Below are 72,089 nucleotides of genomic sequence, written 5' to 3'. Positions count from 1 at the left end.
ACACATAAAATAAACCAATACAAGTAGTGATTTTTTATAAAAATTATATTATTTGTAGTATTTTATACTATTTAATTAGATAGCTGAGGACTTTTATCTTTTTTTTTTTCTTCTGTTTTCATTCAGAAGCAGCAATTACCTTCTGCAGTAACTGAATTCCTCATGCCCCTTATACTGTTCAAGGGCCCAGCATCCAGAGCCTTGTCCTCAATGGACATTTGATTCCATATGAATACAACTGAAATTTCTGACACTCCTTTTCAAACTACATATCTTGAGTTGCCAGATTCTCATTCTGAAAAAAATAATGGAATATTCACTCCCTTTTATCCCAGCTAGGCAAGAATGAAAGTCTGAGGCTTTCTCCATTTTCTTTACATGTCTGATATCTATATGACTGTCTCAGTACTGATTTCTGTATCTGTTATATTTCTTGGTTACAAGTGACAGAAACAAATTTGCTTATCTTGGGGGCTTGGGCGAAGATGAATAGAAGAGAAATATATTAAATCAAATGTAAGGATAATGAGAGATCACAGAATTGAACAAAAGTTGAAATCTAGATGTGGATGAGGCTCAGAATCCAAGGTGATAGCTCTAGCAGGCTAAGAATAAAAAAGCAACCTTATTTCAATATAAAGAATTTGGCCAAAATGCTTCCATCCTTTCAGCAGACCACTTTCAGACACAACACTGTGTTTTGTTTTGTTTTGTTTTTTTCACAACACACTATCAGTGCCATTATTACTTTAAATGAACACTAAATATCTTTCCACTTTGTATTATTTACTCTGTATTCAATACTCTCTATAAGAGCACTGAAGGGTGGGGGACGCCTGGGTGGCTCAGTTGGTTGGACGACTGTCTTCAGCTCAGGTCATGATCCCAGAGTCCAAGGATCGAGTTCTGCATCCGGCCCCCAGCTCCATGGGGAGTCTGCTTCTCTCTCTGACATTCCTTTCGCTCATGCTCTTTCTCACTGTCTCTCTCTCAAATAAATAAATAAAATCTTAAAAAAAAAAAAAAAGAGCATTGAAGGTTAAGACTGAGTCATGTATTCATACACTACCTGTTAAGGTCAAGCACAGAACAATCCTTCTCTTTTTCACTAAGGCAGCTCAATAGCATAATGAAGAGTATAGTAAAAATAATGAGTGAACTTGGAGACAGAACAATAGAAATCTTAACATAGACAAGATGAAAAAAAAATAAATAAAACCCTCAGGGAAGCCTTGAGATTATAATAAATGAACATTCATATTAACAGACTCCCAGAAGAAAAGGAGGGACTTAAAAAGGGTGTTTGAAGAAATGATAGCTGAAAATTTCCTAAATGTGTTAAAAGACATACCTACAGATTCAAAAGCTGGCTGAACTCCTAATAAGACAAACTCAAAGAAATTCATGTCAACATGTATTATGGTCAAACTTCTGGAAACTAAAGACTAAGAAAAAATCTTGAAAGCTACAAGAGATAAGTGACACTTTGATATAAAGAAAACACAATTAAAATCACAGGTAATTTCTTGTCAGAAATCATTCAAGCCATAAGGAAGTAACAATATTTTCAAATGTTAAAAGAAAAGATGAAAAGAAAAGATGCCAACCCCAACTTCAATATCTGGCAAAATTACCATTTAGTTATGAAGGGGAAATAAATTCATTCTTAGGTGAAGACAAATGAAAAGAGTTTGTGTATCCTGTAGACCTGCCCTGAAAGAATCTATAGAAGAATCTCATGAACAACAACAACAATAAAGTATACAAAAAGGAATCTTGCAGTATGAAGAAGGAAAAAAGAAAATGGAAGAAAACAAACTTACAGGTAAACACAAGAAAGACTCACTTTCTTCTTGAGACCTCTAAACTATATTCAATGTCTTAAATAAAAAAGGTTAACTTGGTCTCACATATGTAGAGAAATTTTTACTTTTATGACAGTTACATTAGAAATGGAGGAACAACTGACTTGATAAGTTGTGTATGTGTGATAGAATATAAACCACTATAAACAAGATACACAAAAAGATTCACTTGAAATACTAAAGAAAAATCAAAACAGAATTTAAAGAAATGTTTAGGCAGACTATAGGAAGTCAGGGAAAATAAAAGAGTTAAAATACGAAATAATTATAAAACACAAAGCAAAACGTCATGCTTAAACCTTAACATCAATAATTATATTGTATATAAATGGTCAATAGAAAAAAAATACGGCAATCCTAAGTGTATTCACCAAATAGCAACTATGTATTATGTGAAGCATAAGCTGAGACAAATGAAAACAGAAATACAGAAGTCCACAAATACAATATCAAAATTTAAACTTCTCTCTCTTAACAACTGGTAGAACAATTAGCCAGAAGATCAATAAGGATATACAATAACTCAACAATACAATCTATTAATAGGATCTACTCTACTATTACAGTACACTTTATCCAACCACTACATAGTACACATTTTTTTCGAGTATCATAAAAAGTTTAATAATACAGACCATATCCAGGGCCAGAGAGAAGTCTGAACTAAAATAACTGAAATTATACGCAGTATGTTCATTTACCACAATGAAATCAGTATTAGAAAAATAAATAAAAATCAGTAACAGAAAGATAAAAGGAAAATCTCATAAATTAAAAAATAGCTAAATCTCAAGTCAATGCCCCACCTTAAAAACATATAAAAAAGGAAAAAAAAACTCAAAATAAGCAGGAAGAAAAACAATAAAGATAAGAGCAACAGTCAGTGAATTCAACACTGGAAAATCAATAAAACAAAAGGTAGCTTAAGAAAAAATTAATAAAATTGACAAACCACTAGAAAGACTGACAAAGAAAAAAATACAAATAACCAATAGTAGGAAGGAAACAGTGATATTATTGTAGACACTACAGATATCAAAAGAATAATAGGGGGAACTTCAAACAACTGTACATACATAAATTTTACCATTTAGATGAAAATGATCAAATCTTTAGATTCTGACTCACACAATTTGAAATATATCATTTGAATAGCCCTAAAACTACTGAAGAAATTAAATTATATATATGTATATAATTATACACACACATATATAGATATATGTTATATGTATAGATAATGCACTTGCAAGAATAAGGAGAAAAAAAGATCTACAATACAATGCTAGTGATAATGTAAAATGGTACAGCTTTTCTGGAAAATAACTTTTCAGTTTCTTTAAAAAACAAGAACAACAAAAACAACAACAAACAGCAATTAAGCGTTCCTAACATTCAAACCAGAAATAACACTCCTTTAACATTTATCACAGAGAAATGAAAACTTATGTCCACAAGAAATCTTGTATTAGCATGTTCATGGCAGCTTTGCTTCAAATATCCCAAAACTAGAAAGACTCAAAATGTTCTTCAGTAGATGAATGAATGCTAAACAAACTGTGGTACCTCCATACCATGGGTACTACTAGGCAATAAAAATTAATAAACTATTTAATACTTAACAGCCCAGATGGACCTAAAGGTATTATGCTGAGGAAAAATATATAGCCAATCTCAAAAAGCCATATGTTGTGATTTCATTTATGTATTGTTCTTAAAATTGTGAAAATGGAGGACACATTAGTAGTTACCAGAGATTAGGAAAGATTAGGGAGAAGAGTGTAGGTCTGACTGTGAAGTGCTAGTATTAGGAAAAATAAACAACATTTTTTTGTGTGTGAGGATGGGGTAGTTCTTTGAATGCAGTGGTGGCATAATCTACACATGTAATGAACTGATTTAAACTATACATACATGTTACACCAATGTCAATTTCCCGGTTTTGATAGTGTATTCTAGTTAATGTAAGATATAATTATAGGGGAAATGCAATATAAGTTATATGGGACCTGTCTATAGTATCTTTGCACGTTCCTGTGAATCTAGAATTCATTCAAAATAAAAGTGTTTGAAAAAGTAAAGAGAGGAGTAGACAAAGTTTTCTTAGGTGTGTTCTCATGTAGGTATCAGTATTCACACTACAGCTTGGGATAAACTATTGCTTAAAAAATGAGTATACAATTGCAAGCACAGGCTGTTATTAGATACCTATGTTCCATGCATATGTGTTTGTGTAAAAACTGGAAATTTTTTTGGCAGTTTCTTATAAAACTAAGCATACTCCTGATATAAAATACACACATACACACATATTTCCTTCATATAAAGTAAGCATAATCTTACCATATAATTCACCAATTGTGTTTCTAGGTATTTATCCAACTGAGTTGAAAATGTATATCCACGTATAAACTTACACATAAATTTTCTTTCTTTTTTTTTTAAAGATTTTATTTATTTATTTGACAGAGAGAGATCACAAGTAGGCAGAGAGGCAGGTAGAGAGAGAAAGAGGAGGAAGCAGGCTCCCTGCTGAGCAGAGAGCCCGATGCGGGACTCGATCCCAGGACCCTGAGCCACTCAGGCGCCCCAACACATAAATTTTCATAGCAGCTTTACTCCTATAGGCCAAAACTTGGAAGCAAATAAGTTGTCTGCTTTGGGCTCCACTGTGTTCCCCCAAAATTCATATGCTGAAACCCCAACCTTCAGTACCTCAGAATGTGACAGTATTGGATACAACATTAAATGAGGTGATAAATTTAAAAGAGGTCATTAGAATGGGTCCTAATCCAATCTGAGTGGTGTTCTTATAAAAAGAGAAAATTTGGACAAACAAAAAGACAACAAGGGATGTGTACACACAGAGAAAGGCAATGTGAGAACATAGTGAGAAGCTGGTCATCTGCAAGCCAAGGAGAGAGACCAGAGAAGAAACCAAACCTTCTAAAACCTTATCTTAAATTTCTAGCCTCCAGAACTATAAGAAAATAAATTTCTGTTACTTGAGCCGGCCAGTCTTTAGTATTTTGTTATGGAAACCCTAACAAACTGTCCTTCAGGATGTATAAACCATAATATATTCATACAATGGAGTATGAATCAGTGTTAAAAAGAAATGAGCTATCAAGCCATGAAAAGATATGGAAGAACATTTAATATTGCTAATAAAAGAAGTCAATCTTAAAGTACTACATACTAAATGATTCCACTTATATGACATTCTCAATAAGGCAACACAACAGACAGTAAAAAGATCAGAGGTAGTCAGGAGTTCAGAAGGAGGAAGAGAGCTATTAATAAATGGAGCACAGGTTTCTTTTTTAGGGCAGTGAAACTATTCTGTATGTTGCTATAATAGTTGGTATGTATCATTACATATGTCAAATTACAGAATGTACAACACAAAGAATGAACCCTAATGTGAACTATGTACATTAGTTAATAATTTTGGTTCATTAATTTTAACAAATGTACCATTCTAATGCAAGATGTTAATAATAAGGGTAATAGGGAAAGGCAGGGGAGGGGTGTTTATGGCAACTCTCTGTACTTTCTGCTCAACCTTACCATAAACTTGACATTGCTCAAAAAATAAAGTATATTCATTTTAAAAATCGATTTATTATATGTGCTGCCACAACAAGCACTAAAAAGTGAACTTATATAAACTATCCTCTGAAAAATGTATTTACTAACACCACATTTATTTTATGTGGAATGAATTAGAATGTATACCTGAATAATTTTTTTCTATGAAGAATAAACACAAGATTGTATAATATGTAGCCTAAAAATTCATAGCTTCAGGAATTTAAACTAATTGAATAAGTTCCTATAAAAATTTTGAAGACATTTGTCATTTCAAAGATACTTATTTTGTTCCATTCCCTGCCTTCATTTCTTTTATTATCCCCTCCTTTCTCATTCCCGCCCTCCCTCCTTTTTTTCTTCCCTCCCTCCCTCCCTTGCTCCCTTCCTTCCCTCTTCCTTCTTTTGATGAGAACAGACAAGGACATTTATCTCTCTCCAGAAACTTCCTGTCACCACTCTTTTTTTTTAAGATTTTTAAAAAAATTTTATTTATTTATTTATTTGCTTATTTTGAGCCAGAGAGCATGAATGAATGGGGGAGGGCCAGAGGGGTAGAGAGAGAGGGAGAGAATCTCAAGCAGACTCTGTGCTGAGCTTGGAGCCTGAAGTGGGGCTTGACCTCACAACTCTGAGATCCCGACCTAAGTCAAAACCAAAAGTCAGAAGCGTAACCAACTGAGCCATGCAGGTGCCCCATTGTCACCATTTTTAACAGAAATTTCCTTCCTTGGTCAACTTGCCAGGGACTGCTAGTTTCTTTCCAGCTCTTTTCCACTGAACTTCATGAGACATTCTCCTTTCTTTTAAGAAAATATTTTCCCTTTCCTCTTTCCTTCTCTTCCAATCTTTCCCCTTTTCCCCCTTTCATCCTTTATCCCTTTTCTTCCTTTTCTCATAATTTCTTATCTTGTTCTCAATGAGAACAATACTATTCCTTTACCAGGACATGATTTTCATTTAATAAACAGGGATAAGAGTGAAAGTAAAAATTTCCTGCAGAAAAGAATTTTGTGAATGACTGTCTCTCTGATGGTTAGAGTATCTCCAGACAAGAGGAGAAAATAAGTGTTTAAAAAAGTCTTAGGAAGAGAGCCCTAGAGATAAAATATGCTCTGTTCACATATTTTTTTAAAAGATTTTATTTATTTATTTGAGAGAGAGATATCACAAGCAGGCAGAGAGGCAGGCAGAGAGAGAGAGAGAGAGAGAGAGGGAAGCAGGCTCCCTGCTGAGCAGAGAGCCCGATGCGGGACTCAATCCCAGGACCCTGAGATCATGACCCGAGCCGAAGGCAGCAGCCTAACCCACTGAGCCACCCAGGCGTCCCCATAACAACTGAAATTTAATAAGTCAGTTCACATTGGTGCAGCTACCCTTTTGATGAAAGTGGAATTTTCAGCTTCATTTAATTAGCAAGTAAAGAGTATACAGATTATTCATTTCTGGCTGAAAAATTTGGCAGAAAATATATGTATTAGAAGCAGTATATGAGTTATGTTTGTTTATAGTGATACAGACTCTGCCTTTATTGAATTTTATGATAAATGGGAGTCACTCTTAAATGTGTGACTGCAATGTGATTATGTAATTATTGGTAGAAATTCAGAAGACTATTAAATGTAGCACATTAATCTAGTATATTCTTGAATAGTGTTTCCAGTGGTGGTCATAGATTGTTCAAATCCAGACATATCTTTCCAATTCTTGTCAACAATGCTCACTCTTGCCAAGTAAGAGGAGAAAGCCATACTAGAGATGATGTTAATGTCCTAGAGCTGTAATTAACAAATACACGATTATTAATATTGAGATTCCCTCCTACAACGCTAAAAGGTTTAGTGAATTAATTGACTGTAGTGTTCACATGTGAGAGTACATTATGATCATCTGGAATCTAGTTACCTAAAACAGATGTAGCACTAGTATATATGCATTAGCTGGGAGTGGGAAAAAGAAGAAGTAGAGATAGCCAATGCCTTACTGAACTCTAAAATAAAATTCCAGGGAGAATAATTCTGAACAAAAGAAGAAAGAATGCTCAGGAAAGTGAAAACATCCTAGTCTAGAATCACAATCTGTGGAGGAAGTTATGAAGAATGGCAGAATACCTGACCAACTGAAAGAGAGTAGTAACTCTACATTAAAACACAAAAAGCCTGATACATCTTTGCATAATGCCTAAGAGAAAACAGGTATGACTAATTTTATCAACACTACTGATGCTTTTCCCCTCAAAAGAATTTGCTAGTGCATGAACTACTCTATCTTATACTCCTTACTGATCCTTTTTCTGTGAACCAGCTCTCCAGCAGTTCAAGAATGGCCTCCCCACTGATTTTGTCCTTCCATATAGAATTTGGTTTGGACACATGATATTTTGGGATTGACTAAAAAAACTATTATCACCTTTCCTTCCAAAACTGTTTTCCTTCTAATAAGAATGGGCAAACTGTAAAATGTTCATGTCATCTAGTTCTATAGCTCCCTTCATTTGTGAGTTATGTGATCAAACTGAATTCACCGAATCTATCTGATATTTGTTTTAAATTTGGGGTTTTCCTAGGGTGCCTTTGTAGCTCAATCAGTTAAGCGTCTGACTTTAGCTCAGGTCATGATTTCAGGTTCCTGGGACTGAGCCACACAGCAGGCTCTCTGCTCAGCAGGGAGTCTGCTTCTCCCTCTCCCTCTGCTCTACCCCCAACTCCTCATGCTCTCTCTCAAATAAATAGATCTTTAAAAAAAAAAAAACTTTAGGGTTACCTTCCCATCTTTCAGCAAAAAAATGAATAAATGAATGAACATAAAAATCAATTTCAATTTCATTTAGATTTAAGTAATATATTTATGACTTAATTTTTTGGCATCATTTCTTTTCATGATATTTTGTTATGAAGTATGGGAGAGGAACAATTTTTCTTGTGTATTTCACTAAAGGAAAAAAATGTGATATTCATTGTTTGCTCCATACAATATAATATTTGGAAATTATTATTAAGAAACTGAATTTCTCTCTAAAATTATTTTATTTATGCTTAAAGAAACTTTTCCTTTAGTGCCTTTAAGCTAGTGACAAAAATAGTTTATTGAAGTCTTTTTTTTTTTAAAGATTTTATTTATTTATTTGAGAGAGAGAGATCACAAGCAGGCAGAGAGGTAGGCAGAGAGAGAGAGAGAGAGGGAAGCAGGCTCCCCGCTTAGCAGAGAGCACGAAGCGGGACTCGATCCCAGGACCCCGAGATCATGACCCGAGCCAAAGGCAGCTTAACCCACTGAGCCACCCAGGCGCCCCAGTTTATTGAAGTCTTAAAGTTACCTTTTTCCCCCCTTTAATATTAAGCCTTTTTTATAGTAAACAGAACTCTAATTTGGTTATTATTTTCTTTGGGCACTTTAAAGATAACATTTCATTGTCTTCTAACTTCAATGGCTTCTTTTAAAGAGCTTCTTTTAAGTCTGTTGTTTTCTTTCAGGGTGATAATATTTTAAGTTTTCCTCTGCTTTTTTTTTTTTTTAAGGTTTTATTTATTTCTTTGAGAGAGAGAGATCGAGAGGACAAGCAGGGGAGCAGCAGAGGGAGAGAGAGAAGCAGACTCCTGGCTGAGCAGGGATAAGCCCCATGAGGGGCTCGATCCCAGGATTCTGGGAACATGACCTGAGCTGAAGCAGACACTTTAACCGACTGAACCACCCAGGCACCCTCTAGCTGGTTTTAATATATTTTTTGCCTTAAGAAATTTATTTTAGGAAGCTTTGTTACATATGTGGTTTTTCTTTTACTTATTATGCACAGAAATTTTCAACCATTGTCTCTTAAAGTTTTAGCCTCATTTTTTCTTCATTCTTTCTGAAATTCTAAACATCTTTTAACTGTATCATCTATTTTCCCTTTTCCTCTGTATTTCTTTCCTTTAGTATCTTCACACTTCTTACTGTTTTCTTTTTTTTTCTGATCTTTCAATTTATTAAGTCTTTCAGCATAATTAGTTTGTAACTTCGATTTTTATTTTTCAGTTAGGTAATTGTTATTTAGTTTTTTTTATAAAATTTTCTATTTTTCTTCCAAATTTCTTCCTGTCTTTCATCTAACTAAACATATAGACATGTATCTGGTAACTACAATTTCAGATCCCTCAAAGATTTAGATGATTATTGCTCTTGATTTTAAATCACGTTTTTTGTTTCTACATGAGTATGGTTATTTTCTCATATGGTAAGTAGTGTATCTGAAAACAATGTAGAAATAAAAATATAAATATAAAAATAAATTAAAGTATGATGATGTCATTTTACTCCAGAAAAGATGTTTTGTTTGTTTTAGGAAAAAAAACAAGTGTACTGTAATACAATTTCAGGGATAGGAAGGTGATTCAAAGCTGATCTTTAATTCTTTCAATGGCAGTATACTCTGATTTACAATTTTTGTTAGGCTGAGCCTTTTTTTTTTTTTTTGGCTGAGCCTTTTAAGGACACAGTATGTGGTGTTTTATTAAGTCCTGTCATCCTTGGAAGGCCATGTTTTGTCACCCGAACTCTAAGATTACTAAAAGCTCTGATAAACATCTCAGCCTTTACCCAAATCTTCAAGATTTAGTAGGATACATCTAGTCAAAAAGCAATCCCAAATGCCACGCTATCTTCTCTGTATCTCCTTCTTCTGGATGTTGACCTGTACTTGTCACTGTATTATCTTTATTTGATATGTTCAATTATATAAATATTTGGTATTTTGAGTAGGTTTTCCACTTAATATCAATGGGAGCTTTGGGTTTAATAACCTCATTTTTTTTTATTACCAGAGGAATGCAATCTGAATATTCTGTATTACTTTCCATAATTTATTTTTACATTTCTAACTAATGCCAAATTGATTTTATTATAATGACTCTACTAATATCCAGCATAATAAAACTTCCATTGGAATTCTGATTTTCAATATACATATCTTAGTTACTACTTGGCATTTATTTTTTCATATAAATCTTAGGACAATTTAACCCAATCTTTAAAATCTGTTAATATGCAAAGTGTAAGTGCTATATTAGAAAAAAAGAAGTAAATGGTACAAATATTGGTTTAAATATGTTCTGTATATTTTGCTTTGCATTTAGAGTTATACACCTCTAAAGACTGATAATTTTAGAAGTATTAAAATTTCTTAGGCTGGGGCAGCTGGGTGGCTCAGTGGGTTAAAGCCTCTGCCTTCAGCTCAGGTCATGATCCCAGGGTCCTGGGATCATGATCCCAGGGTCCTGGGATCGAGCTCTGCATCAGGCTCTCTGCTCAGCAGGGAGCCTGTTTCCTCCTCTCTCTCTGCCTGCCTCTCTGCATACTTGTGATCTCTGTCTGTCAAATAAATAAATAAAATCTTTAAAATAAAAATTCTTAGGCTATTATGATTGGCTGTAATATAAATGCACACAAATTGATACTTTATAGTATTCTAGTACAAAAATATCCATCTAGAAATAAAAACCCCACCCCCTCTAAAATCCAATTAGAATTAACTGAAAAAGTTGTAAAAACCGTAAAACCTTAAGAGTAAAATCCATAGGACCCCGAGTGAAGAAAACTAAGGCCTTCCTGAAAGACATAAAATGACCTAAAAATATAAAATTAATATAAAAAGTAGCATATTCTTGAATGATTTCTGTTCAATGGTGAGAATATTAACCCTTCACCCATCATAATGGTTGCAAGTGTGTTTAGATTCTTTTATTCAGTTTACCATGTTGCTTCTTTGTATCATATAGCACTTTTTTACTTCAAATTTTGATGTCATCTACTCAGTCCCATTTTGAATTATGATGCCATTTGTTTGTTCTGGTCCATTGATCAACTTTCAGGAACTCTTAACAATACTGTTCAACCCAAGGCCTCTGGCACATGCTATTTCTCTGCCTTGATTGTTTTTTTAAGTCTCTTTAACTAATTACTTGCTACTTAACCTTCAGATATCATCTTGTTTTTCACTATTTCATAGAAACATGTGCTCTAGGAAAGAGGAAGAGCTAGAGTGACCAAAAATAGAAAGATCAAGTTATTGGAAGAGAAGGGACAGACATACAAAGTGAATGGGCCATGAATTCCTGATGTTATAGTGAAGAGTCACCCCTTAGTTGTTTCTTCTAAGTAAGTAAATAGGTTGAAATAAAATTTACAAAGGATATTGCTGACTTGATTTAAAAACAAAATCTAGAAGTGTCTATCTAGTTGAAGAATAGCTAAAAATGCCACCCCAAAATATGTCTGTAGGAGTTCAGAACATGTTAGCCTGAAATGTGTACCATTAACATAATGATTATTTTTAGCTGAAAGCGCTTGAGAAACAGCAAATGCAAGGAGAGTCTTTCCCCGAATTTCCTTTTATCTGCCTAAAGACAGTTCTGTCAACAGGAGCTCAGTGACCATGAATCCCCTCCCTGGGAGTTTCATCAGTCAGGAAAGGATGACTCTTATACAGAGAGGAGACTAGAAGTTGATACCATACCCAGAGGAACTTTGTCACAAACTCCCTTTGTCACATACTTCCCATCTACTCTTCTAAAGGCCCATTCATCTTCCCTAATAATCACTTACCCCCTAAGACACCTATATCCCCCCTCCCCTTTCCCTATTAAGATGGTATTGAATCCTGAATTCTATACCACCTCAGGGAATTACTCATTTTTCCTTTGGTATCTCCAATATACATAAGGCATAAATGTTAATAACCTTCTGTTTTCCTTTTGTTAACGTTTATTTAGTTTTTATTACAATTGTTCATTTTTGTTAATTTTTATTTAATTTTTATTACAGGATCCTCAACTAAGAACTCAGAATAATGGGAAAATTATTTTTCCTCCTCTATGCCATCCCACTATTAATCTGGAAATTTAAGGGCAGCCAAAAGCCACAGGAAATAATAGCTAGTATTTATTGAGACCACTGCCTACATATAAAGTTCATTCAATCTTTACTATTATCACTATAATGCAAGCAAAAACAAACAAACAAACAAAAAAACCCTGAAAGTATAATGGATAGTCTAAATACATGTGGCTAGTAAGGAGCAAAGTTGAAGGTCAAATCTAGGTCATTTTATATTATGTTGTTCATCACTCTGATTTAATCTTTTCATGCCAGATTCTTCTTTCTTTGCTGATCTTTGGTATATCAGACATCACACACTTCAATTATCAATGTTCTTAAATATAAAGTATATATAGCCAACTAAATTTTGTAAGTTCCTAGAAATTTTTCAGGGTCAAATTTTTGAAAACCAGACCCAAAACCAGAAGATCCAACCTATTTTTTCATAGCACTTAAAACTCTTAGACATTCAGGGTGCCTGGGTTACTCAGTTGGTTAAGCATCTTTCTGTTCAGGTCATGATCCCAGGGTCCTGTGATAGAGCCATGGATCACTGGCTCTCCGCTCAGTGGAGAGTCTGCTTCTCCCTCTCCCTCTGCCTGCCTGTCTGCCTACTTGTGGTCTCTCTCTGTCACATAAATAAATAAAATCTTAAAAAAAAAAGCTTATACATTCTATGAAGTTTATACAAGAGTAATATAAAATATTAATTTCATTAAGATATATATCAAAGCATCTAATTAGTTGCAGAAATGTTTTCTGATGATTGTAGTTAGGAGAATAGAATACAAATAGCAGATACTTACAAACATTTGTACCATTTATATATATTAACAAAATCCTTAACACCATTAGATGGTCACTAAAATTATCTTATTTTATAGCTGAGAAAACTAAGACACAGAGACCCAAGTAAGCTTCCCATGAGTCACATAGCTCGTATGCAAAAGAGCTCAATTTTACTCATGGCAGTCTAGCTTTAGAATCTGCTCTTACCACAACCTTCCAGTCAGTCTGGGGAGACCAAAGCGTGTGAAAGTAGAGTTAGTAAAATGGAATTCCTCTCTTCCCCCACTATCACCTCTCCCAAATACCCAGCCTAAATCACTCTGTGTGTTTTTTGCTCACTTAAAATTTCATGTCAATAGAGAAATGGTTAATAATACAGGGACCAGAGTCAGAACTATCGAAATCAAATCCTTGCTTAATCCCTTGAAACTTTTTGAGACCATGTGTGATACTTAGCTTTTGTGTGCCTCAGTTTTCACATCTGGAAAATGGGGATTAAAAATAACTATCATAAGGAGTAACTATTAAATGTACTAAATGCCATTCCATTTAAAAACAGTTATGTGATTTCACTTCATTTTTAAAAATGTAAATCTAGCAAAAACTATGAACCAGGAAACCTATTAGGAACGGGTTTTATTAGGAATAAAAGAGTCTAGTAAAAGTCCTAATAAAAGATTGTCAGTAACAAGCGAATCTGAAACTATTTTAAACCTATTTGATTAAATCTATTTCAAACCTATTTGATCAATCACAAAAAAAAAAAAAAAACTATCATATGATCTCCCTGATATGAGGAAGTGGTGATGCAACATGGGGGCTTAAGTGGGTAGGAGAAGAATCAATGAAACAAGATGGGATTGGGAGGGAGACAAACCATAAGTGACTCTTAATCTCACAAAACAAACTGAGGGTTGCTGGGGGGAGGGGGGTTGGGAGAAGGTGGGTGGGGTTATGGACATTGGGGAGGGTATGTGCTTTGGTGAGTGCTGTGAAGTGTGTAAACCTGGCAATACACAGACCTGTACCCCTGGGGATAAAAAATATATGTATATAAAAAATAAAAAATTTATTAAAAAAATAAGGAAAATAGGGAATGAAAATAATACCTCTCTCCTTGGATTTATTTACTTTTCAAGATTTTATTTATTTATTTGACAAGAAGAGACAGTGAAAGAGGGAACACAAGCAGGGGAAGCAGGAGAAGGAGAAGCAGGCTTCCCACCTAGCAGGGAGCACAGGGAGCCCCATTTGGAGTTCAATCCCAGTATCCTGAAATCATGATCTGAGCCAAAGGCAGATGCTTAATGACTGAGCCACCCACACATCCTGATTTAAAGCTTAAGTAAGAGAAGAGTCTCTGAGCATAGAGTATGTTTTTAATTTCTCTTACCAGTTACTTTTATGACCCTCTAGACACATGGTTTACGTAAAATAAGTGTGTAGAATGAAGGCAAGTTTGCATGGAGGAGAAGGAATTTACATCCTTGAATGAGCCAAAGGTCTTCGGTTTGTTTATGAATCAGCTATTCAGATTTCTGATTTTATCTAATTCCTGCTGCAAAATGGAAATCATCACTTGGTTTTCAGAAAAGGAAAAACATAAACGGACCTTTCCTTAAAACAAAAAACAACAACAAAAAAATACGAAACAAAACAAAACAAAACAAAAAACCACTTCTCAGTTTACAAAATCCCCTTCCTCAACCTGCATTGCACTTAAATGGCCCAGAAAAATAACTATTATCCCACCAGCAGTCACCATGTTATTTGCCTTTTCCCACTTTATTGATTTACCTTTAATGCATAATTATCCAGTGTGTTTAACATTACTAATTCAGAGCCAGTTTAACTTCCAATTTACTGAAGATTCTTGCATTATTTTCTTTTCCCACAAGCTATTTCTCTCCTTGCTCTTCTTATTTCCTTAGCACTGATTACGCTAAATTAGAACTTGGGAGACTTTCATTTGTTAATGTAAATGAACTGTTCCTGTTCACATTTCTCAGGCATCAAGCACCCATTTGTTATTATGACCATTCTTCCAAGCACCAGGGTGTTTTATGTGTTAATGACAAAACCATCATTCTCCATTTGCCAACTAAAATGGGATACTGAAGGATACCAGGACCTGATGGATTATGATTGAGAAAGACATCAAGCCTTCTGGATAAGGATGGTGAGACAGGTTAAAATGAGATAAAATGACAATAACAACAGCAAATCAAAACAAAATGCAACACGTAAGGGCTAAGGATCCAGAAGCATGGGGAAAATGCCACTGAGTGATGTTGCTCAGCTGGCCTCTGACAACTAAGAATTTACTAGCAAGAAGAGAACATTAAAAACTCACTAAACTTGAGATGCCTGGGTGACTTAGTTGGGTAAGTGCCTGCCTCAGGCTCAGGTCATGACCCCAAGGTCCTGGGATTGAGTCCTGCATCTAGCTCCTTGCTCAGTGGAGAACCTGCTTCTCCATCTGCCTGCTGCTCTCTCTCTCACCAACAAATAAGTAAGTAAAATCTTTAAAACAAAACAAAACCAAAAAACAAAAAAACAAAAAAACCCTCACCAAACTCTGAAAGCAGGAGAAAGTTCGCATCACTCAAGTATCTCATGTCAGCCCTCTTTTTGCCAATTTGATCACTTCTTTCTATTTAGGGAACACATCAAATTAGCAATATGAGGTATTTGAATCTACCAAGACTATAAGCTTTTGTCATCGGCATCAACCTTGATTATGTTTGATTCTTTCAAAGGAATTTTCATTTTGATTGGGGTATAACCAAGAATCTGCCAGACTGAAAGGAATGGAATAGTATTGGTAGGGATTTAGTCTGTTGTTCATGTAGCTTCCGGTTATGTAATGCAAGAGAAAAGGGAGGGATGTTGTTTTTTGGTTTTTGTTATTTTAAAGATTTTATTTATTTATTTGACAGACGGAGAACACAAGTAGGCAGAGAGGCAGGCAGAGAGAGAGGGGGAAGCAGGCCTCCTGCCAAGCAGAGGGACCAACGCGGGGCTCAATCCCAGGACCCCGAGACCACGACCCAAGTCGAAGGCAGAGGCTCAACCCACTGGGCCACCCAAGTGCCTGGAATGGATGTTGTTTTAAAGGACATTTAGAATATGGCAAGGTTGCTGACAATTTTTCACTTCAAAATAAATAAATAACTATCCATATAATCTTCACGTGTGTGTGTGTGTGTGTGTTTATAGCAATTACATGAAAGAATTAAAACAAATGTTCTACATGTCCATAATGGAAAGCAGAAATTCTTTGGGAGAGACTTTTTCTTTCAATTCTGCCTATTTTGAAGACTTTCATAATTTGTGAAATGATGTTATATACATTTGCCTAATAATTACTCTTCATATCTAAATAATCAGAATTGTTATCGTTAAACATGAAAAATCTGACAGAAAAGCGAATACCAAGCAAATAACTGCTTCTAATATACATTGACTCTGAGGTCAGCTTGAACCACAGGCTTATAGATCCACAGGCTTATAGGCTTATAGAGCCTATGCCTATGTTCTATTCATGATTCTTCTATGACAATCAAAACTTTTAGATAGCCTAACACAAAACAAAACCCTGTTTCCACTAAAGATGATGAACAATGGGAACCACTAATGAAACAGGGGCAATAAACTGAGAATAAATAGCAGAGAAACTCAAAGCATTGCTGAGCTCAGGCCTACTACTTGCTGACTTACCACATTGGCATGGACCCGTGAAGCCAGGAGCTGCAAGGCACAAGGGGCCTTTGTGGATACCTTTCTTGTCAAAAGCTAGACTGACAATGCAGACCCATGTCTCAGTGGAACCTCTAAGAAAACTATGAAAACAAACAAAGATGATCCGAATAAGAACAAATAGGGGCTATTTATTCAGAGCTTGTTACAATAAAAATGTCAGGTACCATCAGTTGCATTCTGTGGAGCTACTCCACAAAAGGTATACAGGGGAGTGAGAAAACTTCATGGTAGAAACAGCTGGGGATACAGTATCCTATGTGATATTTTGGGGGAGACTGACTTTCTCTGGATGGCCCTGAGTTGATATCAAGGGCAGATAATAGGAAGACTGGCAGTTGTTGACTGGCAACGTCCTGACTATTTTAGGCCAATTTTTGCAGAGGTTGTGGTGTAGTTTTACAGCAGAATGCTGTAGAGGTTGCAGTTCAGAGTTTTATTTTCATATGTGAGTGGCCATTTGAATATTCAGTCTCTCAGAATTGTCAAGTAATTTCCATATTAAAGTGATGAACAATATTGAACCTTATCTAAGCCCTGTGATTCTGGAGTAAAATGACAGTTAAGAAGTAATAATAAGGGCGCCTGGGTGGCTCAGTGGGTTAAGCCGCTGCCTTCGGCTCAGGTCATGATCTCAGGCTCCTGGGATGGAGTCCCGCATTGGGCTCTCTGCTCAGCAGGGAGCTTGCTTCCTCCTCTCTCTCTGCCTGCCTCTCTGCCTACTTGTGATCTCTCTCTGTCAAATAAATAAATAAAATCTTTAAAAAAAAAAAAAAGTAATACTAAAACCCAACTCTTTTTGTTCCAGAAAGTTTAATACAAGGAATCATCCTTACCTACCAGACTTAGGTAAGACTTATGGATCTTCCCCCTGTTTACCATTGTGAAGGCCAATGACTTTCCAAATTCCCATCTTGTGCTAAATGATTACCTGAATTGTCTGTATCCACTGACCAACCTAGACAAAATAGCTACTACCTTGATTTGACTAAAACTTAGTTAAGCTTCTCTCCATCATCCATCCTGTGAGAGTCACTCACACTGACTTTAACGCACAGTACAGTCAAACATACAGTGACTTCAGGGAGAAATGTTTCTTCATCAACTGTGGATCACTGTTTCATCACACTTTCCCACATTCAGTTCTTTTTTTTTTTTTTTTTAAGATTTTATTTATTTGACAGAGATCACAAGTAGGCAGAGAGGCAGGCAGAGAGACAGGGGGAAGCAGGCTCCCTGCTGAGCAGAGAGCCCAATGCAGAGCTTGATTCCAGGACCTGAGATCATGACCTGAGTCTAAGGCAGAGGCTTAATCCACTGAGCCACCCAGGTGCCCCATCCATATTCAGCTCTTAATTGACTTGTTCACTGCTCCTGGTTCTCTTTCTGACTAACCTTTGAAATGCTTGCAGATCTCATGGTTGAAATTCTCTTCCTTTTCCCATAGTCCTTCCCCCACCCCCTTTGCAAGTCCTTTCTCTCCTCTTGCCATATTCAATTTGAGTACTGCCTCTCCTTACCTAATTCTGCATTTCTTTTATTTGACATTTTGCAGCTTAAAAATCCTCAGAATAACTTAATTTAACTCCATCACAGAGAAAAATCTTCATTGTTCCCGTTATCTTTACAATAAAACTAAAAGCTTTTGATATGACAGGCAGGTAATCTATCCAGTTTATTATCTGAGAGCCACTTCCCATCAGCTCAGGCATCCAGCATCATGGAAACGCAAGTGCTTCTCTGTCACACGAACTTTCCTCCTCCTGATTTTTCCTCTGTGTATGTTCTTATCACTCACTAGATCATCTTCAAAGTATATATGGGATGCAGTTCTTCTCAAAATCTTCGCCAGTAAATGTCTTTCAGATTTTGCTATGTAGTTAGAATGTTTTATCAATCAGTAGGAGATGGCAAAGGCAGGAACTGCAGGAGGGATGATAGAGGAGTGAGAGGAATTTTTTGAATTACAGATGGTGGCTATCATAGCTCTGATTTTGAAGGATAACTGGAAATAATTTAACTCGAGTTGTATTTGCTAGAGGCAAAGATCTTTAACAGAGTAAATCCTGTAAAGTGGCAAAATAAATACAATGAGATCACAGTGTGGTGATAAGAGAACAGCTCAAAGGAAAACCAAATGACAACATAATCAGCTTAAGTAATGGGGCCAAAAGTCTATTTCTTATCTGGAAATATCATACATTGTCTGGCCTTTGGTCAAAATTATTGTTTTATCTCCCACCTTTGGTACATTTCTCTATCTCTTGTTCCAAATCTGTTACAATATTATCATTAACATGTCACAAATGTATTGGTGCTCTTCTAAAAGTAAACTCTTTATCAATCATTTTATAAACTATGTAGAGAAAACAATCAGAATAAAGCTGTAGCAGAGCTACCTACTAATCTAGTTACAGATGCCATACACATAATAAGAGCAGACATAATTAAGTATTGATTTTTAAATATACTCTGAGATTAATCCATGCTATAAATTCTGTATTTTTTTTTTTACTATAGACTGATTAATGTCAAAAAATAATTCACAGAAGAAAGCAGACTTTGAAGGATGATATGATGTTAAGAACTGGAAACAGAGTGGAATTTATTTAGATAATACCATAAGGTGTGGCTGGAAAACTGAGAGGCACCAGCATGTCTAGAGATACAAAGATAAAAAATGAAAAGTAGATCCAAAAAATGGATAGCAGTATCTCATTGTCAGGAGCCCCATATCTCTGCTGTCCTTAACTGTAATATTAGCTCTTTATTTAACATATCATGCTGGATGCTTTTCTTATGTTGGCTGTAAAAATGTTTAAGACTAAATTTTCTTCTTAGTACTATTTGAATCTATTATGTTGATCTATTTGAATCTATTATGTTGAATCATTTGTTATGATATATAGTGCTTTTACTTAATTGCAATCTTAATTTTTTTGATCCAAGATATGGTTAGGTTATAAAATTCCCAAATGTTTCAGAAATTTTTGTCATTGTCATTGTTGTTTTCCTCTGCTAACTTTTAGTTAATAAGTTTGTGCATTGAGTCCAGAGGTTATATGTTATGCTATCATTACTGTTTAAAACTTACTGAATTTTCTTTTGTGGTCTAAATGTATTGGTGTTTTTGTTTTTTAAAGAATGCCACGGAGACTTGGGAAGAGGGTAATTTTTTTCTTTGCTGATTAAATAATGCTATCCTTTATGCTCTTTATATCCTGTTTCTACTACTGTTTCTCTGCTTGAACTTTGTTTAATTTGAGAAAAAAAATGTTCATCTACACCTATTAGTGTCTTCTAGCACTATTTTCTTTATTTTCCAGAAATTAGTGCTTTAAATGTTCCATGTAATAATTTGATATATGAAAGTTTAAGAACATAGAAACATTATTTTGGATTACTTATTTTTATACAACTTATATAACCTAAAAGTTAACCTTTTAGGTTCCAATCTGTCATTTATTTTTAGCATATATATATACATATATATATATATAAAATACACACACACACATATACACATATATATATAGCAAATAACTGAAATAATCTTTTTTATATAATGCAAGTAACTGAAAAAATCTTACTTTAGCAACTATTTGAAATATTTGCTTGTTTTTTTGCCATATAATAATGTCTTATTTATACTGATAACATTTCTGGGCTCTCTTCTTTTCTACTGAGTTAACTGTCTATTTTAGGACAGTGCTCTGCCATTTGGATTAATATAACTTTAAAATATATTTTAATATTTGGTAAGGCATAGCTTCCTTTTTAATTATCTTTTTTTTACCATGCTTTTCTGCCTTTTATCTCATGTTTATATTTAGGTAAAATTAGAATAACTTCATCCAGCTGCAAAGAAAATTCACTGGGCTGATATTTTTATCAAGGCAAAAACTTTTTCTCAGACTTTGGGTTCATCCTGAGTCCGAATTCTGTGTGGAAATAAATGAAAAGAACCCAAAAGAGAACAAAGGCTATTACTTAGAGCTTGCTGTTAGGCAGTCAGTTACTATCACTTGCATTTGGCAAAGACTCAAAAGTGGGCAGAGGAATGGGAAAGCTGTATTAGCGGAGGAAAGGCTTCAGTTATACCCTAATTGGAGGATGCCGGCATGCGCTATTAGTGGGAATGTAAACTGGTATAGCCATTATGAAAAACAATACAGAGGTTCCCTAAAAAGTTAAGGTCCAGCAACCACTTCTGGGTACATATCCAAAAGAATCTAAAGCGGGATCTTGAAGACATATTTACACGCCTATGTTTATTGCAGTATATTAACAATATCCAAGACGTGGAAGCAACCCAAGTATCCAGCTATAGATCAATCAATGAAAAAATGTGACATATGCATACAATGGAAAATTATGTAGCCTTAAAAGAGAAGGAAATATTGTCACTTGCTACATGGATGAAACTTGAGGACATGATGCTAAGTGAATTGAGCCAGTATCAAAAGAGCAAATACTCTATGATTCCATTTATATGAAGCATCTAAAGTAGTTAAATCACAGGAACAGAAAGCAGAAAGGTGATTTTCAAGGGCTGGGAAAGGGGGAGAGATGGAATTACTATTTAGCGGACATAGAGTTTCAGTATTGCAAGATGAACAAGTTCTAAAAATCAGTTGTATAACAATCTGTTGTACAACAATATAAATGTACTCAACACTAGTGAACTGTACACTTAAAAATGGTTATGGTGGTATGTTTAACACCATGTGTTTTCTACCACTATAAAAAATTATGGTATTATTTATTCTTTGCTAAGGTACCTTACTAGCAAAGATACTGAGTTCTATAAAATGCTTTTTTCCATATCAAATCAAGGGAAGAAGTATTTTCCTCTGAATATTAATATGGTAGATTCCATTATTATAATTGTTCTGATAATAATGCCTATTGCTATCCCTGGAAGAAACATAAAACAAACAAAACAGAACAAAACCTCAGTTCCTAATATCTCTGCTCCTTCCCCCTACCTGCCCTTTCCATTCAATCTCAATTAATAATAATTTCATTCTTTCAGATACTTAAAGTCATCTGGGCAATTGTACTGGTTCTACCTTCAAAACTGAGCACCCCTCATCTTTGGCACTATCACCATCCTTGGATGGATTTTTTTTTAATGCCAGTTCAGTTTACTTAAAGACTATGGTCATTTGCTTTTAAAAAAATTTTTGTTGTTGTTGTTAGTTTACATTTTTTCCCAGAAAAAGTTCCTTTTAATTTTCAAATATGTTTACATAAAATTGTCCATAATACATTTTAGTACTTTTCAAGAAGCATCTCTTATCACTACTTGCTTAACCCCCTCCCCACTTCTGATATTGCTAGTGTATGTGCTTGCCTTTCCTTTATTTTTGTCAATTTTGCTAGAATTTCATCTTTCACCAGGCTTTTGAAAAACCATCATTATATTGTCTTGATTTTTCAATTTCTATACATATTTTCACAAAAATAAAGCATTTTAAAGATTATATAGATTAATACTAGAAAACACTCAGAACCTAGAAAAATGCCTAGAATTCAGTAGATACTAAAGAATGTTTTAAAAATAGGTATGCCTAGGTGGTGGAGTCAGTTAAGCCTCCAATTCTTGGTTTTGGCTCATCCTGATATCAGAGTTCTGGGACTGAACCCCACATCAGATGTCCCACTCATAATGGAGCCAGCTTCTCTCTCTTCCTCCGCTCCTACTCTTGCCCTCTTTCTCTCTCTCTCCCAAATAAATAAATAAATAAATAAATAAAATTTAAATAAATAAATAATTAAGATGGAGCCTCGTGTGGGGCTCCACATTCAGTATGAAGCTTGCCTTAAGATTCTCTCTTTCTCTCCCTCTGCCCTCCCTTGCTTTCACATGCACTCTCTCTAAAAAATAAAAATAAATATGTAAGCATAAAAAATAAATTTTGTAGAAGTTGATAAACTAATACTAAAACATTTAAAAAATTTATTTGAGAGTAAGAAAATAGGAGTAGGAGGAGGGGCAGAGGGAGAAGAAGACTCCCTGCTGAGTAGGGAGGCCAATGTGGGGATCCATCCTAGGACCCTACTAGGATAATGAGCTGAACTGAAGGAAGATGCTTAACTCACTAAGCCATCCAGGCACCTGATACTAAAATTTATATGACAATTTGATGGGCACTGAATAGTAAAAATGACTCAAAGGAAGAGAGTAAGAGCACTATAAAAGGATTTGTCTTACATGATTTAAGACCTTATAAAATGCCAGCAATTAACCGTTGGGGTACTTCAACAGGGACATAATACATTGACAAATGAATGGGCCAGAATAGAGCCTCCTGACCATCCCATGCACATATGAGAATATGGTCAACAACACAGATGGTATTACAGATCAGAGAGTAAGAAGGAATTGAACAACTGAACAGGGATTTGGGGCCATCATATGGAAAAATACTGGATTCTTACTCCAAAAATATACAAAAAAATAAAAACAAAAATATCTAGAAAAATTAACAAATATGAATGAATAACACTTAATAAAAATTTAGATAATATTTTAATGTTGTTATGGTAGAGAGAGCTTTCATATACAAATAGAGAAGTCATAAAGAAAATAAACAACCATGAAGAAAAGATAAACAACTTTAAAATATGTCACTAATATATTGGGAGATTTGAAATTAACTTTTGTTGTTGTTGTCCAACAAATAACATAGGGAGAAGACAAGTCACAAACTGGGAGGATTATGTAGTGCTTTTAACTAGGATATTAATAGAATAAAAAAGACAAATATCAAAATAGAAAAAAATTAAAAATATGAATAGGCAATTCACTTATTAAAAAAACAAAACAACCCATTGTGAAATGTAATTTATTTTGATAACAAGAATAGAAATGCAAATGAAAACCAAATGCTATACCATCTGAGATCCCTTATTCTCAAGAATGAAAACATCTGTAATATTGGATGGGCATATGGGTTCTCTCATTCACTACCACTAGGCACATGAATCAATTAAGTGCCTGGAGAGGAATTAGGCAATGCCTAGTAAAATAAGAAGATTTCTACCCTTCAAAGAAATTTTGTTTATATTGGCATAAAGACTGGAAAAATTATCATTGGGATTTAGTTAGTTATGGTATACTGATTTTTTGGAGTGCTTTAAAATGGTTAAAACAAATCATTACATCTACATACATCAATATAAAAAAATTTTAACACTAGCTAAAATATCACAGGTACTGTGATTTGTTTGCATCATTATCATTTAGAGACCAGAGTAAAATATTTAGACATGAAATGGTATGAATTTGGGATTTTACTTCAAAATAATCCATTTGGAAATCGGAATTGGATGGAAGTAGGGATGAAACAAAATGATGAGTACTCTATGTATTAGCAACATTGGCATTTCTTTTCTCAATTTTTATATATGTTTGAAATTTTCCATAAATTAAAAGGTAAAAAAGGGAGCAATTTGTAAAGAATACATCAAATTTACATAAAATTTATAATAAATGTGATTTCATTCTACAAAGATTTGGGGCACTGAAGCTAAATTAAATTAGCTTATCTTTAATTACATATGAATTTCCAAAAATTATTATCCAGACCATACAAGTGAAAATTACATATAAGATATTGTGAAAATCTTCCTACAGCTATGAAATAGACACATGGATGTACCAAGGACAGAGACCAGACTTCTTACAATAGTGATGTCCCTCTAAGGACAGAAAAGAGATAATTCTTCTTTACCTGTCCAGAAATTTTGTGATTTTTTTTCAGCTAATAATGTAAATAACATGAGGTTTTGTTTGCCTCCATAATCATTCAAACATGATAGTCCCAAATTCTTCAGAAAGAATATGCTGAAATTACTTGTTATAATAGTAGTTTATCTTCTTTTTTCTAATATCTTTATAAATGTCTTTTTCAAATGCCTTTATATCTGCCATCACAGAATATGCAGAATCTTTCTAACATTGTTTAAATCTTATGACTTCAAGATGATGTATACCTTATCAAATGAATTTTTACTCACTTAAAACCAGGGACTTAATGAGAACAGACACTATTATTCACCATGGGATGATGGTACACCTCCTTGTTGTCTTAATGACTAATAAGGAAGTGATTCTGTTCTTTACTTCTAATAATGACATTTATGGTGATTTATGTTTATGACTATGGAGGTAGTAGGGAAAAAGAAAGGAGAGAGAGAGAGTGAGAATAAGAAAGACGTTTCAGTCAATATTATAGACATCTTACTATAATTCAGCCTAAACATTTTATTGGCCACAATCATCTAATCTAGCTGTAAATTGTCCAGTAAGAGAGTGGAAGAGACTGGCCTGACCCAAAAAGGTAGTGTAAAGACAATATTGCTGGCATAAGCCTCTGAGTCATTACCATCTTTAGGGGCACATTTCCCTTGGCTTGGTTGTATGAAAGGAAATTAAGCCCCTAGGGATTTTTATAGCTTTTTCCTTTTTTCTGAGAGCAACAATGGAAGATGATTGAAGAGCAAAGACCCAAAGACTCTTCAATTTTCCAAACTGCTTTAATTTGATGGAGAAGGAATGCTACATTTTGTTAAATTATATTATGATAAAGAGAAGCTGGTCACTTCTCAGCATGAATCTAAAAGCAAATTATTTCCACAAAAAAGGGACGATGTATTTAACTAGACAAGTAATTACGTTGTGGTGCTACTATCTCCCCTGCCTCAGATTAGAAAAGAAGAATTCAATTATCACATCATTAGATCAAAAAATAATTTTAGTGATACATTCCAAGTGAACTAATTTATTACTATGCAGGGTCCAGTGAATTTTTGGATTAACTTTCATGCATTTTGCTGACTAAAATTTTCAATTAATGCTTTTACTTAAAAATCAAAATTGTACTTATTTTATGTTCATTTAACATTTTCAATATTAAATTTTTCTTAAATTATACAGTTACATATATTTAATTTACAGCGTAACATAACTGGGTTTCTTGTTAGTTTAACCAAATTACTGTATTACTGTATTTCTAGATACTTCCATATTGACCTCCATTACTTTGCAATAAGCAATACATACAAATATATAGCAAATATATATTTGAAGTATAACTACATGGTGAGGGGAAGAGAGAATGAGAAACAGATATTGTTAAGAGTGTAAATGGCCATATTATACTTTTTTGTTGTTTTTGGCTAAAACTGTTTATGTTTTATCATATTTATTTTTATGCTTCTATTAAAGAAGTTATAAGTATAGTGAATGTCTTCTCTTTTGATATAATTTATTGAGGTATAAATGATATATAAAATCTATATATTTAAGTGTTAAATATATATCTATAAACTATACACATAAACCTTCTACATACTGTATATACATATCACATTATATGAAATTATATTTTACATATATTGTATACAACATATAATATATACATTATATAAACAGTCCTGCCAATAAAAATCCTTCCATACCCATTACAGAAAAGAGAGAAAACACAATTTGTCAGTCAGTAAGAATTATACATTTGTATGCATGTAAAGATAGCATAAAAGTGTCTATAAAGAGTCTGGACAAAATTTCATGACATTTATACCACAAAATAAATAGTAAAAGAACAATAAGAACTTCTCTAATCTGTTGAGAGACAAGGGAACTCACTTTGTAATTATCTCCAATACCCTCTTGAGGGAATTCTAAGTTCTTTTGGAAATATTTATTGGTCCAAGGGCAAGAAGTCTACTGACCTTGATACATGATTCAAAGTTCAAATCTTTCATTGGGTTTATTATGTTTTTAGCAGACAGACTAATGAGGAGGGGGCATGTTCCTCCTTTTCTTCATTCAACTAGGTAAGCTTAGTCATTTTACCCTTATAGTATACTTACATGATTCCATTACCACAATTAAGATAATGAACATATCCTACTCCCCTCTGAATTTAGTATCCCTACTACCATCCCCTCCCTATCTCCTGCATTCTGAAGCAACTAATCTGGCTTTCTGTTATTTTAGATTAGTTGACATTTTCTAAAGTTTTATGTAAAAGAGATCATGCAGTATATACTTCTTTGCATCTAGTTTTTCTTTCACTCAGTATACCTATTTTATGATTTATTCATGTTGTAGTTATACATCAATAGTTCATTACATTGTGTTGCTGAGTAATATCTCACTGCATGGATATACCATAGTTTGTATATCTATTCCTTGATGGACATTTGGGTTGTTTCTGGTTTTCACCTATTACAAATTAAGCTGCAGTGAATATTCATGCACATTTCTATGCACATATGCTCTCCTTTATCTTAAGTAAATATGTCTAGATCATAAAGTGGATGTGTGCTTAATATTTAAGAAAAAAATCACAATTATGAGATAGTATACACCTATTAGAAAGACTAAAATTTTAAAAACTAAATATACCAAGTGTTGGCAAGGACGTGAAGCTGGTAGAATTCCCATTTCCTGCTTTTGAAAATGTGACTAAGCCCAATAAAGGCTGCTACTGCTGCCTTTTTTTTTTAGATTTTATTTATTTATTTATTAGAAAGAAAGAGAGTGAGAAAGTATGAGCTGGGAGAGGGAGAAGCAGACTCCCTGCTGTCCAATATATTGTTTCCTTCATGAATTGTGGCTTTGGTATCATATTTTAAAATCTTTGCCTAATTCAAGGTTGCAAAGAGTTTCTTCCAGAAGTTCTGTTTTTATATAGGGGAGAAATGGTATCAAAGTATAGTTTAATCAATGTGTATATTATTATAAACCATACTGAGCAGTTTTTCTAAGATTAAGGTCCATTTGCAATTATTTTTCTGTGTACTGCCTATCTTTCCAGGCATTTGTACAGTAAATAAATTTCAAAAACTTTTTTAATGCTCAATTGGGGTTGATTCCCAAATAAACTCATATGATATGCAGGATAATAAGAATCCATGAGGTTTATGAAAAAATTTTTATCAACACAATCCTCAGTACCTTCAGTCATAGTTGGAACTGAAGTTGTAAGAAAAATCCACAATTCATGATATTTATTGGCAAACATTGAGGGGAAAAAAACAGCAGAAATGCTTTCCATACTCCCAATAACTAGAAACATTTTTCCTTCTTAAAAAAGTTACAAAAGTAAGGGAGAAGGTTTAAAACATTTATAGACCAGTTAATGCAAAGCCGTAATGCAAAATAAGTGATTACATATATAATTGTGTGAACCAAGATAGGAATGATAGGGCAACAGGGCAACTTGTGCATGAAGAATAGCATCAGGAGATGAGGCTAGAAATATTACCACTGTAAAAAAAAAAGTATTCTCTCTGATACTCAATAAGGATATGTTATAGCCTTTAGTTACAGAATTGGACATAGTTATGTTTTGAATTTTGGTAAATTAGTCATTGCTGCTGACTGACTAATGCTGAGCTGTAACTGTCAATGTTCACTGATCTTCCCTGTATTTCATGATATTTCCCATATCAGTCCACATCCATTTCTAACACCACAATCTATGTCACTGAAAAAGAGCTATATTCAATAGGTGGGAAGAAGTGCAATTACACAATTCTTCCCAGTGTAGAACTCTAGGCTTCCTATAATCTATCAATTGACATATACCATGTATAAGCCTTGGGCCAATCACTGAGAAGAAAATACTTTAAATACAATAATTTTGCTTTATCAGTGTGAAACATCATGCATGCTTATATATGTAGAACATACATATCATACATATATACACATGTATTTATATAATACATACATGTACTGTTGATCAAGACCTCTTTCCGATAACATTGAAGACTGGGTAACAAGAAAAAGTTCTGCCTCAGTACATGTAAGTATATTGAATAAATACAACAAATCTCTTTTAAATTCATGCTATTCTCTGAGAAAAGTAAGGGAATTTCTGAGCAACTAAAAATGGAAAGCAATTGAACATGAGAGGGGTAAGCTGGTACTGATGCTTTTACTGTCCTGACTGAGTAGGGGAGGGAGAGAAAAGAAAAGAAGAGAGGCTGTAGGATCTAATAACAAAGAAGCTTGCATCTAAAGGATCTTATACTCAACTGAGGAGGGTGGAATTGGTGTGGTCCATGAATAAGGCTGAAAATGCTAAAGATATAAGCATTAAGACAATGAAAAATATGAAAAACCAATGCATAAAGAGATGAAAATAAAGATTTTCTGTTTCAATCTGGGATCTAAAAAGGAGAAAAAAAAATCCCTACCCTGAGAATTCATAATTATAGGTTTGCTGTCCTGTGGATTTGAGTCCCAATTTATACTACTTACATGTCTACTTATAAACCAGTAAATGTATGGAAAAATTGCTCCTAGAATGGTGATACCCAGGTAAATGCTAAGCCTAAAATCCTAAATTAAAAAGTGATAGGAATCTACCATGCATGGGGATCTATAGCCAAAATAAATAGCAGCATCAGGTCCTTAATCATTCTCTATAATTATCTGATATTGAAAATAATTTACCTTGCTTAAAATTATGAAAGAAGGAACTAAAGGCACAAAAAAAGCAAGATACTAACAACAGCAGCCAACAAAACAGGATGGATTTGAATGAACAGTAAGTAGAACTTTTAGAAATGATCAATGCAATTCACAAAATGAAAAACTCTGTTGGTGCTAAGCAATAAATCAAACACAGTTAAAAGAACAGTTAGGGTTTACAGGACATATTAGAAGAAATTATCCATCCATAATATGACACTGAGAGTTGAAAGTATGAGAGATTTACACCTATCATAATAAAACTGTGGAACACAGTTAGTGAGAAAGGAATGGCAATACTGACAACCCACTTCTCGACACAACTGATAGATATCAAAAAACTGTGGATATGTTTATCCTAGAATGTATATCCTAGGAGCAACTACAGGAAGCAATCTAAGAGAGAAGACAATGATAGGTGGGCAAACCCTCAGTTTGATCCCAATTTGCCTCCTTTCCAGCATGAACTGCCAAAATCAAAGACAGCCCCTTTCCACACATCCTACCTCAGTATCAGTTAATCTTTTACATTTTCTCAATGCAGTTGACAGCTCTTTGAGATCATGAGCAAGTACCATCCATATACACACTTGCAATTTTCAAAGTGCAATAGAAAATTAATAGGTAATTATATATGATAATGTGATTTATCTTAACATACTTGAATCATTACCAAAAAACATATATTATAGCCACACTCGATATTGCTTTGTAGAGATTTTAAATGCTGGACTGAGGTTTTCACTTTATTGATTTGGTAGTAGGGAGCACTTTTTAATGTCTGAGCAAAGGAGTGTTGGAGCTTTACGTTTAGAAAGTGTAAAACTGTGTAAGATAAGCAAAATGCCTTCAATTTCTCTTTATATTCCAGAGTTCCCAGTAAAATATTGGAATTATAACATTTTAATAAGAATTTAATGAATTCTGCTCAAATTACTCTTCATCTTATGGTTAAAAAAAAATCACTATATTTTTGGTTTTATATAAAATGACATTAAAATATGAGTTTCTATAGATTATTTTATTTAAAGATTTATTTGTTTATTTTAGAGGTGGGGAGGGGCAGAAAGAGAGGGAGAGAGAGAATCTCAAGCAGACTCTGCACTAAGCATGGAGCCAGATATATGAGACTTGATCCCACAACCCTGAGATCATGACTTGAACTGAAACCAAGAGTCTAATGATTAACCAACTGAGCCACCCAGGTGCTCCTATAAGCTATTTTCCCCATAAGTTATTTTTAATAGTTTTAACATTTTAATAACACAAAGTAATATTTTAATATTTAATTTTTAATACTTTTAATAACACAAGAAATAAATTCTGATTTTGAAGAAATCAAAAGATGAAGACAAGCAAAATAAAATCATTTATAATCACTATTAGCATTTTGTGATATAAATTTTCTCAAAAATTTTCTACATATGATCACACTCATAAATATATAATATAAACCAAACATGCTATATATGTAGATGTTTATGTATCTAAAGACATTACTTAATAGTGCTTAATAGTGCTTACCTATATACAAATGTATAACTTTATAATCTTTTTTACTCCATATTGTTTACTAAAATGTTTACCTATCAGTAACAGTATAATTTCATTTAAAATTTTTTTTTACTTTTTTAAACATTTATTTCTTTATTTTAGAGAGAAAGAACATGTGCACAAAAGTGAGCACAGGGGTGGGGAAGGGCAGAGGGAGACAGAGAAATCTTGAGTAGATTCTGCACTAAGCTCGGAGACAGCAGGGAGCTCAATCTCACAACCCTGAGATAAGGACCTGAGCCGAGACCAAAAGTCAGATGCTTAACTGACTGAGCCACCCAGGCACCCCAGTTTACTTTCATTTTAAATGCTTGCATTACATTTACTTATAGGCATTTTATCAATATAACTGATGACTTTATGGACTTAAGTTCTAATTTTCCTCACTCCTAGGAAAATTTTGAGAAACATTTTATTTCATATACATTTTTTGAAGTTATTGTATCATTTTCTTAGACTATTCCTAAATTGAAATTGCCAGACTAAATAATATGGCTGTTAGTAAAGCATGAACAAAATTTCAAAACCATTTCCACTCTTACCAGCAGTTAGAAACTTTGGAGATGTGGATTCTACCACAGGCAAACAAAAACTCAGATTTTTTTTTTCCTCTATCAAGTTCTTCCCAAAATGTATTTAAATTTTGAACTCTATTCCTTCCAAAGAACATCTGCAAATATTCCACATTTATAATTTCTCACTGACTGAATAAAATTGATAATAATTTGTTTTCAAAGCTATATTAGATTATTTTCTATTGTGTTCTCTGATTAGACATCTAAGAGTCCAGTGTATTTCTATTTTGTTTCTCTAAGTGAATTTGGATATGGTTTAATTTTTAGACCTGCCTCAAGAAAATCAAACAAAAATGATCTTGGCAATTGCTGACTTAGCATAAACCTTATCATCTTTGAAAATTAATTAAAATGCTTAATATTGGCTTTTCTTAATTTAAATACTGACTGCTATCCTAAACAAACGGAGAGCCTGAATGGCTGTATTTCACTTAGAAATGCTAAAGAAAATTGCAGCCATAAAGTTGGATTTATTTAAAAGAGGAAAAAAAGACAGATTTTGTATTCGTTCAGTTAACTACTTTCTGAAGTATGTGGTTTTATTCTAATCTAGTATTATGTCACTCTCTCTCTTTTTGTCCTGGACCACGCAATTATTACTCCAGATTGCTACATGTCCTGAGAGCACTGGGAAGACTCCTAACACCTCGCTTTTCTGGCACAACATCACACGCAACAGCTTATTAAGATTCTAGTATAGCAACAATGACTAACGTGCAGCCAAGGCCTGGAATTTACTTCCAACTCATTTAATTACAGAAATCAATGAACTCTTGGAACTGTACCAGGTGAGAGAAAATTAACCTAGCCCAAATGACATTTTGTTTGTGCCATCAAGATAGTTCAAGCAATCCTACTTCAAAAAACTATTACAATCTATAAGATCCCAAGTTAGCAAAATGATGAGAATAAAAAAATCTGAAATATTTGCTTTTGAATAGAATATGTGACCCTGGTTTGCAATTACATTAAGTCACAATGAAGCAAGACTTTTGATCATGACTCACAATAAGAAATATTATAATCTGTTATTTACACACACACACTCCACAGTAACAATTAATAAAGGTTCTTGAAGAAGACATTAAAAAAAGCATCGTAAAAAAAAAAAGCATCATGGAGCATAGTGTCTGGCATGCGGTAGATACTTCAGTAAGTACTAGCAATACTAAAATTATTCTAGAATCCAATCCAGAAATAAGTTCTTGTGTGTGATTTCACTGTAAGATATGAAGGGAAAAAATTTTAAATCAGCTGAAATATCTGAATGCCAGACACTTAAAAATTAACTGAGAAGGGACAAAATAAGTGCATAATAGCTGGCAACTAAGTACAAAAGGCTCCCAAATATTTAGAAAACAATGACAATGAGCTAGAATGGTATCATAAGAGGGTTTAGACTGAGTGGGACAATAAAAAGAACAGAAAAGAGAAGAGCTCCAGGGATTAGGAAAAGATCAAGAAGTAAAACATAGACTTGAGAATTTTCTAATAGCAGCAGTGAACACAGGAAAAAGAGAAGCACAAACGATTTTACATTCTGTTAATTAGCCTTCATAGTTTTCTTGGTGATAAAATAGAATAATGATGACTCTTACCTCTTACAGTTTGTGACTCTTAAAATTTTTCAATGCTTAATATTAGGACATGAAACACTTTGCAAAGAGTAATTTGTCAGTATTAAATATTAACATTACAGTTATTGTCTTCTTATCTGTATATACATACTACAGTTAGAACACTCTAGTTATTTTGCTTATCTCTCAATTGTTAGGCACTGAAGATGTATTCCCCTTCATTGCTGCAAACACAGCATTTGCCAAAGCAATAGCATTTCTGTAGGTTACTCTTATCATTCAACATGAGCTAATTTCCTTAGAGATGAATGGAAATTGCCCTCCAATAGACAGTGTATGTCCAATAATTACCCTTCAGAGCCATACTGATTCATGTACTAAACCCTTCGTGGTAATTCTTCTCCAGACCTCCTCCCTCCTTTCACTCTCCCCCCTTCCTCCCTCCTTCCCTCTCTCTCTTTCTTTCTAATAGTACTACCATTCTTTCTGTCACCTATATTACACATCTTGGATAATCTGTCATTAAGTAGGGTGCAGGGAACATGGGCATGGCAGGAGTCTTGTGCTCTCAAATAAAACAGAAATGATCAGCTAAACCACGGACAGTGGCACATATGTGCTATCCCAACATTATAATCACATATAAATCATTTTACTTTTTGATTTCCTTTATTAAATGCATCTAAAATTATTTTGATTCTATGTCCAATATTTTAACATGCAGTTATTTAGCAGCAACATATTCACAGTCTAATGTATACTTAAAGTTTTTGGTACAAAGTTAAAAAAAGAAAAGGATAATATTGGTCTAAAAAATTTATTATCTGTACCATGTAGAGAAGGTATAGTTATTATGACATTTTTGACGTCATATACTGAGATCAAATGAGGCCAAGGGATAGAATGGAAACAGAAATGCCAATCCAGGGAGTGGGTTAGGCGTTCAAGTAAAGAATAGGTGCTTGAGCTCAATCTTGAAGGATATATAGAAGCTAGCCATGGTAACTATATGAGTTTGCTAGGGTCTCCATAGCTAAATACCACATATGGGGTGGCTTAAAAAACAGAAATTTATTTTCTCACAGTTCTGGAGGCTAGGCATCCAAGATCAAAGTGTCATCAGGTTTAGTTTCTTCTGAGACCTCTCTACTTGACTTGCAGATGGCATTCTTCTCTTTATTGTCTTCACATGGTCTTTCTCTGTGAACTTACATCCCTGGTATCTCTCAGTGTGACCAAATTTCCTCTTTTTATAAGGACATTAATCAGACTGGGATTTGAACTTGCCCTGATGGTTTCATTTTAATTTTATCACCTCTTTAAAAGCCCTATCTCCAAATACAATAATATCCTAAAGTATTGTACATTAGGGCTAAAAAATGTGAATTTTGAAGAGACATAATTCAGCCCATAACAGTAACCCTGGGATTCAACTTGTCTTTAATTCATTCAAATACAATCAGTTGTGCTTTAATGAGACATGTATATTCTAAAACATCATCATATTTTGCAAAATGAGTATAATAGAGACTTCCAGGGGAAATGGCAGACTAGGAGGGCCCTAAGTTCTACCCTGTCTCATGGATACAAGAAGATAATTCCTACACAGTGTAAAAACCCTGAAAACAACCTGAAGACTGGGAGAACAGATTCCTTCACAGCTAAACGTAGAGAAGAGGCCATACTAAAAAGGATAGAAAGGGAGGAGATACAGTTGGGAGACTAAGTGACCTGAAGGACTTCTTTGGAAGAGAGGTATGCAGCTGGTCTAGACAGAGGAGAGGAGCAGACCAGACACCAGGAACCCCAGGCATGGGGTACATGCACTAGGAAGACAAAATCCCATAACATTTGGCTCTGAAGATCAGAGGAACATAATTTTGTGAGTTTTTACAATCAGTGGGGCTTATCACCTAAAACTTCTAAAAAAGATCAGTGAGCTCACCTCTGGAGAGCAAGGCAGTAGGAAACTGAGTCTCTGTCCTTAAAAGAAATAGCACAAACAGCCCTAGAGACACCACAGTGAAGTAGAAGTTTGAAAATACCTGGGGTATATGTGAAGATCTGTTTACTAATCTCAGAGCATGTGCTGGAGAGTCAGAGATCTTTGAGAGACTTCTCCAACAACAAAATAGCTGGTGGTCACCACTTCCCTTCCCCAGCCACCTGCTTAGACACATGGACACCTGCAGGAACCAGAATAACAGGAACACTCTCCACCTGCCATGTTAACAGTGTGACCCACCTCTGCGAGCTTCTGGGGATTCACCTCCTACAACCCAGCTAACCCTGGCAGGAATTTTCATAAGTGGCACCAGATCTCCTCGCCAGAAGACTGGTGGAACTATGCTCGCATAACACTCTATCTCCCACACACCCTGGCCCCATGTTCTTCAGCAGACTCACCCCCTCCACCACCTCCCGGACAGTTTCCCAGGCAGCTGCAGGTCGCCTCCTGAGAGGACTAGAACAAATTTTGTTAACACCAGGAACCCCTCCACTCTGTTCTCCTGCAGACCCACCCTCAACAGGGATCCATTCAAAGTGGCACCACAAACATGGAGGGTCCAAGCAGCTCTGAAAGGGGCCAGCAATACTCCAAGGTGACTGCTGACCCAGGGAAAGAAGATAATCACATATACCAGTCTAACAGTGGCCCCAGCAGTGGGCTGGGGAAGATATCTGGTCTGAGTATAGGCCCTATCCACCAATAAAGCTTCTGAGAGGACGACACAGGTAGAGTATCCTGCAATTAGGCACTACTGCCTGGTCTAACTCAACTCAAGCCTAAGGTGGACCCAGACTGGCCCACTAAAAACAGGGACCAAATCCTGCCTGTAACAGGCAAAGAGAGCCATTGCTGACAACTGGATTAAAACCAAACATGGCTTAGCTGTGATAGTATGGCACACACACTACACAGAGGAGATAACCCTGAAGTGTCAGGTTCTAATGAAAAGGGGACATTTCACTGCAGGGCACTACAGGACCTCTTCTTCATAAAGCCACTATTTTCAAGAGGAGGTAGACATACCTGACTTTCCTAACACAGAGAAATAAACGCAGAGAGCTAGACCAAATGGGAAGACAAAAGAATATGTCCTAAATGAAAGAAAAGAACAGGACAAAATCACAAGAGTGCTAAACAAAATGGAGATAAGTCGGGTGCCTGGGTGGCTCAATGGGTTAAAGCCTCTGCCTTGGCTTAGGTCATGATCCCAGGGTCCTGAGATCGAGCCCCGCATCTGGCTCTCTGCTCAGCAGGGAGCCTGCTTCCCCCTCTCTCTCTCTCTGCCTGGCTCTCTGCCTACTTGTGATCTCTGTCTGTCAAATAAATAAAATCTTTAAAAAAATGGAGATAAGTAGTATGTCTGATAGAGAATTTATAGTAATTATCAGAAAGATACTCATTGGACATGAGAATAAGAGTGGAGGATCTCAGTGGGACCATCAACCAAGAGACAGAAAAAAGGGAAAGAATCAGAGATGAAGAACTCAGTAAGCAAAATTAAAAATATGGTAGCCTGAGTAAGCAGTAGACTACAGGAAGCAGAAGAATGGATCAGCAACCTAGAGGAAGTGTATAATGGAAAGAAATCACCCTAAACAGAAGAGAAAAAAAAAGAATAATAAAAAAAATGAAAATAGATTAAGGGAGCTGAACAACAACATCAAGTGTAATAACATTCACAGTATAGAAATCACAAAAGGAGAAGAGAGAGAAAAGGGGGCAGAAAACGTATTTGAAGAAATAATAGTGGAAAAATTCCCAAATCTGGGGAAGGAAACAGATACCCAGATCCAGGACGCACAGAGAGCCCACAACAAAATCAACTCATGAAGGTCCAAACCAAGACACACTAATTAAACCGAAAAAGTAGGATAAAGAGAGAATTTAAAAGCAGCAAGAGAAATCATATGATATTTGTCTTTCTCCACTTGACTTATTTCGCTAAGCATGATACGCTCTAGTTCCATCCATGTTGTCGCAAATGGCAAGATTTCGTTTCTTTTGATGGCTGCATAGTATTCCATTGTGTATATATACCACATCTTCTTGATCCATTCATCTGTTGAAGGGGAGATGAACCATGAGAGACTATGGACTCTGAAAAACAATCTGAGGGGTTTGAAGTGGCGGGGGGGTGGGAGGTTGGGGTACCAGGTGGTGGGTATTATAGAGGGTACAGCTTGCATGGAGCACTGGGTGTGGTGAAAAAATAATGAATACTGTTTTTCTGAAAATAAATAAATTGGAAAAAAAAATAAAAGCAGCAAGAGAAAAGAAAATCATTACATAAAGAGATACCTCATAAGGCTGATCTTTTAGCACAAACTTTGCAGACCAGAAGGAAGTGGCATGATACAGTCATGTGCTGGAGGGATGGGGGAAAGGTAGCAGCCAAGAGTACTCTATCCAGTGAGGCTATAATTCAGAATAAAAACAGAGATAGTTTCTCAGACAAAAAAAAAAAAAAAAAAAGTTAAAGGAGTTCATGACCACTAAGCCAGCCCTACAAGAAATGTTAAAGGAGACTAAGTGAAAAGGAAAGAATGTAAGTAGGTGTAAAAAAAAAAAAAAAAGTAGGCAGCACAAAAGCAGTAAAATTAAGTATATCTGTAAAAAAAAACAGTCAAGAGACTCACAAAATAAAAGGATGTAAATTATGACATTATATACTTAAAGCACGGGGAGGAGAAAAGAATGAATTCAAATATAAGTGATTCTCAATATAGACTGTTATATGCATAAGATGTTATTTACAAACCTAATGGTAACCACAAATCAAAAACTGGTTAATAGATAAAGATATAATAAAGAGAAAGGAATCCAAATATACCAATAAAGAAAGTCAGCAAACCACGAGAGAGCAAGAGAAGAAAGGAACAAAAAAGAACTACAAAACAACCAAAAAACAAGGACCAAAATGGCAATAAGTACATACCCATCAATAATTACTTTGAATGTAAAAGGACTAAATACTAATCAAAAGACACAGGGTGACAGGATAGATAAAAAAAAAAAAAACCAAGCCTCATCTATATGCTGCCAACAAGACTTATTTAGACCTAAAGACACTCACACATTGAAAGTGAAGGAATGGAAAAGCATTTATCATGCAAATGGTGGGAAAAGAAAGTAAAGGTAGCAATACTTATATCAAACAAAATAGACTTTTAAACAAAGACTGTACTAAAAGACAAAGAAGGACGTCATAGACTCATAAAGAGAACAATTCAACAGGAAGACATAACAATTATAAATATTTATGCACCCAACATGGGAGCACCCAAATACATAAAGCAGCTAATAGCAAACATACAGGAAACAATCAATAATAATGTAATAATAGTTGTGGATTTTAACACCCCACTTATATCAATGGATAGATCATCTAAACAGAAAGTCAACAAGGAGACAGCTGGACCAGATGGATCTAACAGATATATTCAGTACTTCCCATCCTAAAACAGTAGAATACACATTCTTTTCAAGTACATATGGAACATTCTCCAGAATAGACTACATATTAGGCCTTAAAACAAATCTCAACAAATTTAAAATGACTGAAGTCATACCATTCATCTTTTCTAATCACAGCACCTACGAGAAATCAACCACAAGAAAAAATCTGGAAGAACACAAATATATGGAACTTAAATAACATGCTATTACACAATGAATGAGTGGGTCAACAAAAAATTTAAAAGGAAATAAAAAAGTACATGGAAGCAAATAAAAACGAAAACACAGTGGTCCAAAATCTTTACAATGCAAAAAGACCTGCCTTGAGAAGCAAGAGAAATCTCAAACACCTATCTTACACCTAAGAGAGCTAGAAAAAGAAGGGGAAAAAAAAAAAAAAACCACCCCAAACCAGTAGAAGGAAGTAAATAGGAACAGCAAAAAGATGTCCACTCCTACTACTTTTTATTCAACATAGTACTGGAAGTCCTAGCCACCACAATCAGTCATGAAAAAGAAATAAAAGGAATCCAAATGTGTAAGGAAGAAATAAAACTTTCACTATTTGCAGGGGACATACCATACATAGAAAACTCTAAAGACTCCACCAAAAAACTACTAGACCTGATAAATGAACTCAATAACGTTGCAGGATACAAAATCAATACATAGAAATCTATTTCATTTCTGTAAGCTTATAATGAAGTAGCAGAAAGATTAAGAGAACAATCCCATTTACAACTGCACCAAAAATAATAAAATACCCAGGAATAAAGTTAACTAAGGAGGTGAAAGACTTCTAGTTTGAAAACTATAAAACACTAATGAAAGAAATTGAAAGTGACACAAGAAATGGAAATATATTCCATGTTCATAGACTGGAAGAAGAAATATCGCTAAAATGTCCAGATCACCAAAAGCAATCTACAGATTTCCCGCAATTCCTATCAAAAACCAACAGCATTTTTCACAGCACTAGAACAAACAATATAAAACTTTATGGAAACACCAAAGACCCCACATAGCCAAAGCAATCTTGAAAAAGGAGAATAAAATAGAGGTATCACAATATCAGATTTCAAAGCTGTAGTAATCAAACTAGTATAGTACACAAAAACAGACACACAGATCAACAGAACAGAAAAGAGAGCCCAGAAATAAACCCACGATTATACGGTAAACTAATCTTCAACAAAGTGGCAAGGATATGCCATAGGAAAAAGACCGTCTCTTCCAACAAATGGTTTTGGGAAAACTGGACAGTTACATGCAAAAGAGCGAAGCTGTATCTCTTTCTTACACCACACACAGAAAAAAACTAAAAATGGATTAAATACCTAAGTAAGGGACTTGAAAACTTAAAAATCCCAGAAGAGATCACAGGTAGTAATTTCTCTAACATTGGCCATAGCAACATTTTTCTAGATACATCTCCTGAGGCAAGGGAAACAAAAGCAAAACTAAACTATTGGGACTACATCAAAATAAAAACTTCTGCACAGCAAACAGAAAAATAAGCAAAACTAAAAGACAACTCACTGAGAAGATATTTGCACATGATATATCCAATAAAGGATTAGTATCCAAAATATATAAAGAACATATATAATTCAGTACCAAAAAACACAAACAATCCAATTAAAAAATGGGCAGAAGACATGAACAGACATTTCTCCCGAAACATCCAGATGGCCAACAGACACATGAATACATGTTCAATATCACTCTTTACCAGGGAAATGCAAATCAAAAGAACAATGAGATAACACCTTACACCTGTGAGAATGGCTAAAATAAAAAAATTCAAGAAACAACAAGTTTGGTGAAGATGTGGGAAAAAAGGAACCCTTGTGCACTGTTGGTGAGAATGCAAACTGATGTAGCCACTCTGGAAAACAGTACAAAACTTCTTCAAAAATTAGAAATAGAATTACCCTACAATCCAGAAATTCCACTTCTGAGTATTTATCCAAAAGAATATGAAAACACTAATTCAAAATGGTATATGCACCCTTATGTTTACTGCAGCACTATTTACAACAGCCAAATTATGGAAGCAACCCAAGTGTACATTCATAGATGAATGAATAAAGAAGAGGTGGTATTCATATACACTGAACATTATTCAATTGTACAAAGAATATTATCTTGCCATTTGCAACAGCATGGATGGATCTACAGGGTATAATGCTAAGTGAAAGTCAGTCAGAAAAAGACAAATACCATATAATTCCACTTATATATGGAATTTAAGAATCAGAATGAACAAAGATCAAAGTACACAAAAAACAGATTCTTAAGTATAGGGAACAAATTGATGGTTATCACAGTGGAGGTGGGTGGAAGGATGACTGAAATAATTAAATAGGATTAAGAGTACACTTATAATGAAGACTGAGTAATGTATAGAACTGTTGGATAACTACATTGTACACCTGACACTAATATAACACTGTATGTTATTTATACTGAAATTAAAATTTTTAAAAATTAAATAAAATAAATAAATTTTAAAAGTAGGTGCAATAAAAAACCACAATAGCTTATGGGGAAAACAGGGTTGGAATACGACCTTCAAGAACATTAACACTAACACATTAAAAAAAGAAAGAGGAACCTAGTAAAAATGGCAAAAGAGTTTGGCACATTTTAAATATTTAGAAAATACATAACTACTACAATAAATATTTCATCTTGAGAAAAATTTGAGGTATTGTAGACATGGATGCTGAAAAGGCTGTAGCTTATGAATTATTATAAAGTAGTAGGAGGATGATTATCTGAAATAAGATAGAAGTTGTAACACCAGACGTGTATGAGTATGAGACAACACAGAGAGAATTCAGATAGCTAGTAGATATGTGAGATGTGTGTATTTTGTGCATCACAACACCACTTGCTTCTTTTAGATATAGTTTTCTGTGTTTGCCTGATGTTTCTCAAGGACAACACTGCACATAAGCAAGCATGAAATTTATGCTTAAATTATTCTCTGGTTTATCAGTTGTAGTGGAATAAATCTGTTTCAAAATAAGTATTATACAACATGGGGGCTTAAGTGGGTAGGAGAAGAATCAATGAAACAAGATGGGATTGGGAGGGAGACAAACCATAAGTGACTCTTAATCTCACAAAACAAACTGAGGGTTGCTGGAGGAAGGGGGTTTGGAGAAGGGGGGTGGGGTTATGGACATTGGGGAGGGTAGGTGCTTTGGTGAGTGCTGTGAAGTGTGTAAACCTGGCGATTCACAGACCTGTACCCCTGGGGATAAAAATATATGTTTATAAAAAATAAAAAAATTAAAAAAAATAAGTATTATAGCCGAACTGACTACAATACCACAAATATTTCAAGCATCCCTAATATGTTGGGAATTCTGCTGAGCTTAGAGGATAGAAAGGAATATAAAACACAACCTCTGCCTTCAAAGGGCTCACAGTCTAGTAAAAACAATAAGCCAGGAAGAAATAAACTATTACACTAACACTTTAAAACTGTTAATATTCTGGTATTGTTGGAGCTAAGTGTGAATGTGGTTGGGGGCATGTAATTTGAGGAAAAGCTCTGGGAGGACATAACTGGGAGAAATCCACCACCTGGTTGTATTTCAGTTCTGCCACTTTCTTGCTTTGTGATCTTGGGCATGCTGTCAGTGTCTGTGCCTCACTTTCCCCATCCATTGTAACAGATGAAACGGTGTCACCTACTAAAGGACTCGGGGGAAGAATAAAAGGAGTTATTCTATGTAGAATGCTTAGAACAATGCTTGTTACCCACTGATTAAGGATTCAGTTACTAGCCATTGTAATTACTCTCAGTAATATCATTACTATTATTAGAGTTGAACATTATCACTATTACTACTATGGATGAACTGGAAGGTCACACAGAGGAGTTGACATTCTTCCTGGAAACAATGGGAAACCAGCATAGGAATTTAAGCTGGGATATCATACCATTATGTTTTATAATAGAGCTTTGATAGTAGTCAGTAATACGGATAGAAGACAGGCAAAATGGGAGGCAAGCCTATCTCCTAACACAAGGACAGCTACAGGGCGATGAAGAAAAGAGAACATATAAGAAGACATGAGATGAAACCTCTAGGATTTATAATTGATTGATTATATGCTGACTTAGAGGGAAAAGTGATCTGCAATGAGTCCCAGATTTCTGTTTAACTCAATAGCTCACAAGACTAGGGATATCACAAAACTAGAGATATAGACAGAAAAGACATATTTGAAGAGGAAAACCACAAATTTAGTTTTGGGCTTACAAAAGTTGAAGTGCCTGTATGACAACACAATGATTAGTTAAAAACAAAGATCTTTATTACATGAGAAAGTCCTGGGCTGGAGATCTGGAGATTATACACAGTATCAGTTGTGTATACATATGTAGTACCAACACTATAGTTGTGAGGATGAGTACATTTCACTTGCATATGGACAGTGTGCTTGGCTTCATTTATCAGAAGCCTTTTGTTCCTAGATTCTATCACAAAATAATGTTAAGCTGCTTCCTTCTAACCTACAGATCAAGAAATAAAAGAAATTAAAAAAAGAAAGAAAAATGAATTCTACTGGTGATAGTTAAGACTATAAATATCTAGATGTATCTATAAATGTATTTTCTCCCACTTTCTCCAGTGCATCTTACTGCTACCAGTAAAACTGTAATACATAGTATTCTTCTGCATGCCAACTAATGTCACCTTCATAAGGAGCTTCTGCCATTATCTCTACTTTAATGGTTTATTCTCAACTGGCTAAACCATTCTGAAGGCCCAGATCACATGCTCTCTCTCCCATTCAATTTCTTAAGGGTGGTCACCATTTTTTATGGTGTCTCCATTCTTGAATATATCTTAACCGTTATCTCTTGTGTACCTACTTTGGAAATATTTGTTATTAATTAATTAACAATAAATTAATAAAAATTAATGAATGAATGAAAATTGATGACAGTTTTCCACTTGAGATAGTATTAGAAAGGAATGTTAGAGATAGCAGTGAGGGAAACAAGCCAATATTTGGAAGTTATAACTTAGCAAAATTTTAATAAAAAGGTAGTTTTTACAAATGACTTTTCAAATAAAATAGTAGTTCCACAAAACTTTAAAGAAAAAGAGAAATAGCACCATAGGTTTCTCAAAATGTGATGGCATGATTGTTAACCATTGGGAGAATTTTTTAAAAAATAACAATGACAAAGACTTTTAATAAATATTTGATTGATTGATTTTTTAAAATTGCTGAGCTTAAAATACATCAGTTGGAAAAAAAAAACACAAAGATCTCTGCTGTCCAGGTAGAAGAATACAATCTTGTTCTAGGAATCACAGAATTTCCTACTGGATTCAGTTTGGGGTGCGGGAAGAGGAAAAAAAAAAAGAGAAAGAGAGAGTCCTGGATAACTGAGATTTTTGGCCATACTTGGTTGCCTTCCAGTTGATCTGGGAAAAATTGGAGGAATCTCAAATTTTGGAATGAAAGAGCTAAATTTTAGGCATGTTGTGTTTAATATCAATAAGTATGCAAATAAAGATGTCTAATAAATAGTTAGCTATATACTACACCATACCATGGGCAGGATGACAGGAACATCTATCAAATGTACAAACCACTGTTTATAACTTAGATCAGTAAAAGATTTTTGGTGGAGAAATGTTTAACCATGACCTAATGTAGAATTGCTAGGGCATGGCCATAATAAAAACCTGATTCAATATTTGTTTCCTTAATATGCTCTCTGTAGACATTACAAAACCACTCTATATCACTATTAGTCCAGTCTGAGCATGGCATTGGCTATTATATGGGCTTGGTATTCAGGAACAGACTGAGCTATTTTTGATACATTTTGAAGTTAGGAGCATTTTACACAGTATTTGAAGCCCCGAAACTATAAAACGAAGGATAGTGTATGAGGATACAAAATGTAAAGCAACAAATATCTTCTCCCATTCTGTCAGTTGTCTTTTGGTTTTGTTAACTGTTTCCTTTGCTGTGCAAAAGCTTTTGATTTTGATGAAATCCCAAAAGTTCATTTTTGCCCTTGCTTCCCTTGCCTTTGGCGATGTTCCTAGGAAGATGTTGCTGCGGCTGAGGTCGAAGAGGTTGCTGCCTGTGTTCTCCTCAAGGATTTTGATGGATTCCTTTCTCACATTGAGGTCCTTAATCCATTTTGAATCTATTTTTGTGTGTGGTGTAAGGAAATGGTCCAATTTTATTTTTCTGCACGTGGCTGTCCAATTTTCCCAACACCATTTATTAAAGAGGCTGTCTTTTTTCCTCAAAATGTTGAAAATAGAACTGCCCTATGACCCAGCAATTGCACTACTGGGAATTTACCCTAAAGATACAAACGTAGTGATCCAAAGGGGCACGTGCACCCGAATGTTTATAGCAGCAATGTCCACAATAGCCAAACTATGTAAAGAACCTAGATGTCCATCAACAGATGAATGGATCAAGAAGATGTGGTATATATACACAATGGAATACTATGCAGCCATCAAAAGAAATGAAATCTTGCCATTTGCGACAACATGGATGGAACTAGAGCGTATCATGCTTAGCGAAATAAGTCAAGCGGAGAAAGACAACTATCATATGATCTCCCTGATATGAGGGAGTGGTGATGCAACATGGGGGCTAAGTGGGTAGGAGAAGAATCCATGAAACAAGATGGGATAGGGAGGGAGACAAACCATAAGTGACTCTTAATCTCACGAAACAAACTGTGGGTTGCTGGGGGGAGGGGGGTTGGGAGAAGGGGGGTAGGGTTATGGACATTGGGGAGGGTATGTGCTTTTGGGTAACTTGGAAGGGGAGATGAACCATGAGAGACTATGGACTCTGAAAAACAATCTGAGGGGTTTGAAGTGGCGGGGGGGTGGGAGGTTGGGGTACCAGGTGGTGGGTATTATAGAGGGCACAGCTTGCATGGAGCACTGGGTGTGGTGAAAAAATAATGAATACTGTTTTTCTGAAAATAAATAATTTGGGAAAAAAATGTCAGATCACTATGTTGTAGATGTGAAACTAATAGAATACTGTATGTCAGCTATACTTTAATTAAAAATTAATTTTTTAAATAAAAAAAAACCTAAAAAAAAAAAAAGAAACATACATCCTGGTACCTCAGAATATGACTATGTTTGGAGACAACATCTTTAAAGAGGCAATTAAGGTAGAATTAGATCACAAAGAAGGGCCTTAAATCCAGAGAAGAGAAAATTAGATTAGCAACACACAGAAAGATGACTTGCAAATCATAGGGAGAAGGCGGCCATCTATGAGGTCAGGAGAGCGGTCTTGTGAGACTCTAACCTACTGACACCTTGATCACAGACTTCCAGCCTCTAGAATTGTGAGCAAATAAATTTCTGTTGTTTAAGCAACCCCGACTGTGGCATGTTGTTATGGTAGCTCTAGAAAACTAATAATAATGATTTGATTTGGTTTCAAAACACAGTAAGAAACAAAATGAAAACATGCATTTGTTAAGACACAGGAGTTTAAATGCCAGCTCTGCCACTGAATATTCTCAACTTCAAATCCCTAATTTTGTAAATGAGAATTAAAAAGCTATTTTACTACAATATTTCAAGAAAATTATTTTCTGATGTGCTAGATGCTCTGTGTATCATAAGTGATATGGTAGTATTTAATAGTTCTGGCATTGGTAGTAGCAATAGTTCTAGCAATAGTTCTAGCGTTGGTAGTTGCATGGCTAAGAAAAGTGTTTATAAAAATTATGTATTTATGTATTTTCCAACTTTTCTACACTGACCATGCTTCACTTTTCTAATCAGGGAAAAGAAGCCAATGAATGTAATTTTAAATTATATTACTTTTAAGGATATTAGAAAAGGGACCGTTTGTGGCTCAGTTGGTTAATCATCTACTTTTGTCTCGGGTCATGATCCCAGAGTCTTGGGATCAAGTCCCACACTGGGTTTCTTGTTCAGTAAGAACATGTTTCTCCCCCTGCCTGCTTGTGTGCTCTCACTCTCTCTGACAAATAAATACAATTTTAAAAAAATTTAGTCAAATTCTTTTTAGTTAATCATTTGTGAAGTGTTATATATTGAAACATATCAGTCAATGGCCACAAGAAATGGAACCGTACTCAAGTTAGCAATAAGGAAAAGCACATGCAAGAAGAGTTTTGAGCATCTTGGTAAAAGGAAGTTGGGAGGGGCTCATTACAGGATGGAACATGTGCAAGGTGATTTTAGAAGGACTGATGTGAAGCAGTGATTAGTTCTGGATTGGGCACTGTCAGGAAGCACAGGCAATTCTGTGATTGGGTATCTTGGCACCCTGAAGCCACAGGTGGGAGGATTACTATATGACCAGAGTTGTTACTGATAAAGAAATACTAGTCACTCATGTTAGATGTGTGTGTGTGTGGGGGGGTGTTCAGTTATTTTTGTGCTCCATGATATCCTTTGATCTAGTGTCATCATAGAGTCTCTGTGTCATGTTCCTCCAGGGTCACACATGGCTCTGTCTCAGTATTGTTTATATTCTGTGAAAGTTTTTTTTTTTTTTCCAATTTATTTATTTTCAGAAAAACAGTATTCATTATTTTTTCACCACACCCAGTGCTCCATGCAAGCTGTGCCCTCTATAATACCCACCACCTGGTACCCCAACCTCCCACCCCCCCGCCACTTCAAACCCCTCAGATTGTTTTTCAGAGTCCATAGTCTCTCATGGTTCATCTCCCCTTCCAATTTACCCAAAAGCACATACCCTCCCCAATGTCCATGAAACAAGATGGGATAGGGAGGGAGACAAACCATAAGTGACTCTTAATCTCACGAAACAAACTGTGGGTTGCTGGGGGGAGGGGGGTTGGGAGAAGGGGGGTAGGGTTCTGTGAAAGTTTTTGTTTTGTCCATGCTCAGTTCTAAACACCCCAGACTGGCTCTCAGTTTCTAGCTGCTAGCTGCCAGAGATTTTCTTTTCGTTTTGTTTTGAATCTATCTTCCTTATAGTCTGCAGACTGTTGATAGGCATGCCCCAGAAGGAGTTACAGCACCACATTCTCAATCCCTCAGTTCTTCTTTGTAGCCAATTTTCTGTAACAAATAGACCTCCTTGCTTAGCAAACACATTTCTGCATAATTGGTTCTCAGACACAGTTTTTGAGTAAATAAGATTATGATATTAAAATTTTCTTAATCAAAAATAAGATAGGAAAAAAAAAGGTTTTCCCTTTGCAATTCCTTGAATTCTCTATGAGGAATTCATTCCTAGTCATTTAGAGCCTAAAACCTAGTCCCTCCAAAAGTAGGGGTTACAGGTAAAGTTCAAATTAGGTGTTATTTCTTGGACCACATGAGAGTGATTTAGCACGTGAGGCAAACCTAAATCCTAACAAGTAAATGACTTTCAAATAAAATGCATTGAATGTTTTGTTTGCAGGGGAGAGGTTCTAGAGCTTGGCAATCTCTCCAGTGCTCATCACTTTCTCTGCAGGCTGCATATGCCAGGAGAAGCTTGAGAGAAGTGAAAGGGAATCTCATGACCTTGTCTAACTGCTTTTGAGTAGAGCACATAGCTGTCCTACAGAGATCTCCCATGCTTATGTGTTGAGGTGCAGGTGGGAAATGAGAGACAAAAGGACCTTTTGAGGGGGGTTGCTTTAAGCTATTTTCTCATGGCAAGAGATGAAGTTTTCCCATTTCCTACTTATTCTAATGGTGGCCTGGGATCCAGCAAAGCTTAAAAAATTAAAAGGACTCTCACAAGACCTTATGGGAAAAAAGCAGGTAATGAACAGAGGCAATTTTTAAAAGTCACAATCAGAGGGGAGAGATATAGAACTTGCAATTATGTGCTAGAGAAAGTTGAACTGTGAAGGGCCCGAATTCACATGAGGGATGTACCCAGCTAAGGACCCCACTAATGAATTCAAAAGGCTGTTCTTGCTTCGAAAATGTCAAAGAATAAGAATGAGTTAAATCTTATAAGGGAAAACACAAAAAAAGCTCAGTGATTAATGATGGCAAGGATTTTTTTGAGTCATTTAGATATTGATTTAGAGGACTTTTTTATTGGATTAAAAAAACATAAATGCTTGCTTCTAGGGTTAATAGATTTGGGTTAAAAATCCCTATGACAGTTCTGTAAATCAAATAATTGCTTAATCTCTAAGGTAAAGAATTAAAACCCTTGGATAGACTGAGAAGGACTGACCTCAGTGAAGGGCAGCCAATGCACAAAGAGTGATTACACTGAGGAAAAGAGAATGTGAAGTAAGGTATTTGTATAGAGCAATACAGAAATAAAACAGTGACATTTTGTGCCTTTTGAAAGCACTGGCTCCTTGAAATCCCAAATGCTTAGAATATGCTACCTCAAGTAAGATATAAGCAGAAAGCTCCAGAGTTCTTAAGAATTCCAGGGTAAATTTCAGAGGACCAATTCCATTCTTAAAAATGATTCATTAAGTTAAAATTAATCTCTTTATTCTTAAGCACTGTTGTTGTTCCCACGAAGGACCAAGATAGAGAAGTTAAACAACATGAAGATACCTAACCATTCTTCCAGAAAACCTTGAGCTTTATTTTCCAGAGTTCCCAGCTATTCCTTTCTGCTCTATTTACCTCATCTCTGGGGAAACTTCCCCAAATACCTCAGGTACACAGCTACCTATAAGAAATAGTCCCTCTCCACTATTAAGTTGTGCCTTGGGGAAATGCTATGTTTAAAGACATTCACATTAAGGTATGACTGATCAAAATAGGTGCAAACAGTATCCAACAAGTGGAAAAGCTTTGTAAGTCTGAAGAATATAGCTTTAATAGCAGGTTTCAGATAGAAACCATTAGGTAGGACTGATTTTGTGGTACCAGTGTCTGAAATCCCCCTGGCATTTACAGGTTCTCTTGTCCTCCAGGAAGGACTAGCTCCCTTCCCAGTTCCTGAGAGGCCCATTTTAAATTTGAAAGGGTAAGTGAGTTCAACCTTAACAGCCCATCAAGGCATGTTTACAGATTTTAAAACTTTCCCTGGTTAAGAATAAGGTCCTAGGAACTGAAGACTATTGGATGCAAAGCAGGTCTAGGCACAATTAGGGAGGAGAAAACTGGAAAATTAGGCAAAATGGTAATAGAACTCAGCGTGACACTACTGATTACTGATAAAGCTAAAACAGGAGGGAAGGAGCTGAAAAGGGAAACTGCTGGGAAGTGATAAAGCAGCTGGTTTTGACAAAAATTTCAATCCAACAAGCCAACTCTACGGCCTCGATTTGAAATCTCCAGCCATAGCCCAGAGAGTGATTTAGTAAGGAGAAAGATGCCCAACTGCACTTGCAGGGTGCCTGGAGACCAAAAGGTTGGATGATAAGATCAGTTTGTATCCAGTGTTCCAAAAGTCACAGGCAAGTTAGGGGCCAAGATAAGGGCTGATCTGAAAGCTGAAAGGAGATATGGTACCTAACCAGTTGGCATCACAGTGATGTGCAGAGACAAAATTCTTTTTGTCTCTTCCCTTCAGATTGGAGATGACTTCCACTTGAGACCAATGGCCTTTATGTTTTTCCTGAGGTAGAATCACTGTTGCTCCTGTGATCTTTGAGTGGGGCTGATGATGGAGATACAAATGAACAAATGGAATTCTTGGTTATTGGAGGATGAGAAAGACAGAAGAGTCCCTGAACCTCACTGGCAGTATCTAAAAATGCAAACAGCATACTAAATTCAATTCCATAAACACTTATTTCTGAGTGCCTACCTAGAGCCAGCCACCATCTTAGTGAAAGAAAAAAATCAGAAAAACTGACATATAGTTGACTCCTACTCTTTCAATCTAATACAGAATTTCAGAGGAGATATAAATAGAGAATTATAGGAGGACACAAGGATAGGTTACTTCTAAGGAATGAGGATGAAGAAGAGTTTCAGGAGAGTGACTAAAAAGATGACAATGAAGTAAGCCTCATCGTGCTCTCATTTTTTCAGAAGAGTTCCATTACTACCTACAGTTCTCACCCTTTTCCTCCCTCTCCTTCTTTTATTTAAAAAAAAAAAAAAACAAAAACAAAAAAACTTACTGACTTAAAGAGGGTGCACATTATGAATAAAGGATATTCTATGGAATCTTCTAATTGGTGTCATTCCCCTTCATTTTGTATCTGACAGAAGGAAAAATAAGAAATTTAATATCTGCCTATTTTTTTGTAATCTAAAGAAGGCATTTTATACCAAAAATGCATCTAAAGATTCTTCAATTCTACAAAGACTGTGCCTTTGGGTAAAGCAACTGTGATTTTGAAAGGATCCTAATGATTATCACAACCCTGGACTTCAGAGGCAGTGTTTTCTGAAAACAAAAGCAAACAAATAAATAAATAAAAGGAAAACCTAGCAGAGAGCCTCTAAACTGCTGCTCAGCATGCTCAGCCTGCTTACCTAGCCAAGCATTCCTTGGATCAGGCCCCCTATTGGTTTTATTTAACAAGAGAAGTACTTCTATTCAGTTTGGCATGCCTTTAGTGATTGTTGGTTTAAGGGGAATTCAACAGAACCAGCAGGACAGACTGCTCACAGTTCAGACAATGTTCTAAGATTAAAGAGTTAATACTGAAGAAACAACATCTTCAGAAAAAAATCTGCTGTATCTATACAAATTGACAGCTGTATATGTCTTCCTTTTTTTTAAACTGCTTCATTTAAAGGGAAAATGATTATGGACATCAGGAAGGACTTTGTTTATAATAAAAGCATGTAATTTATAGAAAAGAGTATATATACATTTTTAAAGCTAGATCATTTTTTATTTGAAATATAGCAAAACTAATTATACCATAATTGAAATTACTAAGCATTTAAAAAATGCAGTCTTTTTACAGTTCTCCTTTAATATTCCCCTTTCCTTTTCCTGCTTCATTCCCCTTTCTTTTAGATACTCCATGTAATTCTAATCATCCCATTTACCTCACTGATGAATGAGGGACCCTCCATCCAAAACATCATGAGATGACTGAACACGTGGCACCCAACAATGGCCAGATGAGAATGGAAGCAGTGTATTAGTCACGTATATTCACAGCCTGAGAGGAGCACACTGCACTCTCTACAGGACCACAGTGGGTGGGAAGGTGAAGTGACTTGAAACACTTACTCACTCAGAAATTCAGTGAACCAGCAGGGACTGTGGTATTCAGGCTCTGCAGCCATCAGAGGGTGTAGTGCAGCTGGGCTAGCTGACAGCTGGATAAAGTCTTTCTCACTGGGTGGAGGTGATATCAGATAAGAGCAGAGAAACTCATGGCTAAGAGTTTTGTGACCCCACGAAACCCCAAAATGTCAAGACAACACATGGAATTTTTAAGTTTTGCCATACACACTACCGCATGCGTCCTTTGGCTACTCACAGTTCTCAGGCACTGTACATTCTAAGCTTGACCTTCCAAGAGAATGTGACATGCTCTGATATCAGAGTTTTATCACTTGTAAAACTAAATTCTCCTTCATTTTCAGGCGGAAATGTATTAAAAAATTAATTCTCATGAAGGTAATAGTTTGCTATCCTACCTGTGCAATTCATAATGGAACAACCTGTAGTGCTTTAAAAAATATACATATTCTGGCATTACCACACCAAAAATTCTAATGGGTTTGATGTAGTACCCACAGTTGTGCCTCAACAATACAGCCCTAACCCCTCATAGTAAATGATAGATACTACAGGCAGAAATTCAGTGAACACATAGTTGAACCTACCATCGGTCAACTGGATCTAACTGATATTTAGAGAATACTTTATCAAACTGAATACACCATTTTCCTCAAGCTTAAATGGAAGATGTGCCAATATAGACCAAATTCAGGGCAACAAAACATACCAAACCCATTTTAAAAGAATACACATTATACAAAGTATGTTCTCACACTGCAGTGGAATTAAACTGTAGTTGATAACAGAAAGAGGAGTGAAAAAATCTCGAAGTATTTGGGGGTTAAACAACACATTTCCAAATGATGCAGAGGTAAAAGAAGTCCTAAGATAAATTTAAATATATTCTGAACTAAACAAAAATGAAAGTATACCTTATCGAAAAGTGGGAGATGTAATGAAAGTGGTGCTTAGAGGGAAATTAGCACTGAATTACAAGGAAAAAAAAGATCTTAAATCAGTAACTAAGATTCCACCTTAGGAAACTAAAGGAATGAAAGTAATTTAAGTCTAAAGAAAACAGAAGAAAATAACAAAAAATAGAGTAGAAATCAGTGAAACCAAAAGAGGATATTAGTAGAGAAAAATCAGTGAAACAAAAGTTGGTTCTTGAAAAAGAGAAATGAAATCTATAAACTTCTAGCCAAACTAACCAAAACAATAGAAATGATAAAAATGATTAACCTTAGAAATAAAAGAGAGGTCGATACTATTGCTTCCATAAACACTGAAAGAAAAATTAAGAGCAACTCTCTACTTACAAATTGGATAACATAGATGAGCTCATCTAAAGACACCAACTATCAAGACTTAGCAAGAACAACAACAAAATAGATAATCTGAATAGCTCTAAATCAATTAAAGAAATGAAATTAATAATTATAACCTTGCAAAAAAGGGAACACCAGTCTAAGATGTTTCGGGGTGAATTCTACAAGTATTTTAGGAAGAAATGTTATAATACCTTATATGTTATTCTTTTCCATAAGATAGAAAGAACACTTTCTAACTCATTATATGAGGTCAGTTTAACTGTAATACCCAAACCAGTTCAAAATACTACAACAAAGGAAAGCTAGAGACCAATCTCTCTCCAGACCATAGATGTAAAAATTATCAATAAAACATTATCAAATTGTACCAAAAATAGGTAAAAGAATTATATTTTATGAACAGTGAGATTTGCTCCAGATAAGCAGAACTACTTCTATATTCAAGTCAATTAATTTAATCAATCACATCAGCATACTAATGAAGAAAAATCATACAAGCATACCAATTGATGTAGAAAAAGCATCTGACAAAATTTAATACCCTGCATGATAAAAACTCCCAGCAAACTAGGAATAAAGGGACCTTTTGTACCTTGATAAAGGACATCTGCAAGAAACCTAAACTAATGTATGATGGCAAAACACTAGATGTTTTCTCCAAGACTAGAAGTACATAAGGATGTTCACTTCTTCCACTTATTTTTTTTTATTTTATTTCTTTTCAGTGTTCCAGAATTGTTTATGCACCACACCCAGTGCTCCATGCAATGCATGCCCTCCAAAATACCCACCACCAGACTCACCCACCCCCCAAAACACTCAGTTTATTTCTCAGAGTCCACGGTCTCTAATGGTTTGTCTCCCCCTCCAATTTCCCCCAACTCACTTCTTTCTCCCAATGTCAATTTAAAATTGTACTAGAAGTCCAAGCTAGTACAATAACACAAGAGAAAAATAAACCATATATAGATTAGAAAGAAAGAAATGTCTTTGTGCATGACATGATTATACAGAAAATTCCCATGAACTAATGAAAAAAATCTCTGGAAAGTAGCAATTACAGCAATTTTCAACAAGGTCACACAATACAAGGTTAATATACCAAAGGCAATGGCTTTGCTATATAACAGCAATTAACAATTTGGGAGAAAATATTCACAAAACACATATCTGATAAAGTACTTGTATCCAAACTATGCAAATATTTCTATAACACAACAACAAAAACACAAGCAACCCAATTAAAAAATGAGCAAAAGAGTGAACCCTAAGGAAAACTATGGATATTGGTTGATTATAATCAGCCAATGTAGGCTCATCTTTAGTAAATAATGTAGAATTATAGTGAGCAATATTAATAATGGGGGTCGCTATGCATGTGTGGGGTCAGGGCACACATGGTAAATCTCTGTACCTTTCTCTCACTTCTTTTCTAATCCTAAAACTGCTCTTAAAAAAAAAGAGAAAAAAAAAGGTCCTAGGACACCCAGGTGGTTCAGTCAGTTAAGCATCTCACTTTGATTCAGGTCATGATCCCAGAGGCCTGGAATGGAACCTCGCTTCTCCCTCTTCTTCTCCCTCTCCCACTTCCCTTGCTTGTGCTCTCTTTCTCTCTGTCAAATAGATAAATTAAATCTTTAAAAAAAAAAAGTCTTTAAAAAGTGGGCAAAAGTTCTGAACAGACACTTCACCAAAGAAGATATACAGATAGCAAATAAGAATCTGGAAAGATGTTCAACACCGTATCATTAGTGACTTTCAAATAATGCAACAATGAGATACCATTACACACCTATTACAATGGCTAACCCAACCCTCTCAAAAAAGACAATGCAAAATTCTAGCCAGAATTTTGAGCAAGAGGAATTCTCATTCTTTGTTGATGGAAATGCAAAATGATACAGCCATTTTGGAAGACAGTTTGGCAGTTTCCTACCAATGTAAACACAGTCTTACCATGTGCTTCAGCAATTACATTCCTAGATATTTATCCAACTGAGTAGAAAACTATGTCCCATAAAAACTTGTACCTAAAGTATAGCACTTTTATTCATAACTGTAAAAAACTGGCAATAACCAAAATACCCTACAAGAGATGAGTGGATAAATAAACTGTGTTAAACACATACAATGAAATTTTATCCAGCAATAAAAGGAAATGAGCTATTAAGCCAGAACCAATCAAACAAAAAGCATGGAAGAATCATCTTTGGTTATGGTGACTTTCTCTATTATTTATTTATTTTCTATTCCAATAAGTTACATTCCTGTCTTTATCCTTTTCTTACCTCTAATTATTTGGGGTTTTATTTTCTCCTCCTTTTTGTTTTCTTACAATGAAATTGTAGAATATTTATATTAGACTTTTCTTCTTTTCTAATATAAATCTTAAAAAACTGTAAGTTTCTCTCTTTCTCACTACTCTAGTTGCATCCCACAAATTTTGTTGTGTTTGAAAGCATATGTGTTTTGGTACTCAGATACTTCAGTAATGAGGATCTAGACCGTTCTACCAAGCTACTTAGAGGTGTCCAGAGGAGATACTGGACAGTATGAGGGAAATCTAGCATCTCTAGGAGAGAGATGCATGTCAGTTAGAGGCTTAAGAGCTAGTTGTAGTTACAGGAACTATGTTTCCATACTAACCTCGTTTTGTAAATTTTCTTAGGAAACAAAGCCAAGTTCTTTCCAGGAGAGATGAATTTAGACTAAACTCAGTAGATCAGAGTGTTAAGGGGTGAACTGCAGTCAGCCATTATGGAGGGCTTCTCTGAGCTGCCTCAGGACTGAGTTGCCTATTACTCAGCTGCTGGGAAGGCTGTTGCTAAAGGTTCACAGCTGCACTGCTCACTGAAAATTGCCTTCAGCCAATGAGTCTGCTTTATGTTCCCTGAATTTGCACCTTCTCCCCTGGGGCAGCTTGTATTTTATGAATGGCTGATATATGGGTACATAGGCCTAGACCCTCACCTCAATTCAGACCAACTCTGTAGTGTCAACCCCATGACTTTGGTTGATGCTGCTCTATGACTGCATAACAATTCAACTTCTTCCACTGAGCCATCCTATTTATCTCATGTATGGAAGTGTTGTTGCCTAATAGTATATCCCAATAAGCCACCCTCACATAAGTCTTGGAATCTTACCTGATCTATGTCAGTAAGTTGTATTTTCAGTAAGACCTCAAATTTTAAAAAGGAAAGCATAATGAGAGATCTGGTAACAAAAGTGTAACTTGTTTCATAATTAAGAATAACAGCACTGATTCTAGAGTACTGGGATTGAGTCCCACATCGGGCTCCTTGCTCAGCAGGGAGACTGCTTCTTGCTCTGCCTGTTCTGCCTGCAGCTCTCTGTGTTCCTGCTCTCGCTCTCTCTCTCTCTCTCTCTCTCTGACAAATAAACAAATAAATAAATCTTAAAAAAGAATAATGGCATTACCAAGAATAACTGCAATATTTCAGAAAAATATAAGATTGATTATATTATCCAACCTACAAGTACCAAGGAACGTGACTTGATAGAAAGATCTAAGGACTCTTAACTGGCATGTGTATTAAATATTTATTAAAACATGCTATGTGAATAAAGGACAGCATTATCACCCACTATGTGCTGATCAATGAAGGTGGGTAATCTCCAGGACACTGATAAAATTCAACTTCTTGCTCTGAACAAGTTTCTAGTCTCACAATTCATCTGCAGCTGCCACTTTATATAAAGCCCCCACATCATGGAATGCTGTGCAAAAGCACAGGTCCTTATCTATAGGTAAGTTTTCTGTTTTTCAAATGGCTCTTGTGAGATGGGGTCAGCCAGGGTCTAGAGTGTGTGGTCACTTAATGGAACTTTCCACAACAATGGACAAAGTCACCCTGGCCCCTGTTGGAATTGATAGTTGTGGGGCTTCTCAGCCAAATGTCACTTTGCTTGTCGACTAAGAAATGAAGACTAGGAGCTGTATGAGAAAGCTGCTCTATATCAGGCTGAGTTCAGACACTCCACAACTCTTGCCATCACAGGAAAACTTCTGTGTCCCAAAATGCATTGCCCTGGTTACACTGGAAATACAGTCAGCCAGAGGCAAACATGGATGATTAACAAGTTTTCTTTGATTACCTCACACTTTTGGTTTTGCTCATTTGCCTCTTTTGTGAAGCTACTTCTTTTACTTCTTTTCAAGATACTCATTGTCTTGATGATGTTCTTGTTTGCTGCAAAGCCTCTTACCAGTACTCTGGACTTTTCACTTTCTGCTTTTCTAACACATGCCAATTCCACTTAGTTTAATGCAATGATTTGCATTTTATAATAGAAGTGAAGTGTTTAGAAATGCAGCACATGACCAAGAAATGATTGTTAACCATGGGTATGAGTGGAACAAATCAGTAAATCCTGCCTTTGTCACCTTCGTTCAGAGAGGGATAGAATGTGGAAGGACCTGGCATCCATCAACTCTGGATAGCAAAGAGCAATGTTTTTCAGTTAGAGTGGTTTATTGTGACATTACAGGGAGGACTTCTCTGAGCAGGGAAGAGCCAAAAGAATTTAAGCACCATAATGCGGAAGGGAGTAGAAGTAGGTTCAAGAATCAGAGACCTATTGTTTCAAAAGGAAAAAGAAGTAACTTTGTAAGTAATACAAATGTTAGTTCCTTCATGGAGAATTGTCCTATGTTGCCTCTAGGGGAAATTAACATTTTCTATTATGTAAGGGGCCTAGGTTATGTGTGACAGGGTTCTAAAGGGGGAACTCAGTAATGTGTTATCTGAACTAGAATGAAAAAATTTGCATTCAAATTTAATCACAGGTCTAGAGCAATGTGCCTCAGAGTCAATTGGATGATGGTTCATTTAAAGTATATTATGTGTTTATAAAACCCAGAAATGTTTCTCTCCTTAGTGAGGTTAGGCTTTGGGAAGTACAAATGAATGTAGCAATTCAGGAGAAATCCATTCATATACTTTCCCTAATTCTACTGTAGTAGCACTAGAGAATTGCCTTCAAAGTTCATCATACCTCATCATCCTGGCCTGAAAGGCTTATCTAGCCCAATATATCATGTTTTCTTGTATGCTTCAGAAAACAAAAAGTGTGTATCCTCCAGGTTTATTACAGTAGTAATAACCTTGGGTTATTTATTAGAGGCCAAGTGTCCTACCTCCTTGAGAGACCCTGGAGAAGATAACTGATATATGAAACAGCAGAAATCCAGTTCTGTAATTTCACAAATATTCTCCCTGTTCATCTGGATCCAAAGGAGAAAGGTTATAAAATGTTGTGTAAAGTATGATTACAAATGTATCTGTAACATTACATATTCATAGGAAAACAACACTAGGAGATTCATGAGACTACAAGCTATCTCAAAATATCAATTCTAACTCTTGGAAACTCCCCCTCCTATTATACATATATATATACATATACATATGCATCCACATACATATACAGATATAAACATAATTTATATATATATAAAACATGTATATCATAAAAACATATATAATCTATATTATTAAATTATAATATCTTATATGGTATAATATATAAATTACATGAAGATACTACCCAGAGCCCACTTCTTCACAGACTAATGGTAACACTGTCCTTAGATGTTTTAGGCCAAAATACTTGGCATCAAGCTTTCCTCTGTTCTCTTTCTTACTCTTGACATCTAAACAATTAAAGAATATTATTGTCATAGAATTCAAAATATTACCAAGATATGATCTCATTTTAGAATATCCAACACTTACAATCTTCCCCTTACTCCTACATGAAACCCAAACCTCTCTCTCAGCTTAAACTCTTATTTATTTCCATATTCCTATTAAAGCAGTCAAAGGGATCCCCCCCCCTTTTTGAAGCCTGAAAACTTATAGGACCATACACAGCCTAGGTTAATCTAACTTAGACAATGGCCTTAGGAATTCATCTACATCTTTTTTTTTTCCAATTTATCTATTTTCAGAAAAACAGTATTCATTATTTTTTCACCACACCCAGTGCTCCATGCAAGCCGTGCCCTCTATAATACCCACCACCTGGTACCCCAACCTCCCACACCCCCCCCCCGCCACTTCATCTACATCTTTTGAGAATAGGCCTCTATTCAGCTCCACCCTAGTGTTCCATCAATGGGCCACAGTACTAATATTTCATGAAGGGGCAACTCCATTTTTACCCATTTTATAAGCTGGCAGTTCAACAGCTTAGAAAAACTGTTCGAAACCCACTATTCTGATCTAACCCCTTCATTTGCTATAGTGGGAGACCCAAAGCTGAGAATCATCTTACTCCAACTAACTGGTCCTGTATAGCCCAGGAATGTGGCCCTCTGTCTTGGCCTAGGTGGTTTTCAAACAGACATCCCAGCAACCTGAGAACCCTTGGAGTAAAAGGTTTCAAGATACTTTCACTGATCACACTCTGAGATGTGATCAGACTGATCACACTCTGAGGATCTCTGCACTCAGGATAGATCTAATGCCTGGCTGAGAGTTATCTTAGAAATCAGCATCTCTCACTAGCAATGAACTAAGAATTTTTACCAAACTCACTTTTTACAAATATCTATTTTTTGTGTGAAGTCAGTGTGGTGGCTCAAATAGGTTACAGTCGGCCATGGAATAAAGAACAGTCTATACTCTTGTGAACTATGTTTTATGGTAACAATAATAATAAAAATAGTGCAATCTATTGTACAAACACTTGGGATGCCTGAGCAGGGATGTCTGCTACTCAGGAGCAAGGATGGGGAGCCAGGTACAAGATCTCAATAAAACAGTTAAAGGAGGATTTTACTAGGTTCTGACTCTCTAGGCCCATTTAAGTAGATGAAATGCTAAGAAGATAAGGGTTCTCTAATTTATATCTGAAAGGGAACTTTCAGATAATTTAGTCCAATATTCTCATTTAGATGATGAGGAATAAAAGATGATGAGGCCCAAAAGGGCAAACTAATTTTTCCAAGTTTATCCGACTAATTAGAGACTGAACAGTGCCTGGAACCAAACTCTCAGATTTCAGTATTTTCTTCACTGACCAATATAGTAAGACTTAGAAGGAATTAAGTTATGAGTGGTATTTTGTAACTAATTCCTATGGGTTCCAATTATAATTTTACCCTTTAGTCCCATCTTACAAATCCATGACCCCTCATGTAATAGTAGTCAAATAAAATATGAACATAATTTTAATCATCTCTTTTAGAAATCTTTTTCAAAATAACAGATTCTTTGTATCTACTATATATGTGTATATACATAAATATATACCTCACATAAGTAGGCAGATGATCTAAAATTTCAAATATTTCTTCTGGCATTCTGTCTCCTTTCTAATAATCTTAAGTCTAGTTTCTAAATCAGTTCAGTCCACCCAGCATCTTCCTTTATATAATTGCTATGTTTCAAGTTTTATTCAGGCCAATCTCAATTCTCTCCTTTTTTTCAATCTATTCCAAAAGCACTCTTTTGTACAATCATAAGCCCAAGGTGCTGTATGTCAGCTTTGGTTCTGGGTGATTTGGAGTGAGTTCAAGAGTGATGTGGTGTTGGCCTGTTCATTACACATAGCTGTGCTTCCACAGGGAGTATCTAGAGATTCAATTACACCAATCCAGACAGAAAGAATGTTAGAGACAAGCCAAATATATGGGTGCTTGTGAATCCAATCCACTTCCAGGAAGGAAGACATAAGCTAGAAAAGGGAGAAGCAGGCTCAGAACAGGGTGTCACAGGAGGTGGAGCAAGAACTTAAGGTAGTTCATACATCCTCTCCTGTGAGTGGTGATGGGGAGACTGTAAGAGAGTCTCTGTTTATAAAATAGTACTGCCTCTCTTCTTCTACCCCTTGGAATTGGAGAGTATCACTTACTGTGGAAAACAAAACAATACAAAACAAAACTGTGTACTTCATCATGTTCCCTTCTGCAAACTCTGACCACAGAAGCGTATTTTGATTGGGAGCCTCTATTAGCCTGAATCACTAAAATGGGCATAGCTCCCTTCCCTCATCGCTACCTGGTTAACTTCCACTGACCATGTAGCCCTAATGAGAAATAGACTTTTGTTGTTTCAAAATACTGGATTCTGGGGTTGTTTGTTATCTTGATGTAAGCTACCCTATCTAGACTTATATATGTAGATGGTTTGGGCACTGTTTGCATGCTCAGATTTTCCACAGGCAAAGAAGAATGAAGCTTTCTCTAAATTCGTTTGGAAACAAGTTCCCTGTGTACTAAAAGTGCTTATCCAGGCCTTTGCCCCAGGATCCAGTAGAACAGAAAGAGAAATAGAAGTCAAAATTCAATGAGTGAGGTCAGACAGACTGATGAGTAATAGGAGGATTCATGTGGGGGAAGTCAATCATACTTGGGATGGTACCAGAGTGGCCACTTCTAGCTCCATGAACAGACCTAGATTATCCCTCAGGAAGATTATCTCTGGAGGATGTCTCTCAGAAGCTGGTTCTTTTCCAATGCCAGTGCGAGCCACTGGGAAGGTATCTGAAATTTCCACAGGGGAAAACACTGAGGATCCTGGTAGCCTTCTTTCTCACTCCTACATTCCGATATTTTATTTCTATCAGTATTTTCTGTTTCAAGGCCCAAACAGGGAAGACTATGAGAATGATTTTTAAAAAATAAGAAAAGAAATACAGTTTTCCCCAAATCTTGTCAATCTCCCAAAGGAAAAGACTGACTTTCAGTCAAGACACAAGGGTCCTAGTCATAGAACTGGCAAGTTATTTTATCTCACTCTGCCTTTACTTAACTCAGTTGCTGACAGAAGGTATATTTAGGTTATTGTTAAGACTCCAGTCCTAACATTCTTTGACTCTAAGCCATATTATTACTCACTACTCTTGGTAACCAAGTTAGTTATGTTACATATTTGCAGAGTCCCTAGGATATTTTATACTTTAATTTTGAAAAAGAATTTAAAAAGAGCTAATGTCAAAAATTGTTTATGTTTTGAAAAAATCTAAAATGAAAAATTCAATCAACATAAAAGTCACTGTAGTACTTTAAATTATGCTGTTCTTCTGAGCCTTCTTTACACAGTGGTTTGAATTGCCCCCTAAGGAACTATAATTGACAAAAAGCAAACTACATTTAGAATAATGATTAGAGTTACTAATATACAACATTATGATTCCATCAAGCTCTATCTTTGGCTGTTAATTGGAAAGGCACCAAAAGGATTCAAGTAAAGTCAGCTTTGCTTTATCAAATTTAAAATTTTCAAAGATAAAGGATATGGCCTAAACCATCTTCTCAAGTACACCATCTAATCACCAGCTCTGTGGAACCATCACACTTGCATCTAAATTTGGGATGCGTTATGTAATACAAAAACCCAACACAGGACTTCTCTAGTACTTTTACCCTATTGGGGTTTTTTTCTTTTTCTTTCTTTTTTTTTTTTTTTTTTTGCAATTCCTTTCAATATGGTGTCTTCGGCATTTTGGAGAATCCAAGTGATTAGAACTTCATCTCCACCAGATTTGATGTCCGCTGGACTAAGCAATTAAATATTCATTCATTCATTCATGGAAATCCTAAAGTGAAATGTGAGTGTTCTTCTTTCTGACTTCCATAGTCTAAATTCCTCTCAAAGCAGACTCTGAGGTAAAGTTTATAGACAAAAAAGCAGAAAGTATGCATGGTAGAGTCAAACAGGGGAAAAGGAAAAGTCAATGTGAGGGTACATCATAGTCACCACTATGAATAGTGGGTACTCTATCCCACAGAATCCAAAAAATCTAGGAAACATGTCTGAGATTTTTCTATGCAAGGAACAAAAAAGGAAACATTCATTCATCACCTCCCATCATCTATAATTGAAAAGTTAGCATATGGGATACTTAAAACTTTGCACTTCTGGGTAGTTCATGCATCAGTTCAGACACATAAGTAGAGTCCTGTGGGTACCTCACAATACACATAAAAGAAGCTCTGGGTCAAGAAACAAGAGAACTTGAGGACTTTTAGTTTGCCCTTGTATGAAGTTATCTGAAGACTAGGTGGAAATTATTATTAAAACAGCGGCTGAGGGGCGCCTGGGTGGTTCAGTGGGTTAAGCCGCTGCCTTTGGCTCAGGTCATGATCCCAGGGTCCTGGGATCGAGTCCCGCATCGGGCTCTCCGCTGAGCGGAGAGCCTGCTTTCCTCTCTCTCTCCCTCTCTCTCTGCCTGCCTCTCTGCCTACTTGTGATCTCTCTCTGTCAAATAAATAAAAATAAAAAAATAAAAAAATAAAAACAGCAGCTGAAATAAGAGTTAAAGTCAAAAAGATTTGAAGTGGTGCAGAAAAAGGGCCCAACACAGTCAAACTCATGCATTACTGATATGTAATTACCCTCCACTAAATTGAATGCAGCAATGGATCACATTCAAGATGGTATACAGTCACAAACTCTTTATATAATTAATACAAGAGAACTAGTAGAAAAGACTTCTGTCCTCATTGTAGCAACTTAATACTAAAACTATATTAATAGTTATCATTGCCAACTTCCCTCAATTATTCTGGAATTCCCTCACCCTTTACCAATACTTCAAATGGTCTAAGTGGTTTGCTTAGAATGTAATCTGAATTTCACACATGAGTCCTTAATTGCCTTGCTTTATTGGACTCAACCACTGTCAACTGCCCATTAACCATTATTACTGAAAATGGAGGCACCAAAAAATGTCATAGTGAATCCTCTTCTCCCATTACATAGCTGGAATACTAGCTGTTCACAGCACTTAAATTGATTACTGCTAGCTACATAAGAACTTAATTTTTTTGGCTTGGTTTCTCCCTGGATGAGAAGCCTGAAGAGACCATGTGATAGTTCTAGCTTCAAGTTCTTTAGAACCCATCTTGTATCCTTTGGAGGAATATTTCCCCTCGAAGATTCAGCACTTATATTCCAACAGAGCCTACGTTTACAGAGATAGAAAAACTCCTACAAGTGAGTGACTGAAAATGATGGCGAGTTAATCCTCCTTCTGTCCTTTGGTTTCCAGGTCTATGTATCTAATTATTAGAGGTACAGCACCATAAGAGATCTCAAGTCCATAGCAGCATCTTCCACTGTGTATTCTGGTCTCTAGAGGAGAGCCAACTTTGATCTTTTCAGAGATGTCAGTTATGCCCACACTAGCACACTTATTACTGCCTAAATGAAAGGAGTGTCTGGGAACCACCAAGGAAACTAAGTCAGCAGAAAGGTTCTCCAATCTCACGATTAATTCATGACAACATATTGCCCTAAGCCTTCTGACTACTTCTTTATAACAGACTTTACAGTTCTATACCATCTCCACTTGATTAACTATATAAACGGTTATCATGTCCCAATATCAAAGTTCCATCTAATAATATACTGGGACCAGAAAATCTTACCAGAGTATTGAATCTCAAGACGATGGTGGGAGTTCATATGGTAAGCCTTCACCTAACTGGTGAAAGACTCTACAGACCCACTTTCATCCATGTTTTCCCAATTACCTCTAGTACATATTAGCCAAGACTTTACAATGATTCAGTGTTCAAGCTATGTTCCCTAAAAGCAGCAGCTCTAGTTCTTATTTGGGCTATACTGAGTCCTGACCTTGGTCTTTGGCATGAAGGCAATACAGTGGAGACAGGAGTATATCTTCTAGTTAGAAAGCATCATTTTGAGAGACACCTGCCTTAGGTGAGTATTTATAGGATCACTAAGCAAAAGTAATCTGTTCTCCTCTATCAAGGGAAGTGAGATGCTTCTGTTGGCATAAAAAAATCAGAGGGCTTTTAAGATTCTTAGGCTCATTTAATAAATATTGTCATTCTAGGTTATAGGCCTCAAATTGTTTCCTTTTAGGTCTCTAACTTTGACATAAGGAACCTGTCAAGGCTGCACACTAAGTTTCCTTGGCAGATCTACCATACTTAAAATTAAATACTATGACTCATTTTCAGCACAGTTCTACCAGATATTGGAGGGAGAAGAGCTTTCTATAACTCTTCAGTGGAAATGAAATATGGTGGTTTTGTAGTTTCTTTAGGTTGATAGGTAGCTGACTGAGTCCATCTTTTTTTTTTTTTTTTTTTTGGTTATGGTTTCCAAAGCAGTTAACAAATTTTGATTTATTTCATAATCCTTATAATTGGAAGTTTTCTCCATATGGTTTAATGGCCCCAGGTATCATATAACTTAATGCCTCACATTCTATATGCCCATTATCACAATTATGCAAAGATAAGAGTCAATATGATACTACACACCATGATTTAATTTCTAACCCCCATCCCTGGTACTAATGTTACTAATCTGGGTTCTTGCCAAAACAGTCACAAAAACAAAGATCTGTGAATGGGTACAATATTTGGGAAAGTAATTCAAAGGAGCAGAAGTAAGACACAGAGAGACTAAAACAGAAAAGAGGAAAAGTCAACGCAAAAATATATAATCATTAAGAATGCTAAGAACTAGCAGTCCAATCCAGTGGGATATAACATTTGAGGATCACTAGGCCACAGCAGGGTTCTGCAAACTCATGCTGGTGACCACCTGCTTCTGTAAGTAAGTTTTATTGGACTACAGTCATGCTCATCCATTTGCTAACTGCATACGGCTGCTTTCACTATAATAGATATTTGAGTAGTTGTCGCAGAGCCTGTACGTCTCACAAAAAAACAAAAACAAAACACAAAAAACAAAAAACAAAACAAAAAACTTCCCATTGGCTCTTTACCAAATAAATAAATAAATAAATAAATGTTTTTTTGATCCCTGACCTATAGAATCCAAACAGAAGGTGGTAAGGAGGCGCAGGCTAAGTGTTACCTGATTATCATATATAGACAATAGATGTCATAGAAATTAAGAAAGAAAGAGACGAATGAAAGGCAAACTATTCAGGGAAAGGTTCACCTGAGGCTGGGAATGTAAGAAGTTGGAAATGTGCAAAAGAGGGGAGAAGAACGCTTTTTCAAATAGTCTAGGAAGCAGGGGCCTATATGAAATAATAACCCCTGATTTTCAAGAATAGCTGGCTTATGTTAGGTAGTAGTAAGATGTAAGTTGATGAGGGATTTGGGTTCAGATTCTTGAACTCAGCATTTCTTTTTACACTCCAGTGTAAACCAGTCATGCCTTTTCCTTTTTAAATGAAAACTCAGCCTCATACTTTATAAGGTTAGAAAGAGCGTATCTAAATTGAGTCTCTGCTTTCTGAATGATCTTAGACAATGTACTTAACATCTCTGAGCTAATCTGTATAATAGCCCTGTATAGTAGGATGCCTGTAAGGAATAAAATCATGTTGAATATCTAAAACTGGCAAGATGTCTGTATATAGTAAGGGGCTGAGTCAGGAAGTATTTGTAACTGAAAAATCACAAAAATCAGAAAAGAAATTTATTAAGGGATATCAACTAGCACATGAAGATCAGGATGTCACACTTTGAATCCATGTATCTGGGAACAACCACTTAGCTTCGCTATGGATTGACTCCTACAAAGATGCTGTGGTATTGTTGGTGGGCACAGACCACTGACACTGAGGAAGGTATCAGCCGAACTACTGTTACTGGCCCTGGAAACTACAGGTCTCTAAAGCTGCCCTCACCAAAAAAAGTAGTTCTAAGTGCACGCTTTCTTTGAGGACTCAGTCCCAAATCAAGGTCTTTTGAAACATCATTCAATTAGCAGAGTTCATATGTCACTTTCCAGATTTAAAGGAAGCTGGCAAGTGAGATTCAAGGCTTTTTCATTAAGCAAGCATCAATGCTAAAGGCGAAAATTCCCCCAAATCCTGAGATTACTCTTGAGGTGATAAGCAAGCAGACAAGACAAACGTCCAGCACAAGGCTCATTAGTTTCGTTCTTGCTTCTCACATCCTTATAAAACTCAATAGCCTTCCCTCCTGCTAATATAATAGAATCCCCCACAATGGAAGTTTCAGTGATTCATAGGTAGAAACTTGCAGCCCATCATACTTTTTAGCTTCCTCTGTTGAAATCGTAGATTATGAGAAATATATACCAATGATATATGGAAAAATCAGATCAAATTGCACAACAGATGTTGAATTTTAAATGTAGTATAGGGTTTTCTCATTCTTTAATTCTGCAAAAATGTAACCAGAAAAGAAAGTTCAAAGTCAATGTTGACTTCAGCTACAACCTCATAAGGCTGTTTCCTCCCCACTCAAATCCCTCTAACCTTTAGCTGATTTGTCACAGAAGCATGAATTAATGAGAATTTAACAACTGCTCTTCCAATAAAGGCTAAGAGGCAGGTCCACTGCCCAGTAAATTGTACAAATAACATAATGTTGAATAAGAGTATTTAAGAGTATTTAAGATCTCAAAAAAAAAAAAGAGTATTTAAGATCTCAAATTTCCATTTACTTAATTTTTATAAAATTCTTTCGTAATTATCAGATAACACATCAGGAGATTTGTTTTCCATTTTGGCTCAGATCAACTCTAGATGATGACGAGTTTGGGACTCTAGGGCAAATTATTTAACAATCCTAGTACCCATTCTTCTAATTTTTAAAACTGAAAAATAGAGATTTCTTTTAGCTTCCAATATTTGATCCCATACCCATTAAAAAATTGCATGCATAATTGTTTTTTATTAAATGTTAAAAGGAAGCAGCTTGACAAGTATAAAATAACCAATATGTAGTCAACTGATGACAAACAAAAGATGCAGAAATACTTTATATAATAAACTGGTTAGTCTGAGTGCAAACAAAGATAACCTAATTCCTACTAACAGTACTACTAACAGTAGGCCGTACTGTGTACATAGATATGAGCAATGTCTCTCTGTCATCTCAAGAACTTTCTCTTTTCCAAATTGCTAACTAATGGCCATATTTTGGACCAGCAGAAGTAGAAGCCTGAGATGAGACCTGGCTTCTGCTCTGCGGGGAACACTACAGAAAATGAGGTAGGGCATTTCTTCCTCTTTACCATAGCCTTTTCATACAGTAAGTCCTTAGTAACTTGGAGCAAGCAGGGATATTAATTTCAGACTGGGTTGACCTTTAGCCCTATGTTTCTTTAATGTGAACTTTCCCTCTATCCAAAACCTGGAATTCCCTAGACATAAAGACACGTTTTCCTACATTCTTTTTTTCATTTTTTAAAGGGTTATTGTCTCCAGGAAACTGAATATAAAGTCTAAGCTTTGGAAAAACTACTGTGTACTCACCATAATTTAATGCATTACCATGTTACCAGTTTGATTTAAAAAAATATATCCATTTGAGTTAGGTCCAAGACTTTTATGCATGAAAGGGGAAAACTGGTCCCACTTTTAAATGAAAGCACATGGTAACTGAAACACTGTATGAAACATCTGTATAGAGTACACTACAGAATCATAGACTCTGTGATGGGAAATTCAGACAAGACAATATGAACTTTTTTAAAGACCTGTCATCACCTCATAGCAAATCTAAGGAGTTACAGTGCAGTAAGTCTATATTTACAATACATATGAGTTAATGGAAAGACATTATTATCTTCTGATTATTATAGTAACTTCATGGAAAAGCAGTATGATATACAGTGTGCTTCCTCCATTATCTCAGCAGTACAAATGCTTGGTGGGCACCTTCGTCCAAACTGACCACCCTGGTGAACCTGAGATAATTAACCTTTTCTTCTCCCCTTGAGCAAAAGTCACCATTCTCTCCTCTTTACCAGGGAAAATGAGGGCACCCAGGACATCCTTCTGGGCTATCACCTGGCAATATGGGGTTTTTAATTCATTTTCAGGCTTATATGTGGTTTTAGCCCATATTTAGCTGTATTTTCCATCCTGAAACTAACTCCTTCATTAGTCTGCTAGATGTTGAAACCCAATAAAATGGCCTCCACAGCTTTCTGCCCTGAATCTCACCTCTGAAACAAAATATAAGTGGGGATGATTTCTTTCTTCAATAGAAAATGTAACTAGAGATGAAACCAAGTCTGCTCTGCATGGTTTTTATGTGCATGTGGTTTCCAGGGAAACCTCGCCCTGATATTTCTAAATGTTAGGATAGTAACTGGTACCCCTCAGATTTTGCCTTTGAACAACTTAAAAATGTTCGTAGCATCAAGGAAAGAGGGCCAAGAGCTATTGAAAAAAGACAGAAGTTTATTTTAAAATGAAATTTCATTCTTAAAGATACATTTTAAATTATACTGTAAGGGGGTCCCAGAAAGTGGGAGAGTCTAAAACTCTAAAATTTAAGTAAGGGGAAGATAAACAGGTCCCTTCATTTAGGTGAACAAACAAGTAAATCTTCACTTTATTAGGGTAGCTTTTCAGACTTCAAAGAGGAGATAGTAAGTTACAAGACTGATGTTTTAATTACCTGAATATCACTATTCTGAATGAGGGAGGGTCACAGAAGAGAGGAGGAGCAGGTATATGACCTTGTTAAAGAAATTTATTGAAAAAGCCAAAAATATGAACTAATGAAAATATTTTAATCCTTTAATTTGCATAATTATGAATATATGTTAATGATTATTAATATGAAATAATGAAGGTTAAAAAGTTTCCTCAAAGCAGTGTAGCTTTTCACTTTAATAAGGAATACAATGTACTTTTTTCTTTAGTCTCTCTCTTACTATCTTTGTTCTGAGTTTCTTTCTTTCTACTTATTCAAAATCTTTCATTTCAGATCCTCCTCACATTTCATGGCTTCTAAATGATGCCTGCTTTCTTCTTGGTAAGATATTTTGCATTCCATTTATATTTGAAAAACGTAACTTTCTAAATATTGCTATAGCTTCTTTGGAAGTAAAATGTTATCACTGGATAATATTCTATATCGCTCAAGTGTTCTCTGACATTAACCTTCCATCCACTGTAAGAATGTTAATTTAAAAATCAACTCATCAACTCTAAAAACACTGCAGTGATGGACAAGGAAAGCAGAAGCAGAGGAAGACAGAAAGAGGAGCACAATGATCAGTCTGAGCTGTGTTATTTGGCACCTCAATTTGTTCTGATCAAGAATTAAAGCATGACAGGCTCCCATCTGGATTAGTGATTTCTCCTCATGGGTAGGAAGTGAAGGACGGACAGAAGGAATATATTTTCTCCTCTAGCATTGCTTGAGAGGAAAGGATCATTAGTAAAAATTTCCATTATGTAGATTCAGGCTGGAATTCAGGGCAAACTGTTCATTCAACAACCATTATCATCATCATTATTATTATCATCCTGCTGGAAAGCACGGTAATGATTTAGTTCGTGTTTGGTTTTCACCACCCAGCATAGTCCTTGACACAAAGTATATGCCCATTATATGTTTTTTGTTGTTGTTGTTGAGTAAGAGAATGAGACAGGAAGAGAATTATATGCTATCTCAATCCCAGCTCAGGTTGCTCTAGAGGAGGTAGACTTTAACCTACACTAAAAGCACAGATATCTGTTAGATGCGTAGGCGTAAGGGAAGAAATAATTCTAGTCTGGGCATACTAAGCACACAGGGAGATGAAAATACCTGAATTCTCATGAATATCTCACTTGAATGTTTATAAAACTCTTCTAATTCTGGCAAACAATCTACATAATTCAGGATTTGAAGTGAAATACTAGATCTGGGTTTTTTTTATTTAGACATAGTCTTCATAAACTGAGTAATTGTGATCCTTTACCTCATGCTGTGAAAATGCCAACCTCTCAATTCCTCCAAGCATCTTGGTGCAGATGGTCCCTTATTGCACAGCCAACAAATGTCATTTTATTTTACCAATATCTAAGAGACAGAATGATTACATCTACATCAATCATCTTGAATAATAGAGACAAAAATCACTGAATTATTGCAAAATAACTGTCTCTCACTTTCTAGAGAAAAGTCTGTGATTTGCAACATTTATTTGTGATAATGTAGGAGACAGTCATTCATGTGACAACATTCTATTCTCTTGAGTCAGAGGTGGGACATGGACAAGTTTTCAGAAGACAAGCAAAAAGGTGACTTATTACTCCAGAAAAGCTTTGGCTTTCTTTTTAGGACAAAAGAGTGTTCCAACAAGCATCAGGCAGAATTACTCAATTGCCTATCACTAAGGCAGTGTTTCCATGTACCAAATGGCTTAAATGTGTTGATGGATGGGAAAAGAAAGCAAACCACTTACTCAAACATCTTGTTCTCTTGGGCATTTTGACAGCCTTTAGTACCTATATAGACTGTGGTTTCAACTGAGATCATAGCTACAGGCTTATGTGATATAATTTTGTTATCTTAACAATTATGTCAATCTAATCAGCAAGACTGAAATTAGCTATTCTCTCAGAAAATTAAAAAAGGAACTGATGGAAAAGAGTAAAATTATTTATTAACTTTTTGTCCCTCTCCACACTCAGATGAGTTGCACAGGTTCATAAACACTGGTTCCAATTATTGGAGCCACTTAATAAACAACAATAAATTGGATTAGCAAATTTCATCTGCTTCTTCCTAACACATATAGATAATGGCTTTAATATTAAAAAAATGTTTTCAAAAAAATGACACACCTCCAAAAAAAAAAAAAAAGAAGAAAATGATACACCTCTTTGAAATGTTTTACTTTGCTGATTTACAACAGCATACTCAAGGATTTAATTATACTAATTAGCAAAGGAAGCACGTCCCCCCCCCCAAAAAAAACCATGGGCAGTATCTTCCTACATTATAGGAGATAATAGGTAAGGTCCTTTATAGGAAATGTCCTTTTCCTTTATAGAAAAGGACCAATAGTACTAGATATATTCCTGGCAATCAGAAAATAATTTTGGGTTGGTTGATGATAGTCAGCTTTGTCTTTTGTCTGACATTAGCAAGATACTTTTCCAAATGCATAATGTATTTATCAAAATATCCCAATAATAATCATGCTGCATATTTTGTATTTGCTTTTTTCTTTCTTTACTTTTTCATGTAGCACACCCATTTTTTTGTTTGGGAGTTAAAGGGCAATGGAAAAAATACAATTTTTCATTTTATTAAAATTAGGAGCTTTCTCAGCAATAAGTTAAAAACAGCTGAACAAAAGCACTTCAAAATTGGCAGGTGGCTAGGGTTCCTGAGGAATCATTT

This window comes from Neovison vison, chromosome 3 (genome assembly GCF_020171115.1).
Source record: "Neovison vison isolate M4711 chromosome 3, ASM_NN_V1, whole genome shotgun sequence".
NCBI classification, from domain to species: domain Eukaryota; kingdom Metazoa; phylum Chordata; class Mammalia; order Carnivora; family Mustelidae; genus Neogale; species Neogale vison.
The sequence above is the reverse complement of the archived record's forward strand: the minus strand, read 5'-3'. Positions refer to the sequence as shown.